The sequence below is a fragment of the Sciurus vulgaris genome, assembly GCF_902686455.1.
Source record: "Sciurus vulgaris genome assembly, chromosome: 13".
Lineage (NCBI taxonomy): Eukaryota > Metazoa > Chordata > Mammalia > Rodentia > Sciuridae > Sciurus > Sciurus vulgaris.
Genome location: NC_136474.1, coordinates 24,654,476 through 24,726,564, shown reverse-complemented (window position 1 = coordinate 24,726,564; position 72,089 = coordinate 24,654,476). Strand labels below are relative to the sequence as shown.

At 41.4% G+C, this 72,089-nt stretch overlaps 1 protein-coding gene and 1 long non-coding RNA gene across 2 annotated transcripts; one reads left to right on the top strand and one right to left on the bottom strand.

Moving 5' to 3' along the window:
- Positions 1-25,311: 25,311 nt before the first annotated feature.
- LOC306643374 lies at positions 25,312-32,312 on the bottom strand. The gene is made up of 3 exons (XR_013758915.1): positions 32,113-32,312; positions 29,958-30,009; positions 25,312-29,553 (listed from the first exon to the last, which is right to left on the bottom strand). It is a non-coding gene; the product is annotated as an uncharacterized lncRNA (long non-coding RNA).
- A 138-nt stretch (positions 32,313-32,450) lies between these two features.
- On the top strand, positions 32,451-50,256 carry ZNF658 (zinc finger protein 658). The gene is made up of 6 exons (XM_079108389.1): positions 32,451-32,835; positions 33,406-33,546; positions 34,614-34,640; positions 38,612-38,738; positions 39,016-39,111; positions 44,405-50,256. Exons 1-6 carry the CDS (start codon positions 32,812-32,814, stop codon positions 47,254-47,256), a joined length of 3,267 nt encoding a protein of 1,088 aa, XP_078964515.1. The 5' UTR covers positions 32,451-32,811; the 3' UTR covers positions 47,257-50,256.
- Positions 50,257-72,089: the final 21,833 nt, after the last annotated feature.

Below are 72,089 nucleotides of genomic sequence, written 5' to 3'. Positions count from 1 at the left end.
AAGGTCATGATAATTGAATTTGACAGTCATTTGTTTATAGCGCCCTCCTCTCCAATTGCCCAGACTGTCTCCTCCTCTGAATTGGGCATTTGTCATCCGGTCTGCTAACAGCAAGAACATGCAGGTGTGTTCTTTCATGTTCTTCCCTTGGAGGACAATTAAAATGACTTCCTGGATGTCTTGATTGATGGGAAGCCTGGTGGTGTGCTTGACTGCAGCCGGGGAGGCAGACTGGATGGGCCTCTCAGGAGGACCTGCCAGGTTGCTGTGCCCCAGAGCAACTAATGACAGAAAGTCTGACTTGAGAGGTGATTTTCACACCTGATAATCAAGATTGGAATACCTGCCCCTGCCTGCACATGATGAGTGCTTGTCCGAGGGTACATTGAGGAGCTCCCCCGAGGATGAGGCCAGGTCTGGCCATCTAGCAGGCTGCCCAGGATGAGCGCTTCAGGGGCACTTGATGCAACAGGGACAAAAATGAGGAAAGACAAACCCTCAGTTATTTCAGGTGTAGATATGGTGGTTTTCATTGTGAGACTTAGCATTTCTTGCAATAATTTCAAACTTTACCTCCTGCGTACTTCCATCTCAACTGTGAGGCATGCTGGACCTCGAAGGCGTATCCTTTAACCAGGGTGCAATGCCTTCCGATCCATTTACACTGTCGCCACTCATTCCTTCGTTCTCCACCGAAGTGCTGCTTTTACTCATTGTTAGAACCCATACATTTTACAAGGAACTTTCCTTGGTCTTATGAAAATAGTGTGTAACCATGTAGTTAACTTAGTACTATGTAGAGAACACCAAATATGTACTTATTGTACAAATTGTCAAAACAAAAAACACAGTTACTTGTAAGCCTAATGGAGACTCAAAGTGTTAAAAAGACAATCCATCAAAAATATTTCCAAACTCTATTACCCAAGTTTTTAAAAGAGTTTTCCTTTGCTTAATTCCAAAGTGATGTAATTTCCATTTTTCTTCTCTGGTGTTTGTTTTGAATGATTTGCATTTTTTTATTGCACATATAAAATTAAATCATTTAAGAAAATTTATAGCTGGACATGGTGGTGCTCACCTGTAATCCCAGTGGCTCAGGAGTCTGAGGTGGAAGGATCTCAAGTTCAAGGCCAGTTGCTTAGCAAGGCTGTAAGCAACTTGGTGAGACCCTGTCTCAAAATTAAAAAAAAAAAAAAAAAAATCAAATGGGCTGGGGATGTGGCTCAGTGGTTAAAAAAAAAGAAAAAGAAAAAAGAAAAGTTCAGATGGACAACAGATATTTGTAAAGATCTTCAGCTGTTCAGTACCATTAATCACTGGAGAAGTACAAATCAAATCCACAGTGACTTCCCACATATTATGAAGGGTGTGTGTGTGTGTGTGTGTGTGTGTGTGTGTGTGTGTGTGTGAGTGTGTAGAAAAATTGAAACCCTCTATTCTGTTGGTAGAAACATGAAATTGTCATTGTGAGGGTGTTCAAGGAGGTCTCCCCAGAGGCGGAGGAGACCTCTACTCAATCTTCTAGGCTCTTGACAAGTCACATAGAAAAATGTAAGATGTGTCAGGTTTTAACAAAGAGAGGAAGAGCTTTATTAGAAACTACAAGGTGAAGGTACACATTCTCAGGGTGGAATGTGGACTCTTTCTGGAACAAACTATGCCTGCGTGAATTTTCATTAGGGTACACAATTAGGTGGTGTATGCATGATCCAAAGGGGCTGGACCTTTCTCAGATTGAGCAATGGTGAACCAGTTGTGCTTCCCCATTAGGGGGTCTGGTATGCACCTGGGTTTCTGCCACATCAGTGCCTCTAGCAGTCAGGTGGTCCATAGGGGACAGGGCCAGAGGGTCGTGGTCCAATCAAATGTTAGCCCCTAGCTTATGATGTTAATGGTCTCTTTCTACATCTATGTTCCAGAAAACTTGCAGGGAAATGCAAAGTTATGAAGTAACATAAGTACTGGTCAGATCACTCATACATCTTGGTTTCTCTCTGTGCCTCAGGCCCTTTAGCTCATGAGCTGTTCACGAGCCCTCAGTTCCACATCCCAACAGGCTAATTTTTCCTTCAGAAACTCAGTATTCTCCTATATTCCTAAAGTTCTATCTCAAAATGGTCCAACTTCTATGGAAAACGGTATGGAGATTCCTTTAAAAAATTAAAAATAAAACTGCCATACAATAAATACTTAAAAATAAGCGAATGCATATTTATTATTTATTTAGTAAATAAGTACTGATGGGTATTTATTCAAAAGAACTAAAATCAGAGTCTCAAAGAGCTATTTGTGCCGCCACGGTTCATTGCAGCATTATCTACAACAGCCAAGACGTAGAGGTGGTCTAAGTGCTCTTTGGAATATGAATGGATAAAGAAATGTGGTATATAGGTACAGTGCAATAGTGTCATATGGAAGGAAATCCCGCCATAAATAACAACATGTCCTGATAACACGCTAGGTGAAATAAGCCAGACACAGGAAGGCAAAGGAGAAATGACTCCTCTTAGGTGTGACCTAGAGTCATCAGACTTGGGGAAATAGAGTAGCATGGTGGTGGTGAGGGACTGGGGAAGGGAGGACAGAGTGCTATTCAGCAGGCAGAGTTTCAGTTGTGCAGATGTGTGGGCAGCATTATGCCTATAGTTAAGAATGCAGCACTGTGCACATAAAATGTGCAAAGACTATTGTTTTCTTATCCCAGTTTTTAAAAGTTAGGTCAAATGAGAACCAGAATTTGTTTGCATACAGGCTTTCCCACCTACTCAAATTTCCAACTGCAACCAAGTTATTTTGGGATATGTTAATGTCTCTCCTCAATTCAATCTCCCTTCTCCCTCAGGAGGACCCTCTGTGATCTTTATAACCTAGTTTTCCTCTATCTTCTCTCATAAATTGTCCTGAAAATTTTAGTTGATTTATATGTTTAAAACTCTCCACATGGTTTTAACATTTAAAAGTAATTGCACATGTACGTGGGATTGGAATGACTGACTGCTGATTAAATCTGTAGAATTTCTTTCATCAAAACCTGTCCCTTCAGTCAGATCCTACAAAGACAGTGAAAACTACCTCCAAGTATAAATAGGATGCTTGCTAATATGTTAAAAGCACATGGAACTTTACTAACACACACACACGTACATTTGAAGTGTGAGGATAACCCTGAAATTTTATCAGAAAGCAAGCACACGCACACACACACGCACACACACACACACACACACACACACACACTAACACACATCATTCTGAAACAAACAAATGTCCATTTCTTCTGTAAACATGAATGATAACCAAAACATTTTGGTCAGCGTCCACTGTATATTTCAGTATAATTTTATGTAAATAGTAGTATTGGAAAGTTAAATGATATTCTTTAGCTAGTTGCAAAAACTAAATAAAATGTGCAGCCCAGGGTAAGGGATTTGAAACCCCTGACCAGAGTCAGAGCTTCTGTCTTTATCTTTCTTTCTTTCTCCCCTCCAACTCCGATTGTGTGCACGCGCGTGCACACACATACACACACACGCACACACACTTTACATTCTTAAGATGCCAAAAGTATCTAAACAGTTCATTTACTGAACACAATGAATAAGCATCAAGTTAAATCTAAATAATATGCTGGTTGAACAGTTTTTCCTGATACAAGAGCTAACCATTGGGCAAGATAAAATATAACTCTATGTCAAATACAAATGATTTAAAAACTATTATTACTTGCAATGACCTAAGAAAACCTGTAATGAGACTTTAAATGTTGTCACCTTTTTAGCAATACAATTATCTTTGTGTTTATGAATATCTTTTATAAGAATACTAAGGTTTTAATTTTGGTAAGGACTAAATTTCACATAATTTAACTAACAATAAAATGTTTTCCTTTGAGATATATTTAATCTAGATGAATTTGATATTCTTTCTCCTTTCTTATCTTAACTAGCATCGTTATTAGACAATACTAGCGATATTTATCTTCCACTGCATGTAATACTTGTTTTACCATTCAAATCTTCCAGGCTAGATGCAGTGGCGCAGACCTGTAGTTCCAGTGACTTGGGAGGCTAAGGCAGAAGGATCATGAATTCAAGGCCAACCTCAGCAATTTAGTGAAGCCCTGAGCAACTTAGTGAGATCCCATCTTAAAATATAAAAGAGAAAGGACTTTGGATGTGGCTCAGTGGTTAAGTGCATCTGGATTCAATCCTCAGTACCAAAAACAAAAAAATCAAATCGTCCAAAATGTTATAAAGAGCAAATCAGTAACCTTTAGATAGGGCTTTGACTTAATCTCCATTGTGACTTCAATCAACTGTACATAGAGATTGAACCAGATGATTATATATCTTAACACTTGCCCATCCTTCCTAGACTAGTTGATTATGAAGTAGACTGTTAATAAATGCTCATATTTTATTAGGATTTTTTGGCCACAATTAATAGAGATTGATCTGTAATTTTATATATTTGTGTTTAGTCTTTAAAGAAACAATTTACCTTCAGTGTTAAACTCACTTTCTGGAAAAAAAGAATTAGGAAGCTTTTGCCAGTTTTCAATTCTCAGGAGCAATTGAAAATGCACTGGGATTATTTGCTCTTTAAAGGAGTGATATGATTGACACTAATGACCACCTAATATTTGAAGGAGCTGACATCTTTGTTTTTACACAAGTCAGGCAATTAAGGTGTTCCAGTTTTTCTGGGATTAGTTTTGCTATGTTTTCCTTGAAAAGTTATGTATTGTATTAAGATTGTCAAACTAATTTGAATAAACTGAGTTAACTAGATTCTTATGATTATTTCACTTCCTCCATTTCTGTAGCTATTTCCTCATTAGCTACTTTTTTGGTGTATATACTCTCTCCAGTTTTTTCTTCTATAATTAAACTATTAACTTCTTCTCAGCATCCTTCTTATGTGTTATGGCTTGAAATGTCCCCCCATCAAATGATATATTGAATTCCTAAGCTGCAGTGCTTGTGAATGTGACTTTATGTAAGAATGGTACTTATATTCAAGTTAGGGTGAGTCCCTTACAGTGGACTCTAGTTCAATACAATGGTATTCTAAGAAGATGAGGAAAATGCCACATGAAGTAGACAATGAAGAGAAAAGATCACGTGGTGTCAGAGGCGGGCATTGAGCTCAGCAGCTATAAGTCAAGGAAAGTCAAAGATCACCAGCAGACCAAGGAAGCGGGACAGAGGCAAGAATGGATCCTCCTTGGTGGCTTTCAGAGGGAGCATGGTCCTGATGGTGCCTGGAGTTTAGATTTCTAGCCTATAGAACTGGGAGACAGTGAGTTTCATAGGTTCAAGTCACCTATTTGTAGTACTGTGTCACACAAAACCTAGAAATTAATTCAATATGGTGGTCATTTATGGATGATTTACGTCTATAATGCCTTTCTTCTTTATCACCTAATGATTGCTCTCTCTCTCCCTCTTTTTTCTTTTAGTACTTTTGTATTGTTGCTGTGCCAGATCACTCATTTTACTCCTCATGGAAAAAAGTTGGATTTTTCTGGCTAGTTTTTTTTTTTTTTTTTTAAACTGGAGTTTCCTTCAGAGAGTCCATTTTCATGGTATTTTCAGAGACCATCATCTCTGAGATTTATCATTATTCTCTCCTCACCTTTGTTGCAATTTTCCCCAGCAAAGCTTATACTTGATCAAAATCTGCCTTGAATTCCAGGCCCCTCTGTGTTTCTTAGAAGTATTGGAATCTTGTGGCAAGATCCTCAATTTATAGGAGGAACTTTGTTTTGGTGTCTTCTCTGGTTTGATACCACTGGGTAGTCACTGTTCTCTTCCACACTTGCCAGAGTTACTTGGGAAGACTCATTTTTGCTGTTCTGTTTTATTTGAGTGTGCAGATTTTATCTGCACTTAGGGTTTCTGTCAGTGCACTTTGTGGCTCCTCGCCTGCCCCCATCTTTTGTGTGATGTTAGGAGAGGAGACAAATTGCTGGCTGGCTGGCTGGCCACATCCTCACCTGACATGGAATTCTTCGACTCTGCTCACCTTTTTTTTTTTTTTTTTTTTTTTTTTTCACTTATTGCTGGTTTTTACACTGGTAGATTTAAAAAAAAATTCTTATACATTTCCTTTTCCATGGCTTGCTAAAAAGTCATTCCTTTATTTCCATTTTTACAGTGTTTTTCCATTCAACAGTTGACAAACCTACCTAACTCCAAAAAATATTTGAAATGCATCTTTACCTCCTCTGAGAACTGTTAAATCAGCAGAGTGCATTAAATCTGATCAGTCACCTGCACGTCCGCACTGTTTTCTTTTCTGATGTGATTTTTCTCAGCTATCCTTTCTGTCCCTCAGGTTTTCTGATTTGCTTGGGGTCTGCGTACACCTCCCTCAATTTATGTGCCTCCCATTTCTTTGTCCCCTCCATCAATCCTCGAGGTGTCTGGATTTCTAGTATGGTCATTGCTCTTAGGAAATCCTAACTTCCTGTTTCCTGCCGCCCTGGTTTCAGTTTAACACTTCCTTGAATGATGGTGGGTGGAGCTTACGATTACTAGATGGTGTACTCATTGATATCTCTAATAGTTCATTTGTTATAGTTTTTCCAGCATCTCAATATTTTGTGGCATGAGATACTTCATGAAATATCAGGCTCACGTATTTAAACACTCATTTTCTATTACTGCTTAAAAATTGCTACAAACTTGACTGCTTAGAACAAGAGTTTGTTGTGTGACAGTTTCTGTAGGTCAGTTGTCTGGGCATGATTTAGACTTTCTCTGAGGCAATGCAGGATTTCTAAATCAAGCTCCTCATTTTGCATCTTCCCACTGTCTAATTCCAAAGGCACTCCCACTCTTGATACCAAAGAGCATCAATTTTCCATTGCTACACAACAAATTACCAAAAAAACAGCAACTTATAAAAGCTATTTGTTACTTTATCGTTTCATAGACCAGAAGTATGAAGTGGCTTGGTTGGGTACTCTGTGCGAATTTTGCAAGGCTGAAGTCAAGGGATGGGATGTGTTTTCATCTGGAGGACCAACAGAGGAAGAACCTCTCTCCTGTTCATTCAGCTGGTGGGGAGAGTGCAATTCCTTAAGGCTGTAGGACTGAGGTTCCTGTGTGCTTGCTTGTGCCAGCTGCAGCTGCTCTTCCATGCTGAAGGCCACCTGTATTCCTTGTTATGTAGCCACCTTCAAAGCACCACCAGCATGTCAAATCCCCCTTGCATTTTCAGTCTCTGACGTCTTCTGCCATCAGTTGGAGATAACTTTCTGCTGTTAAGGGGCTCAGAGGATTAGAAAATCTCTTTATGGTTCATCCAGATAATCTCCCTGACTTACAGTCAATTGAATTGGACCTTAATTATGTTTGCAGAATCTGACTTCACAGCTGTTTCCACACTAATGTTGGAATGAAAAACTGGGGGACAGCGTCTGTACAAGGGCAGGGAGATTAGTTGTGGGCAGGGGGAGGTATATTAGAATTCCGACAAGGATAAACATGCTGTTTTCTAAAAGTTCCTCTTGAGTTGATGCAATAATACCACTTATTTTGTTTTTGGGGCCAAAAATGTGTACAAAATAATACAGATATTTATTTACTCAATACAAATTTGGAGTGCCATTTATTGTTTCTCATAATCTTAAGAGCTTAAAGCCCTGATAATAATTCCATTATAATCAATGATATTGTAATATTCTCAAGTGTTCTCTCAGTTTTTGGTTCAAATTCATTTATTTTCAAAAATAAATTCCTCAACATAAGGAGAATAGCAGCCTTTATAAACAAGAGAAATGTTGTGAGGCTTGAGTAAGAGTTAGTTGTGTGCGTGTGTGTGTACGTGTGTGTGCACGCACATGACCATAAAACCTTGATATATGTTAACATGAAATATTTCAGAAAAGCTGAGGATCTAGCTCAATGGTGGAGTACTAGCCTCACATGTTCAAGGCCCTGGGCTCGATTCCTAGCACCGCATAAAAAAAGTAAAACAGTTATGGAAAATATTTTGGAAGAAAGTATAGAAATGAGAAGAAAATGCAAACAGAAAAAAAAAAAAAAAAAAAAAAAAAAAAGGATGTAACAGTCCTCACAAGTTTTGGAAATGGACTCTGTTCCAAACAGAAAATAAAATCAAACCAGAAATTGGAGAAAGAGAAAATAAATAAACAATGTTCCTGTCTTTGTTTTAGTCTCTTTTTCCCACATGCTTTAGGTCCATGATTGTTTTCTGTACTGGGTAATGCAGAAGCGATATAACAGGTTGCTATGGCGCATGGTGGCAGACTAGTGACACCAGAGACTGAAGTTTATATGAAACTATACGCAAAGTGAGAAGGATGAAAAGTTAGAAGAAAAAAGGTCCAAACGGACTAAAGAGAATTTGACTTAACTCTGAGAATTCCTCTTGAGCAGGTGTTCTCCTGTTAGATACCTGAGCCTGGTTCCCAGTATTGAAAAGGAAAAAGATCCCTGATAAATAAAGCACAGATCTTGTATCAATTGGAAGGAAGGATCATGGACCAAATTTTTGTGGCTGTGATGGACGTTAACTTTGACCATTAGCTATGTTTTATGTTATTCATGAATTCATGTCCGTGTTATGCAAAGGAATGAAGCCCACACCTGGCTTACAAGCAAAATAATCAGAAGGTAACTACACTATGGGATGTTTAGTAAAAAGTAATCAAGCCTAACGTGGAAGATAAGCACTTCACATCTACATTATCAGGCTGGGTTTTAAAGAGTTGGAGAAGAGACAACAGTTTAGAAATCAACAGGATTTCTATTTTTACACAATCACATAAAAGGAAGCGCATGACTTAAAGAACACCGGAGTTAAAAGCAATTAAACAGTAAAAGAGAACAGAGAAAGGGACAGAATTGTACATTTTAGTGCCATGGTTTTAGGTAGATTGAACAGGTAGGTGACTGAGAAGACAACTTTCTGTTCTGCAGGATTTGAGGTGGAACTTCCCACTTGATATATAAAAGAAGTCGTTCCTGACCTTCATTTCTACTGTCAGCTATTGCCATGTGATGTAACGTATTTGACTTTCTCACTTTTTTATTGGATCATTTGGATAATAAAACTTGCACTTTCTGCAATCTACTGCATAAGGTGAAAGTTCAGCCTGTAAATTTATATATGTTAGTGTTTTTAATAATGTATGAATTGTAATCAAATCACTTAACTTCAGAGAGAGACTGCTTATGCAGGAGTGGAATACACTTCTCATTATTCATTATTTACTTGGTTTTCACAATTGGATCACTGATGAGATGTTTTTCTTGGTGATTTATTCTTTGACACACAGTTTTGCTCCAAGCTCTTTGGTAGGTACTGATGGGACAGAATTGAAGAAAATTCAACCCTGGGGGACTCTGATGTCTAACAGGGAAGAAACGCATCAGGGAACACAGGAAAGTGCAGGGTTCTTCGAATCCAGAGACCCAATTTAAGCTCTCGGCAAAGTCATTTTTCAAGAAGTGACATTTAAGCTGGGGTCTAAATAATGACTGGCAGTTTGCCAAAGGAAGAAATTCAGAGAGGGAGAGGGGAAATTTTGAGTTAGGAAAGAATGTTTTACAAGAGCAGCATCCAGGGATGACCCTGGACAGCGAAGCTGGACAGGCAGGGGGCTAAGTCCCTGGGGGCTGGAGACTGGGCAGGAGTTGGATGTTTTCTTTGGAGACATGGAAAACTGCTCAAAAATTTTAAGCAGGGATGGATAGGGTCAGATTTGCATTCTTTTAAAGTTCACGTTAGCGTCTTTTAAAAGGTCCTTTATAGGACTTTGCTTGGTACTGCACTGCACCCTGATGACCGGCGGACATCCCTTGAGCCACATACACAGAAATCTCACAGCACAGCGCTGTGGGCTACAAAGGGTATTGCACAAGATGCACAAGTGCAGACGTGTGTAGGAGGACCCTCGTCTGGGATATGAGACCTCAGAGAAATGTCAGAAAGGAATTGGTACCTTTGCTGAGAACTGGAGAACAAATAAGAATTAGGTAGTAAAGAAATGAGGGGTGGGTTGAAAGAGAAGGTGGCAGGTGTCTGGGGTGGTGTGTGCTGAGCCCCTGAAACTAGAAAAATGATGCATGCTCAAAAGGCTGCAATGGATTCAGTGCGTCCATGGAGTCGAATGTTCAACTTCTTGATCTGCTGCAGAGGGAAGTAGAAGGGGAGGATGAAGGATGAAATAGAAGATGAGGATACAGCATAAAGAATTTGGAATTCAATCCAAAGGCAATGAGATATCTTAAGGTCACCTTCAAGTAAAAAAAGAGATCCTTGTCTAGAGACACTGACCTGCCTTTTAGGAAGATACCCCTGACTGCAGTGTGCTGCCAGCTCAGAGAGATTAGGACTTGAGGCAGGCAGCTTGGGTAGGATGCAGGGCCTCATGCCAAGGACCATGGCACCCTAAGAAAGATGGCAGCCATCAGGATGGAGAAATTTAGAGGGTGCATTCAAAATATACTTTATTTATTTATTGGTACCAGAGATTGAACCCAGGGGTGGTGCTTACCCACTGAGGCACCTCCCAGATCTTTTTATATTTTATTTTGAGACAGGGTCTCTCTAAATTGCTGAGGCTGACTTTGGACATATGATCCTCCTGCCTCAGCCTCCTGAGCTGCTGGGGTTACAGGCATGTGCCACCATGCGGGCTTCAAAATAAACTTTAAACATGGTCTGCACAGAGCTTGGAGATTGATTGAATGTGAACAGACTGGTTTATCTGACTTAAGCAACTGATGGCATGCTGCGATCACGATGGGGACCCTTGAGAATAAACCTTGTCAGGATGAGAACAAAGGAGAGAATGATTGGATTTCAAATAGACTGAGTTTTAGACGTCTTTGGCCCATCTGAGTAGCAGTGTCTGGTAGGCTGTTTAACGTGAAAGGTTAGCTCCAGAGACATATCATTTATTGCTTGGGAATATATTTCACTTCATGATATGCAGCATCCTGGGATTTTAGCATCAGGGGGATGTTGATACTATTCCTGGGCACTTGCTAGGGTCTCCTCAGGACTGGCTCCTCCCAACACACCCAGTGAAACAGAGCCTGCTCTTTACCTTTGGGTAGAAACCAGCTCAGAGGACTTGATTAACTGCCCACAGTCAAGTCAGCGCCAGAGTTGAACTGTCGCCCAAGGCCACCTCATTAGCCATGTTGAGATACAAGTGCTGGAGAGATCTTAGCACTCGCCCGAACCAACCTCTGGGTTTTATTTAATAAAAGGGTGCATATGGGGTGTGGTGAGCATCTGTGGAGGCAGTAATTGGTAAGCACACAAAGACTCTGGGTCACAGAAGACTGTCCAGTTTTGTAATGATGAGTTTAATTTTTGAAATCTAATGATTTTTATAAAAATTAAAATATTTTCACCAGTTTTGCTACAACCCTGGGCAGGGGATCTATTTTCAAATTTTTATGTAGCAGTATGAATCATGATTACTACTGTTGTTGCTGTTAATGTTTATCAAGTACCTCCAGATATTATATTCTGCATTTTGCATAGATGATCTCATGTATTTGCCACTGTCACTTAAATCTGGGTTAAATCAATCTGGTTGGACGAAATGCAAGGTATTTTGTGGATGTTCCTTAACTGACAAAGCAAACTGGCTCTCATTACTTCTCTCATTACTGGCTCTCATTACTTCTCTGCTGGATTATTTCACAGCATTAGATCTACAGTCTTAAGGGTAAATTCTTGTTTTCATATGGGAAGGGTTGATCTTCCTATTATATGACAAAGCTTGGTGACAGAAATTTCAGCAATGAAGATGCATTTAATTACACTCTTTATAAATATATTCCACATTAAGATGTAAATACCCTTTGCAGGGTTTCTCATTGTTTGCTGCTGTTCATCCATTTCTTCAAAGTGTTCTTAGACTATAACTGTGTATAAGGTACCATACTGAAGTCTGGAAGTGAGAGGGGAACAAGACTGGTGGTGGCCTGTCTCTGGGGCACTTACATTCTAGCCTTTTTATATCGAATGAGAGCAGCTGCCATGGAGTTAGTTTAAAGATAAAGATCAGAAAAAACAAAACAAAACCAAAAACAAACAAACAAACAAACAAAAAAAAAAACAAAAACATCAGTAAGAAGGCAAGAGGGAAATGACAAAAATCTAATTTTGCCCATTTGACTTTTTTTCACTTCTGGAACAGAATAATCATGCTGGAGTGAGTGGTTCATCTACTGAAATACTGCTGTGGTTTCATAATTTACTTACCGTTATGATTTGGATGTGAGGTGTCCCCCAAAAGCTCATGTGTGAGAACATGCAAGAAGGTCAGAGGAGAAATGATTGGGTTGTGAGAGTCTTCACCCAATCAGTGAATTAATCCCCTGGTAGGGATTAACTGAGTGGTAACTGAAGTGGTGGGGGTGGCTGGAGGAGGTGGGAATTGGGACACAGCTTTGGGTATATATTTTGTATCTGGCAAATGTAGACCGCTCTCTCTTTGCTTCCTGATCATCACGTGAGCTGCTTCCCTCCGCCATGGCGCCATGATGCTTAGCCTCACCTTGAGCCCTGAGGAAGAGAGCCTGCTGTCTGTGGATTGAGACCTCTGAAACTGTGAGCCCTCAAGTAAACTTTTCCTCCTCTATGATTGTTCTGGCCAGATCCATTTAGTCACAAGAGTGAAAAAGCTGACTAAAACACTTACTTTTATTGTTAAAAAGAACATTCCAGGAAAAACCTTGACTAAACACTTAAGGAAAGCAGTAAAAATTACTGATGCAATAATATGGGTGCTTTGTCCATTTTTAATTACCCTATTAACATCTAAGCTGCGTCACACACTTGACAAGCTGGGTTTGTCAGGAATCAGCTACATTCACAAATGTGTGTGATCTCTATTCTATTTCTGACTGGGACTATGTCTTTAAAAAAATTAATAGCTTGATACCCATTTTGTTTCACTAGGCTGGATGAGCTGTGGCAGATCATAGTATCAGCTATTCAGAGGCGATTAACGCAGCTTAAACGCCAGTCTGCTCAAAGAGGATTATATGCATCGCTAAGCTCTGTTTACGAATTTCATCACATGGAGAGCTCACACTTAACTCTGCAGCCTTATAATGAAGGTTTTGTGATGAATAAAAATTATTTTGCAAGAAGTAAGGAGTTGTGCTTGGCTCCAGGCATTGCCCTGTCGAGGTTAGCTTCAGGCAGTACGTCAACATCTGGAGTCTAGAGCTCGGAACATCAGCTCCCGTGAGCTCAGTTGCAGGTGCTCTGTTTCCTTGCAGATTCATGTGATGAGGTAAATCCTTGGACCCCCAGATGCAATAAATCCCCACGTTTTCTGAAGACTGACTCAGGTGAAGCAGTATACCGAGCTTTGAGGTCAATTGGCAGGCACCTTCGGAATTGTCACAATCTCCTGCTGGACAGACACATAGACTAATGCCAGGCTGAAAAGCTCAGAGAAGGGAGGGAAAAACACTTAGGGTGGGGTGGGGTGGGCTGGGCTGCATCCAATTTCTGTAGATTGGAAATCAGATCTGGGTCCTTTCTTTTTTTTTTTTTTGTTTGGCTCTTTTAGTTATACCTGACGGTAGAATCCATTTCGATGTAATTATACAATCATGGAATATATCTTATTCTAATTAGGACCCCAATGCCTCTCTCCTTCCTTTTAACCCTGCTCCCTCCCCTCTATTGATCTTTCTGCCACTTAAGCATAGTTATTTTTTTGAAATTAATTTCTTGTGGATATGCATGATAGTGAGATTCACTGTGGGGTATCCACATATGTAGAGAGGAAAGTTAGGTCAGATTCATTCCACTGTCTTTCCTTTTCCTATCCCTCTTCCCTTTCCTTCGTTCCCCTTTATCTAATCCACTGAACTTCTATTCCCTTCCCCTTATGGTAGGTTAGCTTCCACATACCAGAGAAAACATTCGACTTTTGGTTTTTTGGGACAGCAAATGTCATAAACTCATTCTTCTTTATGGCTGAGTAATACCCCATTGTGTGTATATGCCACATTTTCTTCAGACTTTGGTCTTCTTGGGCTAAGATCAATCTGTAAGTCAGATCATATTCGCTTTGGAGACTTTGGGTGAGAACCCCCATCCTTGCCATTTCTGGCTTCTAGAAACTGCATGCTCATGGCCAACCTCCATTTTCAAAGCAATCACATCACTTTGACTTCTACTTCTGTTCTCCACATACCCTTCCTTTTTTCCCCCCCCTCTCTCTTTCTTCCTTTGTGTGTGTGTATGTGTGTGTGTTTAGACAGGGTCTTGTTGCCCTAGCTGGTTTTGAACTCCTGGACTTGAGCCATCTGCCTGCCTCCGCCTTCTGAGAGCTGGGATTTCAGGCACGCCATCCTGTGTGGCTTCTCTTCTACTTTTAAGAGCTCTTGTCATTACTGTGGGCCCACCAGGATAATTCTAGACAATCCCCCTAACTTAAAATCAATTGATTAACCACATTGATTCCATCTGTACCCTCAATTCTTTTTTGCCATATGGGTAATAGGGGATCAGGACATCGGCACCTTTGTGGGGGGCATTGTTCTGCCTTCCACACAGGCTCTGTGGCTTTGACAGAGCATGCTGAGAATTGTTTTCTGTGAAGATGCTCTGGACAGTGTTTGGCAGATGTTCTAGAACAGGCAGGGGTGCTAGCAGAAGTTTCATTTCAAAAAACAGTCTAGGAACAAGTGTACAGGGGGTGGCTCTGTTTTATAAGTTGTATATGAAATGAAGGTAGTTGATAAATAAAAATTGAATGACCAAGAGAGACCATTGCATTGAGAATCATAGACCAGTAATTCTTTAAAGATACTGAAGCTGCAAATTATTTTATCTCCTGGTACAAAACCAGGAGACCCCAAACCCCAAACGCGCGCGTGCGCGCGCGCACACACACACACACACACACACGCACCTTTTCTAAATAGCTATGGTTAAATAAAAGGGAGAAATCTGTAGTAACAATAATTTCACGTGCATGAGGGTTGATCTCCTTGTGCACACCAGACTCACCAAGGACTCACCATAAACAAAGCTGAGAGAGTCCTGGAGAGCTAGACTAGATGGCTGAGCCCTCTCAGAACTGATTTCCCAAGTACTGCTGCTTGCATAGGTCCTCCTTCTGCTGCCCTGAGGTTAAAGTTTGTTGGACTCTCGCTCTTTCCTCCTGGAGTAAGCTAGGCATCTCTGCAAGTCTCCTGGAGAGGATTTGGGCATATGGGGCCTGAGAGGCTGCCTTCACAACTCACTTTCAGTGGATGCTACAGAGAACTTCTAAGGACTGCTGTGTGTATTTTATTTTGTTTTGTGGTGCTGGAGATTAAACCCAGGGCCTTGTGCATGGTAGGGACACAACTCTACTGCTGAGCTACAGCCCCAGCCCTTATTGTTAGGTTTTGAATATCAAACCAAGCAGTAATGATTAAGTAGCATCAAAAGCTCAGCATAAAATATACTTTGGGTCACTGTCAGTATTCCAGATGATCATAAGGAAAAGTCTCACAGGAGGTAATTGTGGATAGCTGATGAAGAAACAGGAAAGGGAGACTAGGGGCTGGGGAAGCTGCAGAGGCAAGTGGCAGAGCTGCAGAGCAGAAGAGGCTTAGGTCCTGGAAGAAGATATAAAGGAAAATATACACTTTGCTCGATCTTAATAAGGACATGAGTATCCTAAGGTCCAACGTTTGATTTTTTTGTGGCAGGAGAGAAGTCTGCTCTGCAGTACTTACCAGTATTATGTAGTGTTACACATTGTCTTTCTCTAAGCATGATCCTGAGTAACACATACCATTTGCTGGTAGGAGAAAGCTTGGCTTTTGTAGAAGCATCTCCAATTATGAAAAGCCAGTTAATGGACCTACTTCATCTCAAAGGCACCTTGTGGTCATCTTTCTACCACAATGTTGACTAAGGCTCAGATCATCTTATAACATAGAAAGCCCTGGAGGTTTCTTAGCCAACATGCAGAAAGTAGATTTTCTGAATACACATAGGCATCTACTATCTGTTCCAATCTAATACCCCAGTTTCCTATCAAGTGGTAGAAAACCAATTGGTCACCCATTTAATCCAGAAACATATAAGGTGGGTTTTAAATTCTAACTCCTTCTCCTTGACTTTTGAGACTATACTAGTTAGAGAATTCATTCATTGTCAACTCCACATGGTGTGATCCTTAAAACGCCCATCATTATCCAGAGCTTACCAATATATTTCTTTTAACTACACTTAAGCCAAAAGAAATCTGCTTCATATCACTAACCCAAGTAGAGAACAGGAATCTAGAAAATTTGACAACTACCTTTCTATAGAAAGAAAAAGGCCATTGGATTCCATCCACCTTCATTATAACGTTAAGGTTTATATAAATCTGTGAAGTCAGCAAGTCTTTTGAAATCACTTCCCAATGGAAGCAGTTGGTGAAGCCAAAACAGAGAAGAGAAAGTTTCTTAGACTGACTACTGGGCTGAAGAAAAAGAAAATAGTGGCTACATCTCAAGAAACTTCTAATTAGACATCCTTGCAGTAGGGGTAGGAAATTTGTCTTCAATTGTACAAAGAAGCAGCAAATGAAAATGTTGATAATAGGGAAAGTCAGAATTGAAAGAAAATTATAATTTGCTTTGAATATGACTGAAAACAAGTTAAGAAGAAGCAGAGAACCAAACAAGTCCAAACCCTGAAGAAAAATTAAATAAGAAAATAAATTTAAAAATTAATTGGCTCAGCAAATTATTTCATCTCCAGACCTGGAATGAAATTAAGACATAAATATTCATGTTGATTTCAACCCATTTCTGAATGGTAAACTGCTTTCTTCTCTTTCCTCTTTGAATCTTTAGATCTTGGATGTTTGTTGGGTTTAGCAACTTCAGTTGAGATTTCTTTCAAGAGAATGACTGAATTTTCCTGTAAGGTGACCACTGAACTTTTTCATGTATGACATCCCCCCAGGGTGAGGTGGCAGCTGTCCCTCCACCCCCACTAATGTGGGTTTACCCATAGAATATGGTGGTGGTACTTCTTGAATTTCAGGTCTGGGTCACTAGGAGCCTTGTAGTTTTTTTCTCATGAAATACAGGAAAATCTTAGGAAAATTGACTCCACACAAAAACCTTGACTAGTCCGAGACCATCATGCTGTGAAGAATCCCAAACCAGTCAGGTGAAGAGGTACTAGCAGAAGTCTGCAAGTGAGGCCTGCTCCTTGGGGCTCCCTGCCACACCCCTGCCAGTCAGTACAGCATGTTCATTCACTGAGCGATGGGGTTGTGTTTACCTGTAGTGATAGACAGCTGGAGCAGAGATGTGTGTGGATTGGGGGATGGGTTCTGGGGGGAAGACATCCCATGTCTGCAAAAACTTAGAAGGTAAGAATTCTCAAAGGTCACCAAACTGGGTTTCTGAGTTCATAAAAGGGAAAGTTGATGTTCAAAGGAGCTGCAAATTGCTCCAAGGTCACCCAGCACATGAGTAGCACTAAAGCAAGAAGCCAAGTTTTCCACGTGGAGTGCCCTTTCACTACGTAAACATGCCTCAGTCCTTAATTGAAGAAACATCAACATCTCTTCATGAATCTGGGGTGCTAACTTTGCAGAAAACCTGAACTTCTTGTCTGGCTTCCAAATTGGGGTGACCATAGCTGTGCCACATCTACGCTCCCCTCAGCAGACAGACTCCAGGAAGCATAAAAATTCTGGAATCCATGTTTTATGGATGCAGCCTGAGTGAAGCATTTGATTAGCATCCAGGAAGCCAGGGCGTGGTCAGGGGCTGAGACTATACCCACATGACTGCAGTGGTCCACTCAGAACCTCAGAGCCCATAACTCTACCCCTTCCCCACACTCTGTGCTTCTTATCTCTGCCGTCTTTGGTGCTTCTTTTAGTCTCAAACCATAGCTCCTCAGGTGAATCTGTCTTTCCTTTGGGCACGTATTTGCAGACAAACTTTCCCTGTGTTTGTATCACTGTTCAGTGGATGCACCTAGCTCTGTGCTCATATAGACCTTGGTGATAATAGCCCTGCAGAATCGCAAATAGATTAGAAGAAAGTCACTGAGGAATGCTTCCCTTGAGCTGTGGCAGTATTCACCATTTAGTAGACCCAGGAACCTTCCAGTTAAACAGTGCTGGCAGCTTGGTACATGGGCCCACTGCCTAGGCCATGCAGAGTAACATCCCTCATCAGTGACCATGTAAACCTTCCAGAACTTCAGTGCTTATCACCGCAGCTCCAGGATCTCCCAGAGATAATAAAAAATGGAGTCAAACAAATCTGCTAGATTCTTTCCTCACAGAGCATAATATACACACTATTCTGTACTTCACCTTTTTATTTAAAAAATCAGTAAATACCTCATTTTTAAGTGTGGATATTATTACATTTTTGGCTTAGAGGCACTGCTTCTGGTTTAATCAGTCACCTATTGGTGGAAGACTGGACCATGCTATTCTGGTGTTAAAAACATCAGTAGTTAACACCCTCACTTGGGAGTTGGATGTGAGTAAGGATACTCTTCCGAATCACCATTTAGAGAAAAATGAATACCAGGGTGGACTGAGCTCCCTCCCACCTCCTTGGGATTCCAAACATTTGTAATTTATTTGAATGAATATTCCCAATCATCCCTGCTATGGTTTGGCTCTCGAACGTCCCCCTGAGGCTCATATGTTGAAGGCTGTGGCATTTTTGGAAGGTGGTAGACCCCTTAGTAGTTGGGACCTAGTGGAGACAGTTAGGTCATGGTGGTGTACCAGGGACCTGGCCCCTTCCTCTCCCTCTTCTCACTTCCTGGCCTCCATAAGATGAACAGTTTCTTCTACTACATGTCTCATTGTGGGGTACTGCCTGGCCCCAGGCCCAAAAGCAGTGGGGCCAAGGGATCATGGACTCTGAAATAGTGAGCCAAATGAAACCTTTCCTCTTCGTAAGCTGCTGATCTCAGGTATTTGTGATAGTAACAGAAAGCTGACTAATACAATCCCTGTCATGTTATTTTAAAAATTCTCACCGGCAGTGTCAGTGACTGTTATATCTTCCCTAGGCCCTAAGGCAGCAACTCCTGATTTGGAACTTTCAGAATTCTGCCTTCACAATTTCATCTACAAACATGCAATGACATCTGTCTCCACACTGATGTAGTTGTAAATGCAGGCCTGACTTAAATACCTGCTCCTTCTTAACTGGCAGTGTGTGGCTGTGCCTCTGATAGCCTCTCAGTGACTCAGTTTCCTTATAAACCAGTCACAGTAACATGATATCATTAACATAGACTCTTCAGGAGGCTTTTCTGTGAATTAAATGAATATTTATGTACTACATACAAAAACAAAATATGTATCAACAATTTATTACATATGTCAAATTTGCTTTAAGTAATTTCTTATTTACTTCTAAAACATATTCCCACTATGTTTTAGGTATTTGTTTCAGCAAAAATAAAATTCTTTCCATGAAGAACTTGTACCATAGAAAAGAAAAAATATCCTAAATTTTAACTTGTCAGTGAATTTAGAATAGCAATTCTCAACTTGAAATCCCAAGAAGCCATTTACCTTTGGATTAGAATTTGGATGAGTTTTTAAAATAAGTAATAAATTCCTAACTATTATTACAGAAGGAAAAGATTGGGGAAAGTATGGTCCTCAAAAGCATGGCGAGATCTAAACCTTAAGTGCCTGGAAGTTATTTATTGATAAAAGGAATTAAGTAAGAAATCTGGTGCTTTTTTTCCACTATGGTGATGGCTGCCAGGGAGGCGCTGCCTCTCTGGTGGAAAACATTAGGGAGCAACTGGCAGGACCACCAACTGCAGAGAGGAGGTGGCTCTGGAGGTCACATGCAGGGGGTGATGTCTCTCTCAGCCAGGTTGGAAGAAGATGCAACCCTAGGAGCCCGAAGGTGAATTAAAAGGCCCAAAGGAAAACACTCCGTTCCATGGGAGGGATTTTCTTCTGGGTATCTGAGGGTGGCCAAGAGGTCCGAGGTTGCCAAAGAGTCACTAGACCCACGTCACTTCTCTCCACGTACCCAAGGGTCCAGAAACTGTGGCTGTGCTTTTTTTTTTTTTTTTTTTTGTAGGAGGCAGATGAGAAACTGGAAGACAAGCCACCAGACAGAGGGTGATAGAGAGGCCAGCAAATGTCAGTTATTAGGGTGGGAGGGAGAGGGGAGACTTGCAGGCAGGCCTCGGGGTCTTCTTAGATCTGTCACTCTCTTCCATCCAGAACTATGGCGGGAGTTGCCTCCGGTTTACCAGACTCCGTGCTCTGACCACAGCTGGTTGGTCCAGAGTGCCCTGAACTGAGATGATCATCCCTTGTACTGGGTCCTGAAGGGGCTGCTTGACCCAAATGAGGCAAATTGGATTTTTTTTTCCCACCAGAAAAGAAAAGAAAGAAGAAAAAAGACTTGGTAGTAGAAATTATTACATAAGTGGACCTTTGGGTGATGTCAGTCAGCTTCATGCTGGACAGAGCTCTGCGCCTCGCATCCTCCTGGATGCCCCAAAGCAGGCCTCTGCCAATACTTTCCTCAGCCTCTCATCAGCTGCCTCGCATCAGGCTCTGGCTGGGGTGGCCTGAAGGGCTTTGGGAACGAAGCCTCGGCTCACTGGACACCTCCGAGAGGACAGGGGCGTTTACTAGCCTGGCTCTCCTGGAGCAAACGCTAGCCCTGGCCACGATCCCGAGCAAGCAGAGGTGGACAACTGAAGCCATGACAGGTGGTGGGCATCTGAGGCCGGAGCAGGCCCACAGTGGCTGCTCAGTTAGCTTCGGCCTGTCACAGGGTGCAGGTGCACACCCCCATGTGCCTGTCGGAACTCACCTATCAGCTTGTGTCGCTAAGAGCAGGGGCCTGGGCTAGGACAGCTTCTCCCCCAGCTACAGCAGAGACTCCTGAAGCATGAGGTGCTGGGCCTAGGCCTCACACTCCGTTTTTAGGTTAGAGTAGTAGGGACTCTGAGCTAAAGTTTGGATTCTAGTAGGCCACCCTCAGGAAAATTTTGCCACTCTTCAGAAGGATAACATTTTCTTATAAACTGACCTCCTGAGCCACTGGGATTACAGGCATGTACCACTTTGTCATTTTTAACAGCTGCAATTAGTATTCTTTCACCTCTTCAGGGAAACAGACTGTCACTGCATCAATGACAGGACTCAGAGCCTTTTTTTGAGCTGCTGGTATCCACCTTCAAACCCACCTCTAACTCTTCACTCACCATCTGGACCTAATGCACAGGGCAGTTCAGAAAAATTGCTGTTGTATAAAACTCATAGTATCATCATGAATCTGCCTTGTTCTTCGGATTTTGAACAATGCTATCTTTTTCCACCTGTTTCCAATAAAAGTAATTGCTATGTATATCTAATAAAACTTGAATCTTGAAATAATGTTTCACTTGAAGTATAGTATAAAATAGTAAAACCTTTTCTGTCCTTCAGAAAACCATTCTATCCTATCATGAGGTTAAGCTACTATGTCTTTTTTTGGGGGGTGGGGGGGGCCGGGGGATTGAACTCAGGGGCACTCAACCACTGAGCCACATCCCCAGCCCTACTTTGTATTTAGAGACAGGGTCTCACTGAATTGCTTAGTGCCTCGCTTTTGCTGAGGCTGGCTTTGAACTTGAGATCTTCTGCCTCAGCCTCCCAAGCAGCTGGGATATCTTATCTTTTCTTGAACAAAATTTTCACAACTTGTTTCTCATCTATTTTTTTTCTGGGAAAATCAAGCATAGCCTTCAAAAAAAGTCACTCATTTAGAAAAAATATCAATGCAAACATATAGCTAAAACATGGATTTAATAATAATCAATAATAATAATTTAGATAGCCAGGTTTTGTTGAATGGTACCAATAGTAAATACAGTTATCATGGATTTTAGATACATAAAAGTAGTCTATAAAGTAGGGTAGGAGAAGGGCAGAGTGCATAAATAAGACTAGAGAATGTATTTTTATAGTTATTCTTTTTTAGAAAGTTAGAGAAGGAGGCTTTTCATAAAGAAAGAAAATAAATCCATTTTCTTGCAGGAGAGGTGGCTAAAGCCACGGGGTGGAAACAGGTGAAATAGTTTGTTTTCCTGTGAAAATAGGAGGCAGAAGGAACCCACTTCTGTCATTGAAATGCAAACTATAAGGTCGACCATAAGCCAAGTGCCTGTCCTCTTGACCCCCAGACATTTTTAGGTAGAGGCTCAGATCCAGTGAGAAATGTCTGTTTGCCAAGAAGGGATACTAGGTTCAAGGCAGAAACAAATTGAGATAATAAAAATCAGGATAATGAATTTAGAGAAAGCATCCATGTTTATTAATCAAAACTTTTTACAGAATAAAAAGGAATGCTTAAGTTAATTCACATGTACCTCATTTATTTTTATTTGCAAGTGAAGCCTCGGGGTCCGAGCTGAAGCACTGATGATGTATTTGACTTGTCAACAGTAGCCGTGGCAGTGGGTGACGGTGATGATGAGCACCCAGCATAACTCCTGAAACAAATCACACAGGGCGATGCTAGTGAGCATCCGCTGCAGATGTGCTTTTGTCAAACCAAGTTACTCCTGCTGAGAAAATGTTGCATGACGAGGCTGGAAAGAAGTAAGTGCTTGTTTTCCTGATGATTTTCTGAGGTGGGAGGAATGTTCCTGTGTGTGTGGGTGTGGGTGTGACTCAGGTGCTACATAGCACTTTGATCACTCTATTCTGAAGTTACAAAATCCCGGCAGGGCCTCAGTCGTGCTTCTGGTCATCTTTGTACACACTTTGCTCTTGCATGTTATATTCATTTGTAAAAAACTATTCCATTGGAAAGGGAAAATATGGAGAATGATATTGACCAAATAATATTGTCATGTCGTGTGCACGTACAAATACGTAATGACAAATCCCACGTTAGAGACTACTGTAGTGCACCAATTAAAATATGGAAAAAATTCCATTGCAAATGTACCTAAACGTTTTAATACTTTGATAATTGGTAATTTGAAAATAATGGGTTATACATTTATATCAGTATTTTTGTATTGACATTAAATGGCAACAATATTGAGGATAAGAAAATAGCTTTTTGTGAAATTATATCTGATCTCCCCTTAACCTGTGTTCAAAGGTCCCCAGGGACACCACTTAATACTGTATGACAGCTTCACATTTTACCCATGAAGGTTCTTTCTTTACAGAAAAAAAAAAAAAATAAAAGAATTCATTGAATCTGTATGTATTACTCCTTTTTTCCCCTCATGACCCCAAATTTGAAAGATACATATAATAGAAAGAGATGACATATACTAATCAGATCTGTTCATCTCTTTTCAATTCCAATTTTGCAAGCATATAATTTTTGAAATCCTGCATTGGCCAAACTCGGTTTATTGACTCACATTAGATGTAAAATATGAATTACCCTCTAGGCCTGTGTATAATCAGTTATGCTTTAGGCCTGGATACAACCTGGACATGCAGTAAAAATCTCAATGAAATTGAAGGAGGAGGGCTGGAGGTGTAGCTCAGTGGTAGAGCACCTGCCCTGGGTTCGATCTCAGAGTATCACGAAAATAAACACACACACACATACATACACATACATAGAATCAGAGTAGGAGGTATGACTGTATTGATTTGTACACAGTATAAGGAACGGAGTCATTCAGTGTCATGGGCCTGTCTGCATGCATGCGGGCACCCCTCTGTAGCTCTTATAGCCTCAAAGACAAATACAACCATTCACATAAAAATCTGATGAAAGAACTTTTTATGAAGTAGTGAGAAAGGCGTTACTATCAACTGACGGGCACTAAAGAGGTCAAATGCACTCTACCATCATCGCTAAGGTGACTGGATGAGAGTAAGTGCCTATAACCAAGTACTATAGACTGGGTATCTTATAAACTGTGAGAAATTTGTTTCTCTGGGGACCTTTTATAAGGGCACTGATCCCATTCAAGAGGGGTCTACGGTCACGGCCTACTTACCTCCAACATCTTCTAATGACATCACACTGGGAGTTAGGATTTCAACATAGGAACTTTAAGGGACCCAAGTGCTCCAGGGCAGGTATTCTGTGGAAGAGGTTTGACTAAGTGATGTGAAATCCGCTGATGAAAAGAAGCATGCATTAACTTGTCACTGTTTACACAGTGTGGTACTGTAGCAGATGCAATGATAACATGTCACACAGGCATTAGAAAAATCTTACTGCACTGTTAAACATTTTCCAGGTTTTTTATTGGTGCACTATAGTCGTACACGATATGACAATACAATTTGACCAGCTTCATTCCCTTTCCCTCTCCTCCTCCCTCCCCTTGGTTCCTTTCCTCTACTATACCGATCCAAATGCCTTTATTTTCCTTTTTCCTTTCTGGCTTCCACATATGAGAGAAGGTGTATGACCCCTGACCTTCTGAATTTGGCGTATTTTGCATAATATAGTGCTCTCAAGTTCCATCCATTTTCCTGCAAATGACATAATTTCATTCTTCTTTATGGCTGAATAAAACTCAATTCCATTCTCTTTAATCCATTCATCCATTAATGAATACCTAGGCTGGTCCCATAGTTTGGTTATTGTGAATTGTGCCACTATGAAAATGGCTATGCCTATATGGCTATAATATTATGACTTTAATTCTTTGGGATACAAAGAGTTGGTGTAGTTGGGTCCCCTATGGTGGTTCCATGCCTAGTCTTTTAAGTAAACTCCATAGTGATTTCCATAGTGGTTGTACTAATTTACAATCTCACCAACAGTGTAAAAGTGTTCCTTTTTCTTCACATCCTCTCCAGCATTTATTATTGTTTGCATTATGACTGGGGTGAGATGAAGTCTCAGTGTAGTATTGATTTGCATTTCCCTAATTGCTAATGATGTTGATCATTTTTTTTCATATATTTTGGCCATTCATATTTTTCCTTTTGAGAAATGTCCATTTAGTCAATTTGCCCATTTATTAATTGGGGGTTTTTGATGTTAAATTATTTTAGTTCTTTATGTATTTTGGTTATTAATCCTCTGTCAGATGAGTAGCTAGCAAAGATTTTGTCCCATTTTGTAGGTTCTCTCTTCTGAGGTCTTCAATTTCTTTCTTCATTGTTCTAGAGTTTTCATTAGTAGAGGTCTTTCACCTCCTTGATTAGATTTATTCCTAGGTATTTTTGAGGCTATTATGAATGGGATTATTTTCCTGATTTCTTTCTCAGCAGATAAATGATTGGTACATAGGAAAGTTATTGATTTTTGTATGTCGATTTTGTAGCCTCCTACTTGGTGAACTTGTTTATTAGTTCTAGCAGTCTTTTGGAAGAGTTTGTTTGGATCCTCTATGTATAGGATCATATCATCTGCAAACAGTGATAATTTGACTTCTTCCTTTCCTATTTTTTATCCTTTTATTTCCTTCTTTTGCCTAATTGATCTGCCTATAATTTCTAGTACTGAATTGAATAGGATTTATGAGTAGACAACCTTGTCTTATTCCAGATTTTAAAGAAAATGTTTCAAAAATTTCCCCATTCACTATGACATTGACTTTGGTTTTTTTATATACAGCCTTTATGATGTTAATGTCGGTTCCCTCTATCACTAGTTTTGCCAAATAAACATTTTTAATGATACACATATGCCATGAACAAAGAGTGGCATTAGACTTTCATAGTTAGGTCTGTTCCATTGTTTCTGCTACTTGTATTTTTAGGAAGAATTTAAGATGTTGAATATAGTTGTAAAGATCAGTGTGAAAAGATCATGGGAAACTCCCTCAAAAGTTCATCTTCAAGTTAGCTCATCAGGTAGAAGCAGGTTTTCAAGCAGAAAATCTCTCCATTAACAATGATTTGAAGACCAAAGAGGAACCAACAATTTACTGGGCCCATAGCTTTAACAAAGATAATCTATAATGTTAAGAAATAATTAAAAGCAATTGAACAAACAGACCATGGCGTATGTCCCAAAGACTTATAGTATACTGTTGGAGTTAATAACTTTTATGATCTATTCATCTATTATTTATGAAATGAAATCATTTAAAAAAGAAATTGTAGAAATCAAAATACGAACATTTTAGAACTTGGATTGCACCTTGTGAAGGTGTTCACATGAAATAAGAAAGACTCAAGGACAGAAGCAGCACACAACTCATTTTGCAGTTTGTCATGGAGACCTTCCCCAAAAAGTGAGAAAGGAACCATCAGCTAATGATAGGTGAAGAACAAAGTGAGTGAAATCATGTTGTTAAATTAGTAATGTCTGTGGCTAAATTGTGGCAAACGTCTCGCACACTCAATGTTGCACAGATTATGAACTCAGACATAACACTTCGCAAATAGTTAGTTTTGTATCCCTCTCCTTAGTAAACCGTGTTCCCTAGCAATCACTTCACATCTATTGCCTTAAAGAAGCAGGGCATCACTGGGGGTGGTGGCACATGCCTATAATCCCAGCGACTTGGAAGGCTGAGGCAGGAGGATCAAAGCCTCAGCAACCTAGTAAGGGCCTAAGCAACTTTGTGAGACTCTGTCTTAAAATAAAACACATAAAGAGTTGGGGATGTGGTTCAGTGGCTAAGCACCGCCTGGTTAAAAACATCACCATCTCATAGTCAGATGCATATATAGTCAGAAGATACAATTTTACCAATTTTGAATGTCTCTGTCTTAGTTTTAAATCACTGAATTTAAGATCTGGGAACATGGACAAGCTCCATCTGGTCTTGGTATTTGTGAACAAAGGAGAGAAGAACATAAGGGGGCTATAACTTTGTGGGGGGAAAAGTGTCACTACTATAAAGTTTGAATCTAAAAATTTTGGATACAATAACATTAAATTCAGCATGTATTGACAAACTTTTGGGTTTCATAAATTATTGCATATATTTTAATGATTTTGCAACTCTTCTTGAAAAAACATGAATTTTATATCATTTTCTATTTGGAGTTATTGCATTCTGCCTAAAAGTGGTGAGTATGTATGGTTTGAGGTCACTTATAAGAAATGCTGCAGGGTGAACTTCCCCAGTGTCAGCATTTACCTGGTATTTCACAATCTAATTTTTACCTACGGCAATAGATTGTTCAATAATAATTGTATTTCTCAATGTAGCAAATGAATATAATATTTGAAGGCTTTTATAAAATGCACAGAATTAATTCTTATATATGGATGGATTAGGTATTTTTTTCTGTGTCTATCAACATAACCCATGGTCAGTGTTTTGAGAAAGTGTGATCAGGTAGATTAGGATTTGAATAATGCAGAAATATAAGGATAAAGAATAGATGAGTCCTTTTCAGTCTATTTATTTTCTGTTTGCAATAAATAATATGTTCTAAATAATTCTTTTGATAAAGTTAAATTCTAGAAAACTGCTGCATCTATTCTCAAATTTATTGGACTTTCTATTTGGGTACTTCATTGACAGAAGGGAGGATACTGCTCTACCAACTCAATAAAAGAAGTATATTGTCCTACTAAGTCATTGATAAAGAAGTGTTTTGGTGGCAATGAGTTAATTTGAACATTTCTTGGTTACAAAAAACCAGGGAAAACAAATATATACTTCCAATTTGGGCTGTTTCAATTCTCCTTGGGCAATAATATGAATCTTATTTTTGCCCCTGTTTTCTTGACAGAAAATATAATGGTTACAACTCTATAGAATGTGCAACTGAGAAAATTTCAATGAATGTTCGTGATCGGAGATAGAAAAACTATAAAAACAGACTATTGTTTGGATACACTAAATGCAGATTTAACACCAGCCTAGTTTAGTGTGTGTGTGAGAGAAAGAGAGAGAGAGAGAGAGAGAGAGAGAGAGAGAGAGAGAGAGAGAGAGAGATGTCTTCTCAATCTTTCATGTGAATCATCTTGGAGCAGAGTGTTTTCTTTGAGGTAATTAAAAAGAAAAAATAGTTTAATTTTGTTAGCACTTTCTTTGTAATATGTTTCTTACTTTAATAATCTGTTTTTTTATAAATGATGTTTAGAAAGTATAATTGTAGGTTAAATATTAGCATAATATTTTTGAAACGAATTGTCAAATCTTAATCTTGAGAAACTTCATTTTTTAATTGACTTTGTTTTTTGTGACAAGCTTATTAAACATTTCAAGACCTCTTTTGCATGCAATTTGAAATGCAGTACAGTAGGGCAGGCATTTTATTAAATGTCTTATCTGGAATCCAACTTCAACCTAGAAGAACCATATGTAAAGACTTAATAATAAACTTATGTAGTGAAGACCATTTGAGACATTTCTTTTTGGTTAAATTTTCATGTAGATGTAAGATTTATATAACGTAAAGTTAATCCTTAACCATTTCAAATATACAACTCAGTGTCATTTAGTAAATTCACAATGTTATGCAAGCATCACCATTATCCATTGTAACAAATTGTTTGTTAGCCCAAACAGTTACTCTCTACCCATTAAAGTTCCCCTTTCCTGCTCCTACTATCCCAGTGGGGGCTGAAAATTATACTTCTCACAATAATAATTAGTAACATAATATAATATAATATAATATATATAGTTGTAGGAGGAGTCGAAAGTGGGAGAAGCCTAGGAGTGCCCCCACATGTCCCTTCCCCATGAGGCATCACACTCACACGGGGGCAGGGGAAGTACCATGGGATAGAGACAAGAAAAGTGGCTGCCCCTTTTTCTTAGAGTAGATAATTTAGAGAAATCACCAAACCATGGGTGCATCTTCCTGGCCCTGCCTGACAAACCCCTTCCTGTTGCCCACTGATCCCAGGTAGCACCTTGTTTCTAGATCCACTTGAGTTGGAAGACTGAGTCTGATGGGTTGTCTTTTCTGTTATATAGGAAGTAGCTCAGAATTCAGCCATTCTGGCCAGTGTGTGATGGAGTCTTTGTTCCTAGTTCTCTCTCTGGCATTCTCTATTTCTCTGATTAGCCTTGTCCTGATGCAGTTGACCTGGGAGAGATGAACACTTTCATATACTGAATTAGTATCTCAATATTAATAAGAAATAGCAACTTCATAAAGGAAAGAAGTTCATTGACTTTGCATTCTTCATTACTGGGGCTGCTTGGCAATCCAGGTCATACAAAAGAGGAGGTAGGTTCCCACCTGGCTCATTCTAGGCACTTCTCAGAGGAAAAGCTCTCAAAGACCTCAGGTATCTGAGGACAAGGTGAAGCCTCCGTATTAGGGCTGCTAGTGCCCCTGTCTGCAGGGTTACTTCTCCATTCTTCACATGGTTTCCTCCTTGGTATCCCTGAAGTCTCCGTTTAGGTGCGACCTCTTCAAGAGAAGCCCTCTCTACCCAGAAAACTCCGGCCTTGCCCTCTATTCTATCGTCTCCACTGGGTCCTCATCTCCACCTTGAGGTCCTAGGCTAGAGGAAGGCAGGCAATGTCTAGTAATCACCAGAAATCCAGAGACTAGTAGTATCCAGTAAATGTAGGTGCTTTTCCTTTACTCAAGAATACTCAGAGAAACAAGGACACGTTTCCTGTCCTCAGAAAGCTGTACTTCTGCTACAGCAAACACACTTAGGAAACCGTGTGCTGAAAGAGACAGAAAAAAGCGACAGAAAAATGTAATGCTGCTTTGGATGATAATGGACCTGATTAGTTTAAATTCTACAGTATTTTCTGAAATTAACTTAAAGTTGGGAGACAAGATTTATGAATGTAGTGAATAATTAGAAAGTATCATGTAAGGTTGGATTCCATCAAAACAGAACTATTTGGGATGTATAGACATAAAAGTGTCACAGCTTTAACATGGGGAAAGAGAAGACACATTTTCCTATATCCTTGTCATTTTAATGGGTATCTATGCAAATTCAGAAGAATTTGTGAATCCATCATAAACATTGATACTTTTAACTACTTGCAAAAAATTTTAGGATTAAAAATGCTATAAGTAAATAAATGAATAAAAAAAAAAAAAAACTGCTCAGTTTTACCTTATGAGCTGGGAGAGTCTAGTCTCTTGGAATAGAAAGGACCGGCAACCTACTGCAGAACAGAAAGAAATACTGTTGTAGGTGGCTAGTCAATCATCCACCATTGACTAGACAAGTATAAAGTTTAGAATTCAATTTAATTTACTATAGCTTCAAAAATATGTATTTTAATAAAATAATTTAATAAAGCTTGATTATTTAACATATATAAACTAGAAATACCTCTACTCTGAGTCAGGAATTTTACTATGTCCGAACTGATTTTCTTTTACATTTAACATTTGTATTGATGATGCAGATTGTAACACAATTTGGATCCAGATTTTTTTCCTTTATTTTATGTGTGTGGGTATTCAAACATTAAAATTTAATTAAAATATAAGTCTAAATAGAAAAGTCTGAAAAAGAAGCTTTCCAATTACAAACTGGTCTTACAGAAACAGTACACAGGATGTTACACTGAGACAGGTTGGAGCCATTTTTGGGGACATAAATATCTTGCAGTTACCTTTAAAAAAAAAAAAACAAAAAAAAAATGTATCTAAAGGAGACTGACTAGCCCATCACTCTACTTCAGTTCATATTTTACCTTATGTTTTAAAACAAATCCTTTTTCAGCTCTTCTCATTTTGCTGCAGTATTTTTCTGTTGCTATATGTAGCTGTCTTTCTCATTCTAAAGTGCTCTCATTAGTATAAAAAGAATGACAAAATATTTGATCTCCCATCCTCAGAATCCTTACATTATGTATACTGAAAATAAGACAGTTAGGTTTCTCTGTAAAAAGACAAAAAGCCCACATTGCCCTGCATCACAAATTATGTATTCTAATCAAACCACCTATCTGAAATACCTACTAGTGCACAGCCTTAAAATAAGTTGATTTATTAAAATTTCCCTGGTCAGAAAATGCATTTCAGCCAAAACAACTTTTCTTCTTGCATTTTACTACTTTATATATTATGTGAAAAAATTGTTATTCCAAATGCCTATTTTAAAAAGCCAGGTTTTCAGCATTAGTATTGATTGCATTGAAAAGGCTTCGGATACTATTTAAAAGGTATCACAAACCAGTTCATTTGGTTCAATAATTCTACATCACGGCTCTGAAATAACACTGAAATGTCTACAGCATTGAAAGAATAAAGTTACATGGGAATGTACAAATAATAAAATGCTTCACAGTGTGTTAAAAAGTATATGGAAAACTAAGCAAATAGACCCCGAGAAGTATTTCAACATTCACAAGGTAAACAGGAAGCATCACAGGTGGTCTGACTAAACTCAAAGAATGATTGTTCCCTACAGCATAAAAGCACTGTGATTTAAAATAACTGTCATGCCAAAGACTTGGAAGTCATCTTCCCATCCTCCAAACTAGAATGATGCTGAACAACCTGAAAACTAAACTCTTAGATCCATGACAGAATCCAGACCATAACGGAGAATCACAGCTTACCAGGAGCATAGGCCCTGAGGCTATGTCCACAGCTGTAGTCTGTATGGGTGACCACACTTAAAACTGTAATTCGTGAATTTCTTGAGTCTCAGTGTGGACTATCTTTTAAAGATAAAAACTCTGAAGATACCCAGTCTTGGGATGGTCCATACTTTATGGAGTTTTATTTGCAAGACCCTACCAGGTTCTCACTATGAAGATCAGAGAAAACCTTTTGAGATTTTTCTCAGGATAAAAGGGGAAGGTAATCATAGTTGGAAAAAAACAAAAAACAAGAAGAAGAAGAACAACAACTATTCAGAGCACTCGGCTTTTCTTACCAAGGGCCTACCCTCAGGAGAAACTGTTTTGCCAGAGCCTAGACAACCTGGGTAAGGGAAATGCCCAACTCTAGCTCCTTCCTGTGCACTTTGACCTGGGGAAGGGAAATACACCGAAGACTGGGACCTCATCATAGGACTGTAGTGCGTTTGCTTCTCCCACACATGCTGCTAATTAGTGCTCCTGCTTAACAACAGGGGGTTATAGCTTAAAAAACTGCTAAGCCTTAGACCCTACGACCTCCAAAGACAATAGAGATCAAAGCAAGGGCACTAGAGGAAATTTCAACCTCTGCTATCACAACTACAGCAATCAGTAAACTCAGTGTAACTCTCAGTGTGTGAACATTAAACTTCACACGAAAGACTTATGTACCTCGGTTTCTTTCACCTGGTAGATGCTAGCCGGTTTTCCAACAAAAAATTTAAAATGCATTAAAAGTCATCATTTTCTTCTCCAAAAAAGCATCCGATGGAGAATCACGCATTGCAGTTTGTCATTAGGCCATAACCTCAGGGGCGTTGGAAAACACCCGGGCTGCAAAAATCAGGACCAACTCTCCCTTCAGTCTAAGGGAGCAGAGCGAAATCGCCCCTGCGACGTAGAGGCTTATGGGAAGTGTAGTTTCCGACGTCACGGGCTTCCCGCGCGGCACGCTGGGAACTGCCTCCGGCCCTCAGTCTGCGCACGCGCAGGCCCCGCCCCGCCTCTGTCCATCTTCGCCACCCCGAACCCGGCGCCGTCTTCGCTGCTTTACTTCTGTGCCAGGGCAGGCGCTTCTCCCGGGGTGAGAGCGCCGGCGACGGCTCCGCGCGGCAGGGGGACCTCGGGACAGGTGGGCGTGTGCGGGGGACCCGAGAACACAGGCCGGGTGTGCGGGTCTGCCGTGCGTTGAGGGGGATGTGCGGCGGTGGCGTGGGTGACAGACTGGGGGACGTTCCTGCCAACTAGACCGCCCTCAGCTCACTGCGTGTCAAATGCGGGTTGCGAGCACTGTGCACGTGTGATCGCGTTAAGAGACACCTGTTTCTTGGTTTGGCATTTCATTTCGCTCTCAAGACGTCTTTATTAAACATGCTCCAGGATACGATTAAGGAGGTGAGAGAGGACCCGCCCCTCAAGCACAGCTTCTGCTCCCTGTCTCTTTTCTTCTCCACATCCTCTCTGCCCGAATTCTTCTGAGGATTAGGTGGAGCTGCTTGTTCCCAGATCTCCAAGGATGATGATTGTGATGGATTGTGGACAAAATCTCACCATGTGCAAAATAGAGCCTGGAATTTGTGGGATCTCTACAGAGTCTCTGGGTCAGAATGATCTCAACTCTTGAACTACTATACACGTTTCAGGCTATCTCTGTCCTCAAAAACAGATCGACAGTGCAGCGCTGTCCAGTAGAAAGATAATACAAAACACACGTGTAATTTGGAAGTTTTCAATGACTACGGGAAAAAAAAAAAAAAATCAGATACAGCTAATTTCCCCGAAATCTTTCATTTAACTCAATACCTTCCTTATATTATTTTGACTTGGAACACTAGCCAAATTTAAGGTGTTCAGTAGTTCCATGTGGCTAAAGGCTACAATAATGGATAGCATACTTATAGTGAATCCCAAAAGAATCAGGTTTAGGTGTTACGTGAAGGGTTCAAATTTGCTTCTCAGATTCAGGTCCTGGGCCCCTGGAGCAAAGCAGCATTTATAAGGGAAGAGGAAGTCCCGGTGACTACTGCCACTTACAAGAATAGCTCTTCTGACAGAGATCCCTCCCAGAGCTTCAGAGCAAACACAGAAGATTCTGGAAAGGAGAAAGTACCGATTTGCTCTGTCAGGGGCAGTTCTTGATTCCCTACACAGCATGAGTCAGACTTGGTAATGCCACCACTTCCAGACGCCATCACAAACTTTGTGGTCATGGATGCTGTGAATTAGCTTTCAACTTGGGATTGAAAGTAATCAATGGTCACCAACTGCAAAGTAAAAGGCACTTCACTGGAGGGCTGGTGAGGGCTTGCTGTTTGGAGAAGACAACCAACTGGCAATTTTTCTTTTTTTGCAGTACTGGGGATTGAACCCAGGGCCTTGTGAGGCAAGCACTCTACCAACTGAGCTACATCCCCAACCCCTGGCAAAATCTTAAACATCCCATTTCCTTCATTCTCCTCTGATCCTTTCCAGATCCTGAGCTGGTCTCACACCATGTCCATAGTCTCATGGGGCCTTTAGAGTTATGCTGATGTTCCCTCTTTGCTGAACATAGAGAATAATAAAATGATAGTAGAGGAAGTTTTCTGTATTGGAAGCTCAAAAATACTGAACCTTAAAGTCACCTAGGGCAGAACTAGGAACTGAGCACAGTGCTGCTCACTTATACAGGTAAATGTGTCAGCAACTTATCAAAAGGTCTTTAAAAAAAAAAAAAAATCAACAACTAATTTAGAACAGAAAGCCTAAACTATTTTGCATGAAACATCCCTTGTGTATTTCAGATTTTTTTGTGGAAATTCTAACTCAGTGAAAAGACAGTAAGAACTTGATTAATAAGCCAGCTTGTGTAGTTTTTGTGACATTAGTTTTAATGAAGGTAGAGTTTCATTCATTAACCAATCCTGTTCTTTTATTTTTAGTTTCTGATACATCAACAAAAACCACCTTTATGTTAGTGAAATATAATCATATCAGAGATGCACACACTCAGCTATTGCTGCCTGTCCCTTTTAAGAGTCAAAGGGATATTCCCTATCAGGAATGTTTTTATCCAGCTGATATGATGAGATTTTTTAGGCAGGTGAACATAACAGCTTTAAGGCAGACTAGATCTCTGATGACCCCATTTCTCTCATCCCCAGTTGAATCTTCAATTTTCTCTACTCTTCCAGGAGCAGCAGAAAATGAACACTTCTCAGGTGAGTTTGGTTTTTAATAACCAGTTTGTTTTACAATGGATTTTGTAGAGGTTTTTCTGTCTGTGCATTAACATGGAAGAGTAGAAATAGAAACACTTTCATAGAAGATACAGAAATATTAATCAACAGTAGAGTCAAAAGTAGCACATGGATATAGACACAGGTCCTTCAATATTGCAAATTTACCAAACCAAGTTACAGTTCATTTCTGAGGTTTTTGATCATCATGGCAGAGTGTCAGATAGATAATACTTACTTAAAGATTTACATTGATGAGAAAGCTAAAGCAGATGGCTTCCTCATGGAAGGTTCAGGTTGGTGATTTAGTTGGTGATTTAGTGTAACAACTTGCTAAATGACATAGAATGTTGCCTGTGATCCCTAGGGACCCCAGGGGTGGTAATCAGATCCAGTGGCGGTCATCCTTTCCTTACCTAACTTTTCTGCAACACTTGCCTCTAGTTCTCACTCTGTTCTGGAAAGTTTCTCTCCACTAGCCCTGTGCTTTCCCTGCCAGTGTCTTCAGGGATTCCTCTTCTCTCATCCTTTCACATGGCTCATCTCTACACTCCATCCATGACCTTTTGATCTTGTTGTCTCCCAATGATTTCATCCTCTTATTTTTCAGCTTTCTTGAGATTCAATTCACATATTGAACCACTCACCCAATTAAAAGCAGAATTCAGGAATTTTCCACTGCATTCTCAGATTCCTGCAGGCATCACTGCATTAAAATTATAAATAAAACATTTTTATTGCTTTAAAAAATCAAACTCTCACGGTATTCTCTCCAAGTCCCAAGCAACCCTTAATCTACCTTTTGTTTGAACCATACCCTTTTTATTTTTTACAGGGCAGTTTTGCCTAGGATGAATTTTTCTTAGTTTTTGTTCCTCTGGGAAGGTTTTGGTTGTATGTCAAGGCTTCTTAGTTGACAGTTTTTTTCTTTCAGTACTTTGAATATGTCATTCCGCTAACTTTTGCCCTTCATGGTTTCTCTTTAGAAATCAGCTTTATTATGGTTAGTCATTTCTCTTTTGCTGCTTTCAAGATTATCTCTTTGTTGCTGGGTATAGTGGCTCATGCTGGTAATCCCAGCCATTCAGGAGACTGAGGCAGGAGGATCACAAATTCAATGCCAGCCTGGGCAACGTAGGGAGACCCCATTTCAAAATAAGCATCAAAAGGGCTGGGGATGGAGCTCAATGGTAGAGTATCGCTGGGCTCAATCCCCCACCCAACAGAAAAGAAAAAGAGGAAAAAAAAGATCATCTGTCTTTGGCTTTTAACACTTTGATTATCCATGTCCAGGTGTGGACCTCTACTCCAAGTTTATCCTAATTGAAATTTTCTGAGCTGCTTCAGGGTATGGATTAATCATTTTCATGGAATTTGGGAACTTCATTGCTGTTGTTTCTTCAAATGTCTTCTCAGACCCATTCTGCTCTCTGTCTGGTGCTCTCCTCCTGCCTGTGCGTGAGCTTGATGCTGCCCCGTGGTTTTTCTGTCGTTATGTCTTTGTTTCTCACATTGCATACTCTTAAGAGACTTGCTGTCCTTTGGTCCATTTCCCCCCCACTTGTTCACATCTTCTGTTGAAAAAATTTCTTGTATGAAATTTTTGTTTCAGTTATTGTACTTTTCAACTCTAGAGTTTCTCCTTGGTGAAATGCTATTCACAAACTTAGCTTTGATTCCTAGACTTCATTTTTTCTGGGTCTTTGATCAAATTTCAAGTAGCTGATTTAAAGTCATTATCTGGTTAATCCAGTATCTGTTTCCTGAGGAATTATTTCTGTTGATTACACTTTTCTCCCTCCACATGGATCTTACTTCCTTTTAATTTTTTTTGTAACTTTTTGTTGAAAACTGGATATTTTGTTTATTTTTATTTATTTAGTTTGTTTTTTTTGGCGAGGACTGGGGATTGAACTCAGGGACGCTCGACCTTGGAGCCACATCCCCAGCCCTATTTTGTATTTTATTTAGAGACAGGGTCTCACTGAGTTGCTTAGCACCTTGCTAAGTTGCTGAGGCTGGCTTTGAACTTGAAATCCTCCTACCTCAGCCTCCCAAGCTGCTGGGATTACAGGGGTACACCGCTGCATCTGGCCTGAAAACTGGTTATTTTAAATAAAACATTGTGGCAACTCTAGAAATCAAGAATTTTCCCCCTTTCCAGAGGTGATGGTTGAAATTTATTTATTCTGTGACTTTTTAAAAGTAGTTCTGAAGAGCCTGCATTTCTTGTGTGGTGGCTGAAGTCTATGCAGAAATTTTTTAATGCCTGAAATCGGTAAGTCTTCCTGTCTTTGTCAAAGGGTTCTGTTCTTCAGGAGCCATCAGGCCACCTCTGTCCTGAGCATGTTTACAACCCCGTTTGTCTGCTCAGCTCCGTACGTCAGCAGCCTTCTAGAGTCTCGGGAATATAAGGAAACTTTTCAAGATATTTGTGCACATCTTATTCCTCTTTTTTCCCTTTTTAGTTTTTTGAAAACTGAAAATGATGTCCCCACCATTTCAGGTCACTGCTAAAAATGTTTTTGCCTAATGCCTTTGAGGATGAGGCTTTTCATCCTAGCTGAGCTTTGCAAGTATGTTCTGCTGGGGAACTCTCAGATGTCAGATGATGCTTGTCTGGGAGTGAGGCTTTGAACAGGAACCCAGGTGCCTCTTCCTAGTTGCCAGACTCCTGGTTTTCACTGTTCTTTCAGACTGTTGGTTCTCAGTTGAAGCTACTGGCGGGAGAGCGACGGAGATGGGGCAAGTTAGAATGTCCAAATCACTGTTCATAGTATGATACTGCTGTTTTTCTTATACAACAGCTCTTTAGATGGTCGTGAGTCTTGGATTAGCTTACAGAGGTCTTAAAAAGTTGATTCTCCACTTTTTACTAGTTTCTTATTGCTTTTATGAAGAGAGAATGTTCTTGGATCTTTACCACTTCACTCATGACACTTGTTAGCTTGCATTTGAGGTTTTTTTGTGGCGAGAAATTTCCCTTTTCTTGGCTTCTAAGATTCCCTCTCCTAATTGTTATAGTTTGTAGGAAACTTTTCTGGCTTGGTGACCTGGACATTTTCCACCAGGATATCCCTGGTTCCTCAGCTATTATTTTTGTATTTTTCTTTCCTTAATCCCTCTGTGCTCTGGGAACGTCTGATGATAGCACTTAAATCATTAGTAACTCCCAATACCATCTTCAAGTGAGACATCTGTTGTCTTCTCTAAAAGCAAGTGTATACTTCTTTAAGAGACAGTTCTATCTTTATGTTCTACAGACCCTTAGTAGCTGCATGACCAGATCTGTTTCACTACAACTTCTAATCATTTTTTCTTTTTGTTTTCCACCTCGTCTCCCCAATACCAGTTTTTTGCACCACTGTGTCAGTTTTTGGCACTGCTAAGCAACTGTTCATTTTGAAATACACATTACATTGCTACTCATTGTAGTCACCCTATTGGAGTGTGCAATAGATCTCAAAAATTTATTCCTCCTGTCTGTTTGCAACTTCGTACCCTTTGGCCAACATATCTCCATTCCTCCCCCTTTGGCTCCCGCCTGTGGTAATCACTGTTCTACTCTCCACTTGTATGTTTAACTTCTTTAGATTTCTCTAAAGCCTTTGTTGACTCCCATTAGTTACAGTGATGCTATCCAAGGAGAGTGTGGACATCCTAGAGAATACCCAGGATGACCTGTTGGGATGTGAATGAATAAGTGTAGAATGTCTATCTACATTGAATTTTTTTGTCTTTGAAAATCTGTAATTCATTTACATGTATAATGACTTATGGTATACTGAAAGCTTTTATAACTCATTGAGTAACACCAAAGCTTAAAACAAAATTAGGTTCATGGTTGGCCTTTTGTAAAACCATTCATTTATGAGCCTCAAGAACAAATAGAAAACGTAGTTCGCAAGGAATTTTTTCTGTTATCTAATTCTGAACAAAATGTGTTGACACAGGCACCAGTGTCATTTGAGGACGTGACTGTGGAACTCTCCCAGGAGGAGTGGCGGCACATGGGTCCTGCCCAGAGGACCCTGTACCGGGAGGTGATGCTGGAGAACTACAGCCACCTTGTCTCTGTGGGTGAGCAGACCTGACCATGTGACTCCCTCTAGAATATATTTCCTTTTCTAATTATCAAAACACACAGACTCTTTATTGAGATGAACATTGGTAATCGGGTTTTGGATTAAGAGGTCTAAGGTAACTGAGACTTTTAGCAAAACAGAAATAGTGTTTGTGTTATTACTTTCCTACTGAAAATCTTTACTTGCTGCTTTTTTTTTTTTTTAAACCACCTTTGGAAACCAAAAAGACTGAGGATCTGGTCCATAAGCACCCTCAATTATTCCATTTATAGGGTACTGCATTAACAAGCCCAAGGTGATATTCAAGTTGGAGCAAGGAGAAGAGCCATGGTCTTTAGAGGACAGATTCCTAAGCCAGAAGTACCCAGGTGAGTGAGCACTGTCAGAGAATTGGGGTCCTTAAACCTCGAGGGGCATACCAGTGAACTTTCTGTCACTGTAACCAAATATCTCAAAGAAGAACTTGTAAAGAGAAGACTATAAACAACATAACATAAAGGTTGGCTGATTTAGATCAAGCATTTCATATCACGTTGATTGCCTATATGAGTAGCTTAGCCTCTAGTAAAAGAAAGTTAAAGTTGTTGAATCAGTAAGAATAAAACAATGTAGTTTCATCTTCTGTGGCCATTCAGATTTGACATTAGGAAGTTCAGGGCATTGAATTAAAAGAAGTCCCTTGGGGTTGGGGATTTAGCTCAGTGGCAGACACTTGCTAGCACTCACAAGGCTATGAGTTCAGTCCTTGGCCCTGAAAAAGAAAAGAAACCCCTTTAGCTCAAAAGCATGGGTTAAAAAAACTTCTAAGCATCTGAATGATTGTACCAAATAAAATAATATCAGTATTCATAAAACACAAAATAGTGGAGTCTTAAGAGCCTAAAACACGTTAGAATTAGCACATCATAATATATGTTGTCTGATTAAACAGTAGTATTCCTATAGGAGATATAAGTGGCATTGTACTCAAGTAAATCATAAATTTATGTATGCTGAATGCAAAAATTAATCCCAAGGAATAACCATTAGAAAATGAAAGTATATTATTATTCTAACTAATTAGAATTGCCACAAATATTCTCTGAATATAGTGTGATAAATCTAGAAATTAATAAAATGAATAAACCAAAACTCTGTGTAAACTTAAAAACATTGTTTCTTTTAGTCAGTGTTTTAAAACAGGAAATCCAAAATTGCATACTTATTAGTAAATGTAGCTGTATATTAGGAGCCTTCAACTATAGCTAAATTCATTAACAGAAGTAACTTTGTAGTATCATATTAATAAATTAAGCAAAAACAGTAACAAAAATACACTAATGAAAGTAGAAGAATTTAAAAGTAAAATTAGAAATTAATAAACTATAAAATTGAAAAATGGACAATTTCTTTGAATAAAAAATGAAAGAATGGATCAAACATTAGGTAACTCTAATAAAGACAAAAGAAAAGAAATACCTGTATGATAAACTCAAGTGGGGATATCTGTGTACAGAGTTAATGTATATGGCTACCAGACAAGATCCCATTCATAAAGAAGAACAACACAGGAGGGCTTGCTCTATCAGATGCCAAAACTTAGGCAAACCTCTGAGCAGTTGAGTACTGGGGCTAGGAGTCAGATAGTCTAATAAATTAGAGAAAAGGGTAGAAAGCTCAAGCAAACATGTACTTTACAGATAGTTGGTCCCAGGTGGCACTGTAGGACACTGGGGAAGGGATCTTGAAATACCCAAGAGACCAAAACAAAAAACTGGATCCTGGGCTGGGGAGATAGCTCAGTTGGTAGAGTGCTTGCCTCTCAAGCACAAGGCCCTGAGTTTGATCCCCAGCACCGGAAAAACAAACAAACAAACAAACAAAAAACTGGATCCAAATGACTTAAATTCCTGGTTATCAAAGCAAAACCAGAATTATCCTATGAGATTTTATAGAATAGATTCATGACTATTCTTAGGAAAGGATTGAGGAAAGGTAGAGTAAGTGTATTCCTTCCTGCTGTACCCCCTGAGTTCACATGTATGTGTGTGAACACACACACACACACACACACACACACACACGCATGAAAATCCTGCAAGGTGGAAAGGACGATGAACTAGGGGCCTTAGTACCTGATGAAATGCAAGATGGTTAGTGTCAGGAGATGCCTTGTGGGATGCCTACTCTCCCAGGTGTTAATCAGGAGGCTGTCTCCTACCCCAGGGTGTCAGTGGAGATCAGCCAGGGGCCTGGACGTCTATTCCCATTTGGCAGGTATTGATGCTGCCAGCTGCTTCTCCTACTGGCGTGGTTTCAAAAGTGGCTGACTAAAACAGAATTAATCTTGATAAGGTCCCATTATTAATTTTAGCTTGTGGATCATGGTTTGTTTTTTCCGTCTAGAGCCTGCAAAATTCAAAAGTAACACAGATTTATTGTTTTCTTCTAGAAATTTTAAAGTTTTACTTTTTACAGATTATGATCCATTGTGTGTTAACTTTCATAGAAAGTAGGTATATGTCAAGTTTTAACTTTTAAAATGGGGAGTCTAGTTATTTTAGCTATTTTTCCATCAAATAGCCTCTCTGCATTACTTAGAAATATAAGTGAATGTGTACTTGGGAGTGTGTTTCTGGACTCTTCTTTTTCATGCATCTACACGTCTATCCTAGGCCAGCATTACCGGTATCTTGATTACTCTTTGGAGGACTGGGCAAGCCTTCAGTGGTAGAGTGCTTGCCTAACCTGGCTTAGATCCCAAGCACCACACAGACAAAAGAAGTTTTTGAAATCAGGTAGTTTTCTAACTTTCATCTTCTGTGTGAATTTTAAAATGACCTCCTTCCCTTATTAAAAAACAAAAAAGGAAAAGAAAGACATCCATAAACCAAATATCTCTCTTCCCATTTATTTTGTAGTGTTTTGTAACTTTCACATATCAATATTAAGACTTAAAAATTTTTTTTGATGACATGGTAAATAATATTATTGCTCTAATTTCACATCCAGCTCATTATTGTTTATTTATAGGTATAGGATTGTATGCAGGCCTTGTATTTTGCTTTTGCTAAAATGCTGATTAGTTCAAAGAACTTTTTTGTATACTATTTAGTTTGTGTAATTTTTTTTTTAGAGAGCTGCTCTACATTTTTGTTTTTATTCTTGCCATATTGACTGACTGATAATTCCAGTATAGTCTTGAGTGAAGGTGGTGAGCATTTATACCACTCTATTTTTCCCAATTATAGAATGCTTTCAGTCTCTTAAGCCTGATGTTATAGACTTTTTATTTCCTTTATTTAGTTTATGTATATGCTACATATATATTATGTAGTTTATTACATATGTGTATGTATAGTATAATGTGCAAACTACGTATTTTATATATATATACATAAACTGCATCTGTGTGTGTGTATATATATATATATATATACATACTACATATGTATATTAATTTATATATACATAATATTTTCCCTACATATTTAGTTTCTTAAACACATATTGATGTGCTTGGGTTATCTACCTTATTAAGTGACTTTTTCTAAGGAATTTGTCCATTTTTCACATGAATTGTCTGTGGGCATAGAGTGCAGTAGACTGTTCCCTTTTCTCTGATCATGTGTTAAAACCTGATCCTGATGTGATCCATTGAGAGGTGCAACCTCTGGAAGGTAATTAGGCCATGCAGGTGGAGCCCTGATGAAGAGTTTAGAGTGCCCTGACAAGAAGAGGCCGGGCAGCTGGTACCTCTCTTTGCACCGTGGGACTCTACAACAAGAAGTCAGCAGTCTGTAGCGCAGGAGAGGGCTGACAGAAGAACATGACTGCGGGCACTCTCTTCCAGAACTGTGATAAATAAATACTTGTTGTTTAAGTCATCCAGTTTATGGTGATTTGTAGCAGTAACCTGAACTAAGACAGAGTTTTTGCTGACCTTCCTTTATGATCTCTTTAATGTTTGTTGTGTCAGTAATCATGTCCCCTCTTGTATTTCTGATGTTGATAATTCATATCTTTAGTTTTTCCTGTTAGTTTTAATTATAATTAAAAAAAATCTTTTCAAAGATTTTTTCATTTTGGTTTAACATTCTGTATTATTTTGTTTTCAGTTGCATTGTTTTCTCTAATCTTTACTATTTTCTTCCTTCTTTTTTCTTTGGATTTAATTTCATCTTATTATTTAGTTTCTTAGAGGAGAAACTTAGGTAGCTGATTGTAGATCTTTCTTTTCTAGTATGAAACATTTTAAGCCATGAGTTTATCTCTGAATGCTGCTTTAGCTGCAGCCCACAAATTCCTATATGTTTTTTGTTTCTATTCACTTCAGAATATATTTTCTGTGGGTTTCCACTTTTACTCTTGAGTTAAACATATGTGCATAATTTACATGTATGAAATTTACACGTAAGAAATATTTCTTATTTCTCCACATACCTTTGTTTTTGCTTTCTAATATAAGTTCTCTGGAACTTGAAATCATCCTTGGTATAATCTCTATTCTTTTGCACTTGTGAAGATTTGTCTTTTATCCCAGGATGTCATTGGTCTTGAATGTTTCGTGTGTGTTTAAGAATGTGAATCCAGCTGTTACTGACTGTGTGGTGTCACCAAGTTTCAGAGGTGTGGTTATCTAAGTGCATCCTCATCTTTTCTACCTGACGGATCATGCCTACCATGTACTTCTTCCTCCTGTTTCTGTGCTTTATTTTTTCTTTGTTCTTTCCTTCCTCTAGCTTCTGCAAGTTGCCACTGGTGTTGTAAAACTCAATATTTGTTGTTCTTGAGACTCTTTGTTTTATAAATTACATAAGAATATGGCTCTGGGTGGGATTTTGACTGTGGCTGCTGTTACCTTCTGCCAGCATATCCCCAAAATGGGACTTCCTTGGGGGGTCCTTCATCGTCTTTCCTGTTTGGCTCGTGAAGGGAACTGTACATGTCTTCCGTATCTTTGGCACTGGAAGATTAGCTTCCTGCTCAGCCTCTGTGAAACTGCAGGAACATTTCAGTTTTGTTTGGCTTGAATAGGTGAAGTTTGTTTAAAAAAAAAAAAAAAAAAGAAGTTTCTATTCCATGAGACCTTTTTTCAGACCATTGACTAAAATGAATAGACTTTTCTTGGAACATATTTTTTGTCTATATCTTTGTTATCTTCATAGCATAACATTCTTCAGTATACAGTATAGTACATATAGGAAGTAGAAAGAAAAACCTGGGAATTCTTCACTGTTTCATGAAGTCCTGGATCCCTTTCTTTCCTTTTTTCTTTTTCTTTTTCTTTTTTTTTTTGGGTGCTGGGGATTGAACCCAGGGCCTTGTGCTTGCAAGGCAGGCACTCTACCAACTGAGCTATCTCCCCAGCCCCTCCATTTTTTAAAGAGCCTTCACATGTTGTTAATTTTCTCTTGTTAGATTTTTCATTGTAAGGGAAGAATCTTGGAGGAATGGGGCTACTCTGTTTTGGCTGGCACTGGAAATAATAACTTCTTTAAAAAAAAAAAAAAAAAAAAACAACAACCACTATGGATGAGGAAAGAGAATGCCTGTCTCTGTGTGCATGAATTAATCTTGGATACTTGACCAGAAACAGTAGAATAAAATACATAACACAAATAGCTAAGTTCCTTTACATAAGAAGTGTAAGATTTATGTTTTCAACTTTTCTCATTTTAGGCTATTACAAGGTGAAGGTCCACATCAAGGGAAACCAAGACAAACGAGGGACGCCTCTGTGGGAAGTAATATTCGTTGATGATGAGACACTGAGTAAAGAAGGACAGAAAGTTCTAGAAAAACCATTTAATCTGGGCATAGCTTCACATTTTTCAGGAAAAATACCCTATAAACATGACTCATGTCAAATGAATTTCCCAGTTATTTCTGAGTTAATTATTAGCGAAGGAGACTGTTCAAGAGAGAAGGCTGATTACATGACTGTATGTGAAAAGTTGCAGCTTGCTGTTAAATGCAGGGAAGCTCATGCTGGAGAGAGACCTTATGAATATAATAAAAATGTGAAAACTGTCAGTGTTAAGAAAGGTCAGCACCAGAGATCTCAAACTTTGGAGCACTCTTTAGAAGGCAGCGAGTTTGGAAAAAATTTGTATGGTAAGACTGTCTGTCTTACAGTTGAGAGTTCTCTGACTGGACAGCAGTGCTGTAAGGGCGATGAGCTTAGGAATCACTGCCATGAAGCCACTCTGTGTAACCACAGGGGAACTGACAGAAGGGAGAGATGCACTGCTCTTAGCGAATGTGGGGACTTCTGCAGCAAAACCACCACTGAGGAGTGCAATAAAGTTCATCTGGCTGTAACACACCATGAATGTCATGAAAGTGGTATTGATTTCTGTGGGCCATTACCCCTAATTCAAGCTCAGAGACCTGTTACGGGACAGAGTACCCTTGAAAGCAATAAATGTGAAGAAAACCTGAGCCAGAGTTCAGCCCATGTAGTACCTCAGGAAAAGCAAATTGGAGATAACCTCTGTGAGTGTAATGGATGTACAGACGCCTTCTACCCAAAAGTAGACCTTGCAATACATCAGCAAACTCCCGAGAAACCCTGCCAGTCTGGTCCGTATGGGAAGTGCAGGGAATCTTTCTACCAGAAAGCATACCCCATTCAGCATCAGAGTGGGGAATTTGGGAAATTCTTTGGCTCACATCCACACCCTAGTGAGCATGCTGGAACTCATGTGGTGTCTGAACTCTGTGAATGCAATAAGTGTGGGAACACTTTCTGTGAGAAGTTAAACCTCAGTGCACACCTGAGACTTCACACAAAGGAGAAACCTTATGCTAACAATGATTGGAGGGAATCTTACACACCACCCGCAGCGGGACAGCAGAGGACAGACACAGAGATGAAGCTCTGCCAAGGCAGTGAGTATGTGAAAACCTCCACGATGGGACATCTTAAAGAGCGTCAGAGAGTTCTCCCAGGAGGGAAGCCCTATAAATGTGCTGAATGTGGGAAAAGCTTCTCCAAGACCTCACATCTGACCGCACATCAGAGAACTCACAGGGGCGAGAGACCCTACGAATGCGTTGAATGTGGGAAGACTTTCTCTCACAAGACACATCTCGGTGCACATCAGAGAACTCACACCGGGGAGAAACCCTATGAGTGTAATGAGTGTGGGAAGGCCTTTGCTGATAACTCAACCCTCAAGGCACATCAGAGAGTTCACACTGGCGAGAAACCCTATGGCTGTAACGAGTGTGGGAGATCTTTTGCCCATATTTCTGTTCTCAGAGCCCATCAGAGAATTCACACAGGGGAGAAGCCCTATGGGTGTAACGAGTGTGGGAGATCTTTTACCTATAATTCAGCCTTCAGAGCACACCAGAGAATTCACACGGGGGAGAAACCCTATGAGTGTAACGACTGTGAGAAAACTTTTGCCCACAATTCGGCCCTCCGAGTACATCAGAGAACTCACACAGGGGAGAAACCCTACGGATGTAGTGGGTGTGAGAAGACTTTTGCCCACAATTCAGCCCTCAGAGCACATCAGAAAATTCACACAGGGGAGAGGCTCTATGAATGTAACGAGTGTGGGAAAACTTTTTCCCAGAAAACACACCTCAGTACACATCAGAGGATTCACACGGGGGAGAAACCCTATGGGTGTGGCGAATGTGGGAAAGCTTTCTCCCAGAAGTCATACCTCAGTGGACATGCCAGGACCCACACAGGGGAGAAGCCCTATGGGTGTGGCGCATGCGGGAAGAGCTTCGTCTACAAGGCCGCCCTCCTAGTGCACCAGAGGATCCACAGGGGAGAGAAGCCCCATGCGTGCAGCCAGTGTGGGAGGAGGTTCTCCCAGAGGACACACCTCTGTGCCCACCAGAGGACCCACACCGGGGAGAAGCCCTACGGATGTGACCAGTGCGGGAAAGCGTTTGGGGATCACTCGGCCCTGAGAGCGCATCGCCGGGTCCACACAGGGGAGAAGCCCTATGAATGTCCCGAGTGTGGGAAGGCCTTCTCCAAGATGTCACACCTCCGGGCACACCTGAGGACGCGCTCGGGGCAGAAGCCATACGAGTGTCATGAGTGTGGCAAGAGTTTCTCCGAGAAGTCGTACGTGAGCGCGCACCGGAGGGTGCACACCGGGGAGAAGCCCTACGCGTGCGGGGCGTGTGGGAAGGCCTTCGCCCAGAATTCCACCCTCAGGGTGCACCAGAGGGTCCACACGGGCGTGAAGCCCTACGCGTGCGAGGCCTGCGGGAAAGCCTTCTCCCAGAGGTCGCACCTCGGTGCACACCGGAGGGTCCACACCGGGGAGAAGCCCTACGCGTGCCCCGAGTGCGGGAAGGCCTTCACCCAGAATTCCACCCTCAGGGTGCACCAGCGAACCCACACCGGGGAGAAGCCCCACGAGTGCCCGGTCTGCGGGAAAGCGTTTGTCCGCAAGGCGGCCCTGCGGGTCCATCACGCCAGGATGCACACCAGGGCCAGGTCCCCGCCGAGGAGCGGAGCTGAGAGGTCCCCAGGGAACTCACACCTCACTGCTTGACCTGCGGAAACTGCGCCACGCAGGCTGGCGGAGGGCGTCCCGTGACCGTTCCCTTTTCTGCCAGGCATATGAAATGCCTGATGAAATGTCCCTGCCTGCCCTTCATCCAGCTGAGGCTGGCCAGGCCCCTGACACTGAGGATCTATGTTACATTCAAGGCCAGTCCTTAAAAATCGCCTTGCATTCTTCCTGGTCCGAGGTAAGATGGGGAGGAGGTGACTGCCACAGCAGGCGTGGGTGCTGTGTTTGAACAGGGCAGACACGATGAAGGACACTAGTAACTGGACAGTTCTCCTCTTCCAGGTCTTCAACACCTGACTTTAAAAAAAAAAGAAGCAAGAATAAGGGTGTCATGTTGAGCTCTTACAGTTAGGTCAGTTGTTCAATGCACATTGTTCGGCCTACTCTCATCAGAGTGGAGGGAAACCTGGGAACAACTGTCGCAAGACCTGCACGCATAGCTTACGCTTATCAGGGACGTCTCAGGAGGGGAATACTCTGTCAGCATCCTGAATGATCAGAAGCCTTTATCAAGAGCCAGAGAAATCTCAGGGGATGGAAAAAGCCTTTACCATGAAGAGAATTGCTTTAAACATCAAATAATCGGGTTAAAATTTTGTATTTTGAGTAAATAGCATTTTTCAACAAATATTAAAAGTTTGTCTTCAGATTACTTAATCTGAGGAAATACACGAGTTTCCGAATTGAGGTTAATTAAACATCTTCACCTAGAACTGAGATACCAAAACCTGTGTTTTTGTGTAATCTCAAAAATTTTATAGAAAATATATAAGGCAGTGTTTACCTATAGACAGTCACTGTAGACTGTCAAGTTTTGGAAGTGTGGGGATAACTTAAGAATTCTGCAGACAGTGTCAATAAATGTTTGAATTGTCTCTGAGCTTCGAGGGACATCCATGAGTCCACATACGAACAGATGGTTCGTTATTGCTGATGAGTTCTGCTAGGAGCCAGTCACACTTGCTGTGCGCTTGGCCACTTCCTTTTCAGAGTGACTGTCTGTTCTTCTCTTGGTTTACTTGAACTTGGTGCAGTTAGATTTGGGTCTTCCTGCTAATCTGGCCCTGCATTTCTAGGACCTTGAAGAGTCATGACATTCTCCAGCATTTTTGTGTGTCTGTCTGTCTAATATTGTGTATGTGTAGGTGGTGGCCGTAGTTGTGTTGTTGTTGCTCTGTTGAGTGGTTTTAAGACAAATCTCCTTAGCCCTCTTGTGCACATATAACCTGAGCATCTTCCTATTTTAATTTTTAATCATAATGCCTGTTCACACTGTACACTTTTACAAACAAGTCGTGTTTTGGACCAGCTAAGACAGCATGTTTTGGAATTGCCATGGAAAGTGCTACTTCATGCCAGAAGCACAGCACTGGCACTGAACAGCAGACTCATTTGGGGGAAAATATGTAATGTGATATAGTCTTGGCCAATAAAACATTTGGTTAATCTGATATTTCAGGCTTATGGTTTGTTGAGCATGAAGAAGAAAGTGAGATCATTTTACAAACCTGGAAAAATAAAAATTTCTCCTAACCCTGGGAATGTTTCTTTTTGCCAGTTTGATCAGGTAGATTGAGCATGAGGACAATAAGTCAGTTGTTTCTCTGGGGAAATTTTCTCTAGTCCCTATTCCTTGGTTATGTTGGGTAAAGGAATAGTGTGAGGGAAATGATGGAATATCTTTAGCCTTGATTGGAGGATATGTCTTTCTTTGACACTGGGTTGTCATCAGTTCCTTTAGTGGCATCTCTGCCAAAGACGAGGCAGGAATAAAAGCTCGCAATTGGATGAGAGCTGTGCCATTACACCATCACTGATTACCCCTGGTGGAGGTGTCAGCAGCTAGGAGAATATTTTTGTTCTTCCTCAGTTTCTGACACCTGGATGCAACTTGAGCTTACTAAAGGAAACGAGAGCCAAAAAGCATCTGTCTCTTTCTACATGTTTGATTTTTTCAGAAAAGCACAGATAAAAAGAAAATTGACCCTGAACACTTTTAAAATCCATTTTGGGAAAAACTTAGGTTTACAGAATAATTAGTTATAGTCCTGATAAACTCCTCATCATTCCGTTCCCTCTATTAACATCATACATTACTGTGGTACATTTGTCATAACAAGGTTGCTCTGATACATTTATCTTAAGTGAACTTTTTTTCAGCTTTCAGTTTTTTTCCCATGTTCTGTCCCATGACCCCATGCAGAATGCCATTCTGTATTTAACTGTCCTGTCTCCTTAGTCTCTTCTGCTCTGGGACAATTTCTTTGACTTCTCATATAATTTTGATTACCTTGACAATTTTAAGGAGATATTTTATAGAGTATCCCTCAATTTGGGTCTTAGTTTTTTTCTTTTAATGGTTACACTGGTGTCAACAGGCTTTTGGTAAGAAGCCCACAGAGGTAAATGTCATTCTCACCAGATCAAGACCAGATGCTGTCAGCGTGAAGGGTCACGGTGCTAACCAGCCTTGACTACCTGTTTGAGGTAGTGTGTGCCAGGTTTTTCTGTGTAAAGTTAACTTTTCCTTGCACTTAACAAGGTTTTGCTCACACAGCAAGCTACTGGATCTGCAAACAGGATGTTGTATATATAAGCAATATCCAGTTTATAAATGAATGATATGATCTGACACTCATTCACTGGCTATTTGAAATTTTCTCTTTTCCTTGGAAATGGTGTTGCATGAAGAGCCTAACCTCATAAAGGCTTATTTTGCCCATTTTGTTCCTTGTTAGTAGTACATTAGTAGTACACAGCACTGGTAAGTTAGCTTCTAGCCCTTCTCTTCTCGGGGAGATGCGGCACTGGGTTAGGACTTCTGGAATCTAAGCATATAACCCTGGAATGCAAAGGATCCCTAGCAGGTCCTACCCCACAGGCCACTGGGCTCTTGGAGTTAGGGCTCCACCAGTTGAAAACCTTGGGCAAAGCCTGTTTGGTCCAGTCAGGGATGGCTAGGAACCATATTAAGAGTTAGACATGGTACCTGAAGAAGGTAAGGCTCACCAGGGCTGCTCCTTCATCTTTACTCCTTTTTTTTTTTTTTCATGAGTTCCCCAAAGAAGCCCATCAACTTCCCTTTCTGCCTCTGCTCCTGGCTCTGTCTTTTGACTTGGATTTACCAGCCAGAAAAGTACCCCCGCTTTAGCTCTCAGAAAGGATTTGTTGGCAACCACCATACTTGCTGCTTAGTGTAAACACTTGTAAATTGTTAGTCCAACAAACTATCTGTGAAATAAGATCATAATCCCTCTTAGAAGTGTCTCACTTTAATTTTGGCAACAGTATTAATTCTGACAGCTTAAAAATTGTAGCACCCCAAGTTTAGAATTTGCCTCGAGCTGATCCAATTCATTATCCATATTTTTGCTTTTTGGTGTTCATTGGGATATGACTGAATCATTGTCTTTACTCCTCAGGATTTAGTTTATCTAGATATTTTTACTTACTGTTTTTACTTTGTGAGAGGAAGACCCAATTCTTCTATACCTCTTAACCCTTGGAGTAGTACTCTTTGGACTTTAAGCAATGAAAGAAAGTTTGCATCTCCTGAGCTAATCAACTGAGGGGATTACAAAACTCAAATAAGAACGGGAGCTGTATCTAATATGATCAGCTATGATAAATGGACAGATCTGTGACCATGATAGAAGTAAGCCAAACTTGAAGGAAAGATGGGATATCAGAAGCCAAATGCCTTGTATAAGGATTTTTAAATCTCAATGAGTTTTATGTACTAATAAAAGCATTTAGAATGTGATAGCACTAGATCGAAAGTTATATTTAGACTCTATAGGCAGATGGCAGTCATGAAATTGGAAGGACACAGGGAAAACAGCCACCCCACACAAAAGTTTGGTAACTATAGAAGTATTGTAGAGATGTGAAAGAGATACTGGTAGAGTAAGAACACACGGACACACCTTGCCGCACACAGAGTGCACATCATTGTCAGACACACATGCAGATGGAAGTTTATTATGAATCCTTAGAAAAGCCTCATCTGAGTCTGATTGACCTACATGTGAAAAACAAGATTTGGCCTGATGTTTTCAAACCACGCAGCACGTAGCTGTTATAGAAGATAATAACTCATCAGTATGGGCAGAATATAATTATGCCTTTGTTAAAATTAACGGGAATAAGACTTCATTGTTAGGCTGTCCTGGAAACAGAGATCACTGGGGACCCAAGATAAACAGATCAGAAACCAAGAAGCACAGAGAAGGCTCTTAACTCAGAAAATAAGAGAAGGAACAAAGACGCTGAATATGAAAAGGAACAAAACAATATGTGCCTTGTGGAAAGGCAGGAGAGACAAATAGGTCACACACTGAGAAATGGCCCCAAGGCCCAAAGCTGCAGAACGGCCATGCTACCCAAATAAGGCGGTGCACTGCATCAGGGCGGTTGGTCGAGGGTCAGTCGCTAAGAGGGTCCACAGGGCCCAAAATGGCAATGCTCACCAATCTCCAGTTCATTGGGGGAAAAAGGTAAATCACAGCAATGCCGTTAAAGTATTTGCATTATAGTCAAAGGCTGCCTCAGCAAGAGGCCTGAGTACAGGCATGAGCTCCGATTTGCCTTCTGTAAGATGTAAGTCCACTCTTAGATGAGGAATCAGTGTCCACGGAACACTTCAGAGGCCCCTAGATGGATTCCCTGCTAGAGTTTCTTATGCCTTTTTGGAGACAAAGGCATATTCTTGAAATGTAACCAGCCTTAACCAAAGAGACTTTGAAGGTTTCAGTGAGATAAAGATGCAAAAAATCAATCTCACTGTTACCAATAAACACTAATGATAAGCTGTTAAAACCTTCCCCCGAAACCTCTTGGAATCATACTAACAAAGCATCCTCACTCTCTCACCCCCACCCCAACTCTGTAATCCCAGTAAGCTGCATTTAATGGTGTCGTAGCTTTCTGTGAGTTCTGTTCATTTCTGTTCTGTGGATTACTTAATTTCTGTCAGTTTATCTTTCCTGATTCTTCTACCAGTTCAAATCTACTGACTCTCAAATGAGTTTTCATTCAGTATTTTTTCAGCTCCAGAGTTTCCATTTGTTTCATCTTTCTGATTTCTCTGTATTGATATTCTCTATCTTATGAGATATTGTCATTTTTCCCTCTCTCTCTTTAAAGATGATTACCTTGAGTTTCCTAAGCATATTTACAATAGCTGCTTTGAAGTCTTGGTCTGCTAAACCCCCATCTGGATAACACTTCATTTCTTTGCATGTCTTATTTTTTTGTTGTTATTGTTGGAAACTGGATTTTTTTAAACAGTTTTTTAAATTTGTTCTTTTTAGATATACATGGCAGTAGAGTGTATTTTGACATATTATACATACATGGAATATATAACTTATTCTATTAATCTTTTTTTTTTTTTTTTGGCGGTGCTGGGGATCGAACCTGGGGTCTTGTGCTTGCAAGGCAAGCACTCTACCGACTAAGCCATCTCCCCAGCCCAACTTATTCTAATTGGGATCCTATTCTTGTACATGATGTGGAGTTTCACTGGTCAAGTATTCATATATGAACATAGGAAATTCTGTCCGATTCATTCTACTATCTTTCCTATTCCTGTTTTCCCTTCCGTCCCTTCTTTGGAAACTATATTTTTAATGATATGATTTAGCAACTCTGCATACCGATTCCTCCACGCATGGGGCTAGTTTCATTGTTTACTTGATTGTAGAGATTATTTTGGTTAAGTCTGTATCCCACGCATTTGTCACGTCTCTGATGTCACTCCTGAGAAGAGCACAGCTTTGGGCTTATGAAGACAGTAACTAAGATCAGGCTGTGTCTTTTCCTGATCTTGGTTACACTTTCTACCTCTGTGGGTCATACACAGCTAGTAGCTTCTACTGATTTCCAGCTGATTGCTTCACTGTGTTTGACAGTGTTTTTGAGCATTAATAAACTCCATAGTTTAATCCAATTTTTAAGTTTGGGTTCCTTTTTAGAGGTAGTTCTTGAGGACAGTCTATCAAGTTTGTTCTGACTCTAGGAGAGCTCTTCCTGGCCGGCTCTCTTCTTGTCCCATTTAATAGACCTGATAGCCTACATTTTAGTTTGTTGCTTTCATGAATCTGCAAGGCTTTTCTTAACTGCCTACCAATAAAACCTCTTTTTTTTTTTTTTTTTTTTTTGGTACTGGGGATTGAAATCAGAGGCAGGCAGTTAACTACTGAGCCACATCCCCAGCCATTTTTCATATTTTATTTAGAGACTGGGTCTCACTGAGTTGCTTATTGGCCTTGCTAAGTTGCAGAGGCTGACTTTGAACTTGCGATCCTCCCGCCTCCGCCTCCGCCTCGGAGTCCGTCTGAGCTCGGTGCCTCCCACCCAGCTGCATTGTTTTTAAGAGTTCCCTTGGGCTTGAATTTTCCTAAACTCTGTTCCAAATAATGCCAAAACTCTTGGAGAAAACACCAGAACTCTCTGTGGCTTCTCTTCTGGAAAAAATTCCTACAACCCTGCCCTGGAGCTGGCTGTGGAGGTGGTGACCCATTTCTCAAACTGACCCTTCTGCTTTTTGTGGAAGGTGCTGGGTAAGTGTAGTAGCTCTGGTTTTCTCAGCTTAGTTCTGCCTATGAGCAAGCTGGAGCAAGGTCCTAAGATCCTCAGCCTGCCATGCTTGGGGCAGAGGCTTTGCCCTGTGAGCTGGGGACAGAGGAGGAGGCAGTCCCTGACTTCTTGGCTACACCAATCTGGAACTTAGCTCCTTGTGTACCAAGGATGTGGGCTAGTGAGCTCTGCTGGTGGCCTGGCCCTCCAAAGGAGATGCCATAGCTCTTGACTGAAAGCTGAAGATAGAGGGAACTCCATGTTCCTGGTCACATCTACCCAAATTGGAATTAAACCCTTATTTGATACCTTACATAAAAATAAACTAAATATGGATTAAAACCACAAATATGGATTGAAACCACAAAACTCCTTAAAAAATACATAAGGGAGAATTCCATGATGCTGGTTTCAGCAATGATTTTTTTGGATATGGCACTGAAAGCACAGGAAACAAAAGCAGACTCACGCTGCAATACACTAACAGCTCTGCACAGCAAAGGGGGGGAAATGAAAAGGCAAAGCGAGGACTGAGAAAAGTTTTTGCACACCATTAGCTGATAAGAGAGTCTTATCCAAAATATATAAGGAGCACACATTGTTCAGTAGGAAAAAAGCAAATAACCTGATTAAACAATGGGCAAAAGGCCTGGAGACATAGTTGGTGGTGGAGCAATTACCTAGCAGGCTCAAGGTTCTGGGTTTCATCCCTAGAATTTAAAAAAAAAAAAGTGGTCAAGGACCCATGCAGATATTTTTTCCTCCAAAAAACACATGCCAGTGGCTAAATTGTACATGAATATTGTTGGGGTCTTAAGTCCCCCTAGCTCTTCTCAACCAGCAACAAGGGAAGGGGACACTCCCCAACAAGGTCAGACCAGGAAAGGTAGGGCTGACTGACCGCCTGCGCCCAGCCCTCCGGGCGGAGGGCGCAGGACAATCGGTCACATCAGGGAGACTGGTCACAGCAGGAACTTATTTATTGAGGAAGTCACACAGCTTTTATGTAGGGTGGAGGCCATAGTGATCTGTTGCCTCATACCTGTTGGGATGACTATTATCACAAAGTTAAAAGATAAAAACTGTTGGCCAGGATGTGAAGAAAAGGAAATAAAGTTGTTGGTGGAAACATAAATTGGTAATAGCCAATACCTACTCATTACCTGGAGTCCCGTGTGAACGGGAGCTCTCCAGAACTTACTCCTCTCATAGCTGCAAGTTCGTGTTTGACCAACAGCTTCTCACTTCCCCATTCCCAAACCCTTGGCCAACACCATTCTACTCTCTGCTTGTGGAAGTTTGCCCTTGTAAAAATTCTGCATGTAAGCCAGGCACGGTGGTGCATGTCTGTAATCCCAGGGGCTCAGGCAGTAGCAGTGGAAGTTCAAAGCCAGCCTCAGCAACAGCGAGGTACTAAGTGTAATGTAAAGCTGCTCCCCTGCCCATCAGATGCAGCCATTTTCCCCGCCTCCCCACCACTTGTCAATCTGTGAACATCCTAGCTAGCTATTGGTTCATCAGTCAGCTTGCAAGTATCCTTCTCCGATGTTGGTCACTTGTTAGTCCAGCGGAATTCAAGCTATTTACCATAGCTTCCCGCCATCTTTTCCCATTCTTCTGTCTGTCCTCCTCACTTTTCTCTATCCTCCTGGCTTTCCACTCTCTCTAGTGCGCGCCCTTTCTTTTCCTTTTCCTTTTCCTCTCATTTTCTCTCTTACCCTGCAGGGAGACACTCTGTTTGCTTAATAAACTCCCTTATGTGATTTCCCATGTCTGGCATGGTTCCGTGGAAATTTCCTTACACTAAGCCACTCAGTGAGTCCCTGTCTCTAAATAAAATACAAAATAGGGCTGGGGATGTGACTCAGTGGTTGAGCGCCTCTGAATTCAATTCCTGGTACCCCCCCCCCCCCCCCCCGAAAAAATTTCACGTGGAAGTCAGATCATAAAGTATCCTCTGTGTCTGGATTATTTAATTTGCTTAATGTCCTTCAGACCCAGCCTTTTTAATCCATGCTGTCACAAATGGCAGAATTCCCTTCTTTTTGGAGACCAAATGATATTCCACTGTGTGTGTGTGTTTAATGTACTCAAGGTAGACAGCTGCTTAGGAGGTTTCTCTATCTTGCTGTTGTTGCAATTAAATGGGAGAGACCATATCTTCTTTAAGACAGTGATCTTTAGTTCCTTTGGTTATATACTTAGAATTGCTGGCTCCTGTGGTAGCTCTGTTTTTAATGGGATTTGAAGAACCTCTGTACTCACCACACACACAGAGAACAGCTGTGCGAGGTGATGAATCTGTTGCTCGCACTATCCACGTGGCACATCATGCTGTACACCTTGAATATGTGCACTCTTTGTCAATTATACTGGAATAAAGCTTAAAAGAACATAATAAAACAGGTTCCTGGTAAAGTCTGGTGGGAAATGTGGCGTGTGCCAGGAGGTGTGGAGCCTGGGAGGTGCAGCTTGACCTCCTATCACAGGCCTGCTTGGAGCATAACCCTGAATTTTCTAAGCAAATTCACAAGTGGGAATTTCATTTCTACTAGTATCATTTCAGCACCAATTTGTGCCACACATTGTGGGTATAGCTGTGTTAAACAATCCCTGCCCTGTCACAGGTATATGGTCCTAAAAATATGACTTTTAAATTTATTTTAAGATTTTAAATATGTATTTTAGAAGAAACAAAGAATATGTACTGAGACATCCAACATCTTTTTTTTTGTTTGTACCAGGGATTCAACCCAGAGGTGCTTAACCACTGAGGCACGTCCCCAGCCCTTTTTATTTTTTATCTTGAGGTAGGGTCTCTCTAAGTTGCTTAGGACCTTGCTAAGTTGGTGAAGCTGGACTCAAACTTGCAATCCTCCTACCTCAGCCGCCTGAGCTGCCGAGATTACAGGTGTACACTAGATAAAATCTTAACATGAAGTACAACTTTAAGTCCCAGAATGACCAAAGAAGCAGCTGAATGAGAGCTCTCAAATGCATAAAAATAAACAGTATAGGACATCTTACTCCCCGCCCCCCCCCCCCCCCCCCAGATAGTCAGGGACCGCTCAGAGCCTGGCGGCCATCGAGAGGCCCCACCTTAACTCACAGTTCGCCAAATACTAAATGTGCCACAAGTATGCATACTCAGTCTCATTGGCTTTAAAGGCCAGGAGCATTATCAGAGGTAGGGTGACCTCACTGTAACTTCAAACAATAGAAGGGCAAGGTTGTTGAGGAGATGCCAAAACAGCAAACTCCCAGGCCCCTAACTTGCTACTTGCTCTTTCACTTAACTTATCCTCATCACAGGACAAGGATGCCAGAGTTAAAGTGTCCTTGGGTTGAAGGGCACCTAACGCCTATTGAAATCCCTAAGTCCCGCCCACCCCTGTAAGCAGCCAATAAAACTAGCTCCATTTTTTAATTTATTAATTTATTTTTTTTTATTGATTCCAGGGAGCCAGACTGACCGGCTCTTGTCAGAGCTGGGTCTTCCTTCCCAAGTGGAGGCTCCAATAAAGGCTTTGACTGTCTATTTGCACTCAGGTGCCTCAGTTTTGTTTCAATCCTCATCCAAACTTCCCAGTGTCTGACATCACCCCCTGCCCACAGAATCAGGAGACGCTCCTGCTATTTCGTCCATATGCCAACAGAACAGAGCCAGGTGGCTCATCATCACCTGATTCTCTGACAAGAAGGTGTTTCCCTATGTCCAGAATGGCCTGAAGGGGATAAATCTGGAGTCCTTGGAACAGTTAGTGGCTAGGTGAGAGCCATGTTTTCTCCCTGCCAGGCCTGAGACTCCTGTCCCCACCTAGAGATGCCAAGTAAGAGGACATCACCCGCTCCGGTAAAATACACATCTTCCTGACTCCGGCCCTCTGGCGGGGAGGGTGCAGGCTCTGTGGTCACAGCCTGCCTGTGATACACTCAGACCTTGATGACAAGACCCAGCGACCGTTGGATACTGAGGGATGGATGATGGAGAAGCCCCGGGAACAGGGAAAAGATGCAGGACGGGGAAAACCAGCTTCAGCACCTCAGGTACGCAGGCCGAGCCGCCTTTCCTGCCCTGTCACCTGTGCTCCTCGCTTCTTTGTTCTGGGATTTGTATGGGCGCCCTGAATGCTGCTGTCTGGGGATAGGAGAGCTTGTCATGGAAGAGCCGAGGATCAGGGCCTGGGGAAAGACGCTGGCAGGTGGGCCTGAGCAGCCCATTCAGGGACTCCATTCAAATGAGGTCTTTGGAAGCTCGTCCTGATTGGATGAGAAGGAAACCTGTAGGCCGACTCCCACTGCAGTTTCTTAGGCACCAACCAACCAGGAAACAGGTGAAGCCTCCTCTACCTAAAGTACCTTCAATAGATTTCTACTGGAAGCACGTATGTCCTTATAAAGAAATTCTGGTGGATTTTTCAAAATTTTTTCTAAACCGTGGTAAAGCACAATGCATTTAAATGCAAGCAGGTTGAAAAAAATACCCCAATACTGAAGCTACATCAACCTTAGGAGAGACTATGAACTCAAAGATGATTCCAAGTCATTTTGTTTCATTGTGGTCTATTCTCTCCTATTTCATCAATATCTTTTTCTTTTTTTCCATTATCCCTGTCTCCCCACTCCCCCTCCTCTCTCTCTCTCTCTTCTTTCTTTAGAACATTAAGACGTCCTTCATGACCACGGATTGAACGGGACGTAAGGGTGCTGGACAGATGAATCAGCATCCATGGACTCGGTGTGTAAAGAAAATGCCCCTCCCCCAGGACACAGTGTTGGTCAAAACAACAGACCCGCTGCAAATACTTAAAAACAGTTTTATTCAAGTTCTCTAACTAAAGATATAGTCACCTAGGGGCTCCAAGTTAAATATTAGACTTAGAATATGAAGGTGTTTCAAGCAAAGTCTTTGAAAGTTGTCAGATCCTAGAGTTTTTGTGTATAGAAAAATCTGGAAGTTTTTTCTACAATATGTAAAAATTATTTGTATTTCATTATTTTATTTTATTTGTTTTAAATATGGTATGTTCATTGTTTTTCTCTTCATCTGTTAGAGGGTGAGGTCCCCAAAAAGGAAACCCCAACTCTGTCCCATGGATCCACGGCAACCCCAATCAACCGCAGGAGGCGTCACTTGATGCAAACCGCAAGAGGTGTTTATTCCAGCGCGCTGGGACCCGACTCATGACTCACACAGGAGTCCAGGAGTCAAGTCCCTAGCAGAAAATCTTGTAGGTTTATAAAGGCAGAGACCACACATCGGGAGGGGTTGCACATGAAAGAGAAAAGGGGAACAAAGCTGCCGGGAAATTTCAAAGGGGGTCTGGGTTTGCTGATAACATACAACATGTTTCACAATGTTTTACAACAGAGTGTAGATTCTGGTGTCTTAACTGCCTGAATACTATCTTGCTCCAATTACTCTTTTACTCTGTTTGGGGCTGTTTCCTGGAACAGCTTTAAGGGCTTTGTTCCCGTCACTAGGAGGGAAACCTTAGGGAGTTGGGATAAAATAGCTTAAAAAAATGTCCATTCTTTCAAGAGGAACTACAATTCCTATAAACTCAATGACATGCTATCTTATATTTACTTTTAAGTGCCACCAGAATAATTGGAGTTCATATTTGAGAATGAATAGCAAAATAATGGGAATTACTGAAAGCTTGGGTGATAGCATATGATGGAGTTTACCTAATTACTCCTGCATCATTAACATTTTATATTCCCATAACATTTAAATTAGCAATTTATAGAAACCTTAATGCCTGACATTAGTCTTCGTGTAATGAACAAAAGGCAAAACTCACACATGGTGGTAGTGAATTCAGGGGTTCAGGATTATGAGATGTGACACCTGCTTGTGAATGAGTGAGGACAGGGCAGCCTTAGGGCTGGTGACAGACCAGTACCTGTGAGAATTTAAACTGGGAACAGAAAAGCACCTGCCAGCCTGGTCAGCGATGCCGTCGATATCCTGAGCGGTACCTGTCGGGGACATCGTGTGATGACGTAATGAGGGCACCACTGCACACTCCCAGCAGCCTGTGGGTCAGGATCTGACATAAGCCTCTGTCACTTACTTCACTCTGTGGCCTGGGGACAAGCCAGGAGACTCTAGTCCCTGAATGCCTCGCATAACCTTCTGTTTTGTTTTGCAAATGTGACCAGATTTGCATGACACATCTGTACCCTTGCCTCTTTCCCAGCCTTTATCATTCACTGAAAGGGGCAAGGGATAGGTTTTGTTTGCAGAGTCTGTGACTTGGGTTTCTGAAAGCCAGAAATAATGCTACTAATCATTTGCCACGTTTATTTTTGGTCTTTATTTTTTATAATTTACAAAACATAATTATAGCACATTTTAATTCCAAGATTTTTTGGGTATTTGCTGAGCTATGTAATCATAATCACAATCTAACTTTAAAATATTTCCATCCCTCAGCCCATTTGAATTCTCCCCCTTTGCTAGCTCTAGACATTCATTAATCATAATTTTCTGCCTCTACAGACAATTTCTAAAAATTTCTTATGAGCAGAATCATAAATTCCGTGTTCTTAGGGCTCTGGTTTCTTTAATGTTTAGCTCATAGGTAGTATATTAAATTGACATTATATTTTCAATTGGTCACTGTTTTCCAAATATAGCTTTTCCAGTTTATAAGGGGAAAGGGCGAGGATGATGAGGGAGGGAGGCGTCTGGAGTGACCTGAGATGGTGGAGGTGAACTTGGGGGGTCAGGCTAGCCCTCCCTGGCCATCTCCAGGAGGTCATGCAGGGAGGCCAGCACAGCGAGGCCAGCAGAAGCTGTGGCAGCAGGGCCTGTGTGTGCCCACAGAGAGCTCCACTCTGCCCTGCTCACACCAGCGCCCTGGAGTTCTTGATGGGACCAGGAGGAGGAACCATCTTGGAACATACAAAACTAACTGCCACAAACAGCCCTCACAAGACGTTCAGCACTCTGGAAGGACAGGGACTGTCTCTTGAGAATGCTACTCTTAGTGAGTTCAGAGAGGACCACCAGATCCCAGCTCACCCGTGGTGCCATGTCGCCACCTGTGCCCAGCAGTCCTGGCAAGAGGCCTGCTGGGGACCGGCTCTCCGATGGACAGACCTGAGACCTCCTCCAGGCCCCAGGTCCCTGGCACTCCCACCTGCCCCAGCCCATTACATAGGCACAGACCAAGCCGCCCCCAGATCGGCCTCCTGCCCCTCCTCTCCTGGGGCTGAGTCCCCGCCTCAAGCAGCCACGCCCCCAACCCTCCCTCCCACCTCCACCTGTGCGAGGAGCCTTCCCTTGGATGGCAGCAGATGCTCCCACCGGCCCTGAGCTTTCTCCCCTGGGAATGTCCCTCCCATGACCTGCTTCCAGGGGCAGCCAAGCTCCCTCTCCAGGCCCTCAGGGAGGCAGGGAGGATGGCTCGCTCCTGGGCTTCCGTGCCTGATACCAGTCAGCCAGGGTGGCAGCCAGGACCTGATGCCAGCCCTGTGCGGGCTCCCATGCTGAGCTCACTTGTTCTTAGGAGCTGGGTTTACAGAGGGAGGAGGGAAACCTGGGCTCCAGGAGCCTGCAGGGAGCAGTGACAGGACCCTGCCTCTCCCTCTGCCTTCTCACTGCTCCTGTGTAGATTCAAATTCTCAAGCACATTCAGCCACTTACCTGTGCGTCTGAGAGCCTGACATTTTGGGGGACTTGGGGAGCATGGGGGATTTTACCCAGGGACACTTGACCACTGAGCCACATCCCCAGACCTATTTTGTATTTTATTTAGAGACAGAGTCTCACTGAGTTGCTTACTGCCTCGCTCCCGCTGAGGCTGGCTTTGACCTCATGATCCTCCTGTCTCAGCCTCTAGATCTGCTGGGATTATAGGCGTGCGCCACCCTGTTGGCTAGCTCCTGACGTTTTTGCTGGAAAATGAGAAATGATGGAGTTAGTCAAGCTGCCAACTGGACAACTGTTCTTCAGGGTCATGATGTGACTAACAGAAGTCAGAGAAAGAGGGACCCTAAGCCCAAGACCCTCGGAGCAAGTGCTGGTGTACTGGTTTATGATCACAGGAGACACTGTCCTCAGGTCACAGAACCAATGTGGCTCCATCATCACCATAAAACAATTCCTGAGACATGTTCTGGATCAGGTCCCACAGAAACCATAGCTCTTCTTGGTGACCATGTGTGGCTCCCACTGACCACTGTCTGATTCCATAGGTGGGCTTTGTCAGCCTCACAGACAACATGCCCAGTTGCCCCTCCATAGACCGGCCTCCTGTGTAGTAGAGTGAGGCTGTTTCCTTCTCCCCAGGGCACTGATATGGGGCAGCTCCTCCCCACCTCCAGCTCCTCACCTCCAGAAGGCGGTGGGGAAGGAGATTTGCGCTGGGCTGGGCCCTTTCACCCTCTCCAAGCAGTCTAGCCAATCCCCTCTGTTTTTGTCAGCTTTTGCATCACTGCGACCAAAATACCCAACAAGAACCACTTAGAGGAGAAAATTTTTATTTGGGGCTCACGGTTCCAGGTCTCAGTCTGCAGCTAGGTGACTCCATGACTCTGGGCCTAAGGTGAGGCAGACACCATGGTGGAAGGGCCAGTGGAGGAAAGCTGCTTGGCCTGGGAGACCACATGGGTCTCATCAGAAACGCTGAGAAGGCGCACACACCTGCCTTGCCCACTTTTAGACTGTGCTGCTGAGCCCTGCGGAGAGACACCATCAGGCAGTGAGTAGTGGTGACCGTTCCTCCTGTCCCCAGGATACAACCAGGGCTACCTCTCCAGCATGTGGAGATGCCACAGCGCATGACACCTGGCTGTCTACCTCAGTGTCCAGCCTCTGACTCAGCCTCTCTCATCGACTCTCTGCCCACAGTGTTGATGGAACCAGGAGGGATCAGACTCTCTGGAGGACCCTGCAGGGGTCACGAGGACTGACCTAAGTCCCTCGGGTCTCCAAAGTGAGTTGTTGCTCCAGTCCCCACCACACCTGGGCTGTCTCCCCCAGGGTCTTCACTCCTACCCCTGGTCTGCGTCATCCAGACGTACCTCAGGGTCACCTGCAGCACCCCTCTCCGTTTCTGCTCCCCTCTCTATCCTGTGGGAACAGACTCCTGGCTGGGATTTTCAATGCCTGGACCCAAATCCCCTCCCAGCACCAGGAGGGGTTCAGCTCACCTTCAGCTTCAAACTCTGCTGCTCCAGGGCCTCTCCCTGAGGTTCCCAGGCTGGGTCCCTGCCAGTCTTCTCACCCTGTCACCACAGCCCTCCCTGAGCCTTCCTACAAGTCCCCTCCTATTCTGTTTTTATTCAATAGACCAAATAGAATTAGTGCTATTGCTTTCAATTTTTAAATAAAATTTGCCATTGAAAACATCGGGCACTGGAGGTTTCCTTTTTAGTTGGATGTAACCACAAATTCCATTCCTGTGATGGTTATAGACTCCAGTTCCGGATGACCTATTTCATCTGGAGTTTTTAACTTTGTGGTTGCAGCATCCCTCTGTTCCCTCTGCCCTTTTCTTTGTTCTGACTGAAAACTGCTGAGTGTCCAGACCACACTATGACCCAACCAGCTGCATGTAATCCTGGGCAGGCAGGAACCCAAGCGGGGGCCTTGAACACTCAGACACTGACGAAGGTGTTCAGAGGTTGACTCGAACAGGGCAGATCCAACAGCCAGGACCAACCCTCAGAAGGACTCCAGAGCACAGCCTCCTCATTCAGGGGAAACCAGCAGAACAGCTCCCTCCTCATGTCTGTCTCCCCAGATGCTGCAATTCTCTGTGCATGCGATCCCCTAATAATCAAAGAACCACCCTGTTGACTCTTTGGGAAGAGACTAGCTAAAGGTTCAGCTGGACAGAACAGTAGCGTTTGAAGGAATCAGTCCATTTCACCTAAGTTGTCAAATTAATGTGTGTGAATTTATTTGTAATGTTCTCTTCTTATCCTTTTAGGATCCTCAGAGCTTCTCTCCCAATAATCACAAATCATATCTTCTTTTTACTGTTCTCTGTTGCTAGAGATTTTTCAATACATTGATCTTTTCAAAGGATCAGATATTGCATTGATTTTTCTGTTTTTAATTTTACTTACATCTGTTCTTATATTTATTGTTTGTTTTCTTCTGCTTGCTTCAGATTTGTTCTTTGATCTTCATGATCTGTTTTCTAGTTAATTGATTTGGAAACTATTTTATTGGAATCTTGGCACTTAATGCTGTAACTTTTCTTCTAAATACTGCTTTATCTGTATCCCATAAATTTTCATATTTTGTTTTGTGCAAAATATTTTTTTTTTTTATTTTCTGTTAGAACTCCCCCTTTGGTGCTGGGAAAACTGGAAATCCATATGTAACAAGATGAAATTAAACCCCTATCTCTCACCCTTACAAAACTCAACTCAAAATGGATCAAGGACCTAGGAATTAGACCAGAGACCTTGTACCAAATAGAAGACAAAGTAGGCCTGAATCTTCATCATGTTGGTTTAGGACCAGACTTCCTTAACAAGACTCCCAGAGCACAAGAAATAAAAGCAAGAATCAGTAAATGGGATAGATTTAAACTAAAAAGTTTTTTTCTCAACAAAGGAAACATACAATAATGTGAAAAGGGAGCTTACAGAATGGGAGAAAATCTTTTCCGCATGCACTTCAGACAGAGCATTAATCTCCAAAATTTATAAAGAACTTAAAAACTTTACACCAAAAATACAAAGAACCCAATCAATAAATGGGCTAAGGAACTGGTCAGACACTTCACAGAAGAAGAAATATAGGCAAATATATGAAAAAGAGTTCAACATCTCTAATAATTAGAGAAATGCAAATCAAAACCACCCTAAAATTTCATCTCACCCCAATTAGGATGGCTATTATCAAGAACACAAGCAATAAATGGTGTTGGAGAGGATGTGGGGAAAAAGGCACACTCATACATTGCTGGTGGAGTTGCAAATTGGTGCAGTCACTCTGGAAAGTAGTATGGAGATTCCTCAGAAAACTTGAATTGACCCACCTTTTAAACCAGTCATCCCCCTCCTTATTTTATACCCAAAGAACTTAAAATCAGCATACCACAGTAACACAGCCATATTAATATTTATAGCAGCTCAATTCACAATAGCTAGATTGTGGAACCAATCTAGATGCCCTTCAATAGATGAATGGATAAAGAAACTGTGGTATATATACACAATGGAATATTATTCAGTCATAAAGAAGAACAAAATTATGACATTTGCAGGTAAATGGATGGAGTTGGCGAATATGCAAAGTAAAATAAGACAAACCCAGAAAACCAAAGGCTGAATGTTTTCTCTGTTAAGTGGATGATGATACATAAAGGTGGGGTGGGTAAGACAAGAATGGAAGAACTTTGGATTGTGTAGAGGGAAATGAGGGGGACGAGAGGGTGGGAGAAGGAAAGATAGTCGACTGAGATAGACATCAGTACCCTATGTACGTGTATGATTACATGAATGGTGTGAATCTACATGGTGTACAACCATAAAAAGGAAAAGTTGTATCCCATTTATGTACAATGAATCAAAATGCAGTCTGTAAAAATAAAAATTTTAAATAAAGAACTTGGGATGTGGTTCAATCCCTAATACATTAAATAAATAAATAAATAAATAAAGAGTGTCCTGATTTGGATGATAAAAAAAAAGAACTCCCCCTTTGAATCTTTTTAAGATAAACTGCTAAATCAATTTCTAAGCATTGCAGGAAGTTCATGTTGTCTTTTTGTCTTTTCATCAGTGATTTTAAACTTAATACCATCATGTCGTGTAACGTATTTGATATGATTTATATTCTTTTAAATCTGCTAAGGTTTGGTTTATAACCTAAGAGGTGGCCTGTCCTGGTGAATGTTTCATGTGCTCTTCAAAAGCCTGTGTGTCCTACTGCACTGGGGGCGGGGGGTCCTGTAAATGCCAGTTAGATGCAGTCAGCTGCTGGTGTTCTGTTCTCTGTCCTTGATGAATTTCTCTCCACCACTTCTAGGCCTACTCCCCCGCCCCCCACTAAAATGAAGGAAATTGAAACACCGTTTTAAACTAATATTAACAGAGCAAGGTTGAAATCTCCAACCATCATTGTGAATTTTTCAAATTTTTAAAAAAAATTCTGTCAGGTTTTGCGTCCTGAATTTTTTCAAGATCTCATGTTAGCCACACCCACTTTTAGGATGGTTGTGTCTCATTCAAAGATGCACCCTGCTATCATCGGGACAAGTTGCTCTTTATCCTTGATACTCTTCTTTGTACTTGAGTCTAATTTGTCTGGAATCAATATAAAGTTTCAGTTTTTCTTTCTTTCCCGTTTGCATGGCATATGCTCCTCTGACCTTTCACATTTAGGCTGCCTGTATCGCTGCTTTTCAAGAGTTCCTTGTAGACCGTATGAAGATTTCAAAAGTAATTCTGACGTCATCTACATAGAGCGATATCTGTTTTTAGGTAGGTAATTACTGTCACTGTTGTAAAACAACACTCTATAGTTCTTTAAAGCATTTTGACAGTCTGTCTTGACCTTTGTGCTTAGAGCACCTGCATTTTAAGTATTATTGACATATTCGTATTTTAGTGCACACTTTGATATTTATCTTCCATTCATACCCTTTGTTTCCAGTTTGTTTCTCTTTTTCTGACTTTATTTATGTGGACTATTTTTGGTGTTCTGTTTTAATTTAGTTTTTGGATAGCATCTCTTTTTGCAAGTAATTCTGTAGTGGCTCCAGGGATTACAGCCTCCTACCTCCACTTCCAGCTATACCTACAAAACTCAAATCTAGGTGAGTTAAAACGTTAACTATAGGGCTGGGAATGTAGCTCAGTGGTAGAGGGTTTGCCTGGCATATGTGAGGCCCTGGGTAATAATCCCCAGCTTCAAAACCAAACAACATTGTAACCATCCAGATAATATCTAGAAATTTTTTAGAGGAAAATACCCCTGACCCTCTTTAGGGAAGGATTTCTGAGCAAAACCACAGAAAAATATGAAAAGCATAGGATCAAGCAACTCGAGGAAATGAATAACTATATGGAAATAGGCTCAACCTTACTAGTCATTGGGGAAAAACCATCTATACCCACAACGAAATGCTGTTTCAGAGGACCTGGAAGATTGTCAATCCAATGAGGGGCAGAGATTTGGATCAATGGGAAACTTTATGCCCTACTGTTGGGAGAGCAAATTCTTATATTGCTTGGGGACAGAGATTGAATGAAATTGCTCACACTATGACCCCAAAAGACATCTACTCTGTAGTCCAGGTACACAAAAAGATCTTAGAGTGTATTTGCAGTAGCAATATTCGTGACCACAAAAAAACCAGCAAGAGTACAATAAGAAAATAAAGGTTGGTGCATGCAACTCAATATAGCAATAGCAGTTGAAGTGAATAAATGAAATTATATCAACTTTGACAAATCACATCTCACATTTTAATGACTAAAATAAGCAACTTACAGAAAAAATGAACACATTATGCCAATTATATGTTGCTCAAAATATGAAAAATAAGTCTGTATTGTTTAAGAATGTATACCTATGCAATAGAGACTAATAGAAATGTAAAAATAATGTACATTTAATTCGGGTTAGTGGTTAATGTCAAGGAATTGGTGAGGGCTAGTTTAGGGTTTCTGATCATGTTTTTAGGTAGAAGTGCAGTAATGGTATTTTAAAAAATTTAATAATAAAACTCATGTTGATTTGCCCATGTACATGTATGAAGAGACACACATTTAATCTGAGAAGTGTTGAATGCTGACTAATAGGATTATGGGTGATTTTCTCTTTTCTTATTTATTTCTGTATAATTTTCTAAAATTTTTTCTATGTTTGTTGTTTGCCGGGAGCAGCCCCAGCAACTTGCAAGGTCCCCAAAGGATGGGTGGAGTCGTCGCAGAGGAACCACAGGAACCCCTGGAGCAACTTGAAGCAAGTGCTGCTCAGGTTTATTTTAGCGCCTCTTTTATAGTATTGAGTAAAGCAGGATTAAACAAGATACCAGTTATAGAGAAATTACCACAAGATCTGTCTTTAACCACACTCTCCAGCAGGTGTCTAACACAGAGCGGGTGCATTAAGGCCGATTTTCTGTATTTACTTAAAGTTACTCACATAGCAAATTACAGTGAAAGGTATTTTTCTCTTTTCATCCTACTGGCCTTTGTTTGCCCTTCGGTGTCAGACCTAATGTCAGCATAGTGACTCTATTTTCTTGTAAGCTAAATTTACTGAACTGCTAAGCAAAACATGCACTTACTCTTTAGCTCATATTATTGTGTTTTTGATTTAACCTTTAAAGTCCACTCCATTACCTAAACAAGCTCAGTTAATACTAAGTTATTTACTGCTAAACAATCAGTGTGAATACCTAATTTTATCCTATTATTCTTTATGTCATTGATTTATCCTCTACCTATTATAATACATGTGTGAGACCTAAGCCAGCATAAACTACTCATAACCAGTTAACATGCAGTGAGGGCATTTGATCTTAAGATAATATTTTTCTAGTTGTTTGCCTATGCTGCTTCTTTGTTCTTTAGTCCTACATTTCCAGGGTGGCCCTTGATGTCCAAGCCTTTGAAGGAAGGACAAACATTGGACATTTGTCCATTAATATTAATTATTCATTCACTATTTTCATTGTACACTCTTGTACAGGGAAGAGGAGGATCTGTGGGAGGCAGGTCCTTATACTTATTCACTTGTTTCCCTAAGTGGATACCACAAACGTCCCCCAATCCTGTAAGCTAGGTAGGGCGGTCCCAGTACTGTGGGGACAACAAGTCTCCTGTTCTGTTTGTCAGGCTGTTTTGCTGGCAAAGCATTAACTGGGGCAGGCGTGATCAGCATAGGAGCAAGCAATTTCTATAACTGTAGTTTTCTGAAGAACTCCTCAAACTCTGTACTTTCAGACTTATGTGTGATATCGGTACATTTTTTAAAGCATTCCTTGGTCTCCCCCAAGCTCTGCAGACTCATTGAAGTTAAATTCTTATCACAACGATCCAGGAAATATGATTTGCAGTTGCATAGTTATAGGTATGATAATTACAAGAAAATACCTAATTCCTAGGAGAGATGACAGCGGCAGTTTCCTGGGACGGTGGCCTTGCCACGCCCTTCCCCATGCTCGGACCTTGTCAAGCAGCATGGCGGAAATGGTCCCCGCCAGTTATTCTTATTTTGTAAGACAAATTTGCAAAACTAAGTTGTTTTTTTTGAGAGATCTTGCTAAGTTGCTGAGGCAGGTCTTGCGTCACGATCCTCCTGCCTCCGCCTCTGGAGTCACTGGGGTCACAGGCATGTGCTACCGCACTTGGCACAGAGAGAGTTTTTGACTGAAGAAATGCTTTGTTTCAGGCAGACACACAGGGCACACCTCCACAGCACCGAGGGCAGGTCACGCCCGGATTTCTGAATCGAGTCCTTTCCGTTTTTCCGACAGTCCTGTTCTCACTGTAGGATGCTGGACTCGAACCCGCACTCAGGTTCCAGGAACGCTGAGCCAGTTCTTAGATGCTGCACTTCCGCCACACATCAGCTTCAGGCTGTAGGGAAATGTCGTCTCAGCAGGGGGCGTGCAGTTTCTAAGACCAGACCTTCTAGGCCCTTATTCTAGTGCTCCCACTTCCCTCCGCCGCTGGGCAGGGCCTGAAGCCGACTGGATAGGCACTTAAGTGCTGCCCGCTGGCCTGCCTGGGTCCTCTGCTTCTCCACTGAGTCACTGTCCAGGGGGTTCACTAGTCATGTGCAGCTAGCCTGTGTCAGGCGAGGCTATGGGCGAGTCCTTCACAGCTGCTCAACTGTGGTCGGCATCTAGCTCTGCCTGTGCCTACCGGAGCCCAGGTTGCGCACTTTTGTGTCAGGTAGAGGAAGAAACACAGTTTGCCCTCCTGGGTCCCTCAGTGGCAATAGGGTCCTGTGCAATTTCATTTTTTTCTAGAGTCTACCAGTTCATATCTGCATGTATGTCCCTCAAAGTATGACTATGTGGAGATTCATTAAGTTACAAAATAAACATGCATTACACACACACACCAGGGTACATCTACACTCCTGATGTCCTGTGGCAGTGCTGACTGACCACAGGTGGCTTTGTGCAGAGGCACTCTGGCTCATCTGAACTGAGAGGTGCTGAGGATTAGAGTACAACAGATCCCAGGGACTGTGTAAGAAATAAGACGCTTAGCGTTAGATACCTCATTAGTAAATGCTAGTTACATGTTGAAAGGATATTTTCAGCGTATTATGGTTTGAATAAAATGTCATTTAAAATTATTTTCACCACTTCCTAAAAATCTTCTTTTCTCGCCAGCAGGCCCGGTAACGGCGTCTTTGTGGCCTGTGCTGTTTCTATTACACAGCCCCAGTCCAGAGAGAATACTAGTAATGTCATCAGAGGCAGGAAGGAATCTCTCTGGGTCGGAGGATCAGAGGCGGCTATTAGTCTCATTTTGCCTGGGAACATTTTCAATTGTTCTAAAATGAGTTTGGAACAATTAATTATTAATTAGAAAGCAAACAGAACAAAAACTTGAAAGAAGACAACGTTCACCCTTTGGGGAGGCAGGTGATGTCAATGCGGCACCAGGAGACCTGTGTGCTGGCAGGGATTCTGCTGCTGGGGGCAGGTTATTGAGAAGGCCCCTGTCACTTGGCACCTCCATGTTCATATATATATATATATATACCATGAGTGTTGTAGACTTTCAGCTTCTCAAATTGTCTCTGCAGTGGCATTTAAATCCTTAGGGGCATCATCAAGCTATGAAAACCCTGTCAAACTTTCTTCCTCCTGGGCCGAAGCATCCTGGGGTGTTTTGGCTGCACTCCTTCCCTGGTGACTGGTGGTCAGCTCTGTCCTTCCTGGGGTACATCGCCAGCTTCCTGTCCTGGCATCAGAGCAAGGAGAAGCCCAGACCTTTCCCTAAAGCACCCAGGGGATGCATTTCTTCCCTTGCTGGGTTGTTTCACACATTGTGTATCTGCAGTGCGCGCACGCGCGCGCGCACACACACACACACACACACACACACATCAGCAGTGCGTCTACACGTGTGGAATCCCGCAAGGCACTGTGGGGGGAACTCGACGTGGGCTCAAACACTGAGACCCTCACTCCTTCCAACAAGCATTTTCCTCTTCCTACTAGTGAATTCTCTTCTGGCGAAGAGTTCTGTGTCAAGTCATGTGCACATGATGGGAAATTTTCTAGATTTACTCCCTCACCTTTCTTGCTTCTGGTTCACATTTGATGACCCTTTTAGGATGAATTTTCTCACCATTGTCTAGTAAATATTTAAAGAGAGCTGAAGAAGGCATCCTTCATTTTTGTCCAAATCAGGAGCATTCAATATTTGTCTTTTTTAAGGAAAAATTTCAAAAAAAATCTTTCCAACTTGAAGTTTAGAATTTGGGTGTGCCCAGCTGGTTTTCCCAGATTGCCTATGGCACCCAGCCACTGAGACCACACTGGACCTCAGGGGACGTGGATTCCAGTGTGGGCTGGGGACGAAAGAGTGATTTTCATCCATCACGAATGTGTTTCTTTTCCAACTTTACCGAATCATGTGACTATTAGGGTACTTCAACTCCCAGCCCAGGTGGAGAAATAGGGACTGGATTTCCCTTCCCACTAGAAACATCAAACACACACACACACACACACACACACACACACACACACAAATCCTGAGAAAATGAGTGAAACAATAGCTCTGCAGACAATGGACTCCAGTCACCAACCCCCCCCCCCCCCCCCCCCCCCCCCCCCCCCCGCAAGAGATGGGAAGCAAACCAGGCAGAGACCCAGAGACCCAGGATCAGGATCGTCAGAGCTCACTCCTGGAGAATGGCTGCCACCCCCACATGGAGTGGGACCCTGGGCAGAGGACACAGGCTGAAGGTTGGGAAGGACAAGGCACCTGCAGCTTGCAGAGCACTGGACAGGGAAGAGATGCAAAGAGAAAGGACTCCAGGTCTGCAGGGGGCCTGGAGTATCTCAGCTGAGGACCGGTCAGCGTGTGAATGGAGGAAACTCCCTGAACTTGGGGAAAAGATAAGAATCAAAGAACCAGAGGAAGCAATTCTCAGAGTTCACAAAAAGGTGGGATTATTTCCTCTCTCCTTTGGTCACAGTGTTCCCTTAATAATTCATGAGGCATCAAAAGGAATACGAAGATGGGTCCTGCTTTGAAAATGAGAAAAAATTAGCCCA

Excerpts from the sequence above, each read along its gene's own strand:
- ZNF658 (XM_079108389.1), top strand. The coding sequence starts at position 32,812 with ATGCTCCAGGATACGATTAAGGAG. Across the intron at positions 32,836-33,405 it reads TCCAGGATACGATTAAGGAG|GTCCTGGGCCCCTGGAGCAA; the intron begins GTGAGAGAGGAC and ends TCTCAGATTCAG. Across the intron at positions 34,641-38,611 it reads AGAAAATGAACACTTCTCAG|GCACCAGTGTCATTTGAGGA; the intron begins GTGAGTTTGGTT and ends GTGTTGACACAG.